This window comes from Prionailurus bengalensis, chromosome B4 (assembly GCF_016509475.1).
Source record: "Prionailurus bengalensis isolate Pbe53 chromosome B4, Fcat_Pben_1.1_paternal_pri, whole genome shotgun sequence".
NCBI lineage: Eukaryota > Metazoa > Chordata > Mammalia > Carnivora > Felidae > Prionailurus > Prionailurus bengalensis.
The window spans coordinates 108,288,681-108,360,769 of NC_057358.1; the positions used below are offsets into that span (position 1 = coordinate 108,288,681).

The window sequence follows — 72,089 nt, forward strand, 5'->3', positions numbered from 1 at the left end:
ATTGCTAAAACTACATTTTAATTTGGATTAGATAAGCCACTGTTACCTAAAATGTTTCATAAAATGCTATGTCAGTTGGTCTTTTTAGGTGTAACAGAGAAGAAAGGAGTTTAGTAACTAGGTAAGTTTGGACATAGGTATCTTAAGTAAAGGAGTTTATTTGTCATGGTTGTTTCTTAGTGTGTATTTCTTTTGTTCTTAATATAGGCTCTCTAGCTCGTTTTCTTGTTTTTTTAAGTTTATTTAGTTTTGAGAGAGAGAATGAGAATAAGCGGGGGAGGAGCAGAGAGAGAAGGAGAGAGACAGAATCCCGAGCAGGCTCCACACTGTCAGTGTGGAGCCCAATGCGGGGCTCAAACTAACGCACCACAAGATCATGTCCTGAGCTGAAATCGAGAGTTGAACGCTCTCCCAACTGAGCCACCCAGACACCCCAGACTCTCTAGATCCTTTAATATGCAAATGTATACTGCAAATGTCCAGTAATGGAAAGTAGGATGCAATAATTCCCCCAAACTTTTGGCCAAGGAACTTCTCCACTCCCTATATTTAGAAAATCTGACTAGTCCTTCAGTGAAAAATTCTTGACATTCTTTTTGTATGCTTGGCACATTCTATTTTGTAGCTTCTATTTAGTGGTCTGTCTAAGTTGGACTGTTAGCCTTATGCAAATTTTCTAACATGATAACCTCATATGACTAAACTCTTAAATTCAGTAACCTTTACTCGTTAGTCCCCAAGGTATTTCAACATCAATTTCTACTGCTTAATCTTCAACTCTGAGATTTTCTTTTATCACCTCTTCTGTCCCACCTCTCTCACTTCTCTCCTTGATTTGAACAAATTTCCAATCGCTAGGCATCACAGTCCATACTGCAATGTACTTCTTTCTTCTTTCTTCCACCTTGGGTTTGTTTATCAATATAATCAATTGGAACTCTTTAAAAAAATGTGTATTCATTTTGAGAGAAAGAGCATACGGTATGTGGGGGGGGGGGGCAGGGAGACAAAGAGGGAGAGAGAGACAATCCCAAGCAGGCCCCATGCTGTGAGCACAAAGCCAGACAAGGAGCTGGATCTCATGGACTGTGAGATATTGACCTGAGCCAAATCAAGATTGGCTTAGCCAACTGAGCCATCCAAGTGGCCCTGGAACTCTTTTAAAAGTCATTGTAATGAACAGCCTAGATTTAAGGCCACTGCTTTGTGTATTTTCTCCTAGTTACAGCAACAACTTTTTCAATTCTAACAATGCCTTAAAATCAGCAAGTCAGAATATTCTATCTTTTTTTTTAATATTTATTTTTGAGAGAGAGAGTGTGTGCATGTGAGCAGAGGAGAGACAGAGAGAGAGGAGAGACAGGATCTGAAGCAGGCTCTGCATGCTGTCAGTGCAGAACCTAATGAGGGGTTCAAACTCACCAACTCCAAGATCATGACCTGAGCAGAAGTGACTGAGAACACTGAAATGACTGAGAATCTTTTATCTTTTACCTGTTCTTGATTGTACTGGATCTCAATTGATCTACAATTTTGTATAGCTTTTGTTTCCTTCCTCAACCGTGACTCAAGTTTTCAAACACTTTCTTACACATATTGCTGAACATCTCTCATATCTTTTCCTATATATTCCCAACTGCAGCCACCCTTAAGTGCCTCATCGCCTCCTGCCTATGCTTTTGCAATAGCATCTATGCAGTATACCCTTCACAGTAATAATCTCAAAAAATGTCGTCATGTTATTGCCAATTTATTGCCTATTCAAATCAAATATAAACAAATGAGATACTTTTTAAAATCGCTTTTCCCAAGTACGTTTCCTTTAGCCAGACTAGACTCCACCGATCTCTTGCTTAGTCATTAATCTTCTTATTCCTTTGCTTATGCCTTTTCTCTCTAGTTATAACTTTCCAAGTCTTTCAGGATCCAGAATGAGATTTTTGACTCATGCATTTAGTTTCAAATCTGACATTTTTTTTGTTGTTGTTATCTGTAAGGTTGAGATGATATCTCTCAGGGCTGTGAAACTGAAATGAGACAATGATTGTAAAGTGTCTCACTAAATCTAGATCCTCAAAATGTTAGCTTCCTTTCCTAACTGATTTTCCTTCCCATATCGGCCTTCTTTAAATTTCTGTTATGTTTCCATTAAAATCATCATTTGATTCCTCAGTAAGCTCTTAGGAGGCTGCACCCCTGCCTTGAGTACTTCTTTTGTATCCACCATAGTACTTAACATGTATTACATTCATTGTTAGGATCATCAAATATTTGTTGAATGGATTTTGCTAAAGAAATTATGAAATCTTCTACTGAAGTACAAATCAAAATCTTGCAAGTTTAAATTGCGAAGAATCTCATGGGAACTCTTAATATGTACATTTAAAAAAAGCCACCTAACTTTTAGTATTTAAAAAGAAAACACAAAAGGAAGAAAGAAGGAAGGAAGGAAGGAAGGAAGGAAGGAAGGAAGGAAGGAAGGAAAGAGAGAGGGAGGGAAGGAAGGATTAAAATCTTATTTTTGAAAAGCAAAATATGTATACAGTTTAAGACAAGATACTGACATGAGAAGGTCAAAACTCTGGTTTTATTCTCTGCCTACAACATTAACCACATGGTAATATTGGGAGGAAAATACTCTGGTGTGCCCTAGTTTTAATATCTCTAAAATGTAGGTAAATTCTCTTTTAACTGTCTTTCATGTGAGTCATGGTGATAGGACAATATCAAATACAGAGAAATTTTAAGGCTTTTGTAAAATTTCAAAGAACTACTATACATAAAATGAGATCATCATTGTATATACCATAAATATTGTATAGATGTGTTTCTTCCCAGATTTCTAATATTTGCTTGATTTTTATAATTTCTTATTAGTCATAGTTTTATGTTTACATATCATTCATGACACATGATATGATCTACTTTCCTCCCCTGCCTCCCTTGCTGAATGTGCTACCTCAAGTTGAGGCTCAGCCAAGTTCGGCTTCTTCACCCACCCCTAGGGTTGTATGCATTAAGTTTCAGACTGTGTCTTTATTATGATTAGAGTACAGTAAACTCTCAATTATCTGTGATAATGGGTTACTTGGAGAGCCTAAATAAACAAATTGCTTTGGGGATCTGTCACCTTGAGTAAACTCTCCGATCCCTTGGGAGTGGCAGAAAGGGTAGGGTAGGAGAGGCAGGCCACCTGAGTCCTCACAAGGACCAGAAGCTGCAGAGGGTAGTTTCACAGGTAACTTCTGCAATGTCCCTGGGTCATTCCCTTCTCATGGATGAAAAACCTGACAAAAGTCAGAGCCTCCAGCAGCAAACATTTGTTCAGTGGATGAATAAATGAGATTTACTTCGTGAGGCTTCATGAACGTGAAATAAATAAATACATTTCACAGAAGAAAGATGGTAGTAATTCATACTATTCACTAAGGAGACATTTATCAGAGACATTTATCATTTATCAGAGACAATTGTCTCTGAATTTGAGACATTTATCTCAGGGGGTCTATCAAATATAGTGACTGCAATAGGGCAACAAACAACAATGAAGCATTTTAAAACCAATGCTAGGGGGGCCTGGGTGGCTCAGTCAGTTAAGCGTGGACTTTGGCTCAGGTCATGATTTCACCATTCCCGGGTTTGAGCCCCCCCACCCCAAAAGAAAATAACACTAAAGTAAATATTCTTAGAAAATCAGAATTGGAACACCAAGAGCTACATTAATGCAAAGACTGTGAGGAAGTCCCTTTCCTAGAGACAGTATGTGGAAGACAAGAAAAGGACACTTTTCAGAGTTCAGAGTTCAGAGGCCCAAATCTCAGTCACAATTCCATTATTAACTATTTATAAACCTTCAGTCGTCTGGGACTCTGTTTACTCTTTTATAAGATACGACATTTGGAGCATACGATCTCTTAAGTTTGTTTCAGACCCCAACTGTACTAAGACCATGATTAAAGAAAGATGGGATTTTTGAGAAATACATGGATGCCAAAAGGCAGTGGTATTTGGAAACATTGAATATGAGGATTTAGTAGAGTGGGGAATCTAGGAGATCTTGAGGGTTCCAATTTGGATAGCAGATACCCGGGTAACAGTTTTAGAGACATTAGATCACTGTTACCTCCCTCAAAAAGCAGGCAAAATGAGGAGAAAGCAGCAACCAAGGTGATTCACATGTTTGACAATTAAGCACTGATTGCCTGGGAGAGCTATAACCATTTTTTTTTTTCTGTCTCTGACTTGTGTGTTCTTGTTCCACCATTCTAGAAAATTCCCCTGGCATAATGCATAAAAACTCATTACTCACTTAGTATGGAGAAAGCATACACTCTTCAAGCCTCATTTAATCTGTATTTACAAGGAATGATGAATACTAAGCAGGGTCTTGAATTATGATTGTGAGATAGTGGGGTAAAGCATAAAGTAGTGACCACCCATGATCTCAGGTAATGGTGATATTATGTGCAATAAGGTGCAGACAAAGGCTTACACAGCCAGTTTCAGCTGAGCTTCATGGTGACAAAGGCCCACCTGAAATGCTGTAAAAGTCTACATGGAATGGCACGTGATGGCATGAAGGCTTTAATCTTATCACACACTCCGATTCCATTATCTACAAAAAGCTCCTTGTTTATTTGTATGTATATGACAAGTGTGAAATAGTTTAAGTTCAAAATAAGTAGATAATTTTATCTCTTAATAGCCATTTGATAATTTTTCATTCTCAGTCATTGTAATTAATATTTGGTTTATATGTAATAGTCATGTGATTTTTCCCCTATGGTATTTTTTTATCCCTTTTATCTCATTACATCTAAAAAATTTTAAGATTTATTTATTTATTTATTTATTTTAAGAGAGAGAAAGAAAGAGAGCAGGGGGGATCAGAGAGAGAGGAAGACAGAATTCCAAGCAGGCTCTGCACTGTCACTGCAGAGCCCCATTTGGGGCTCCATCTCACAAACTGTGAGATCATGACCTGAGCTGAGATCAAGAACTGGATACTTAATCAACTGAGACACCCAGGTGCCCCATCTCCAACATATTAACTGCTAAAACAATATTTTTAAAACTTTGACATCTAGAAGAAGGTCAGATTTGGTCTCTCTCCAATTATATCACACCCACTGTGTAATTCCTTCCAGGCCAAAGTTCACTCACAAATTGTCTTTTCTCTAGCTCAACTAAAGCAAAGTAAATTTAGAGGAAGATGCTTCTTTTGGAAATTGGGATCTTGATAATGTCATTCTTGATGTTATCTGTTATAAAATATTTGTTATAAAATAAAATGTACTATACTTACAATAATGCATATTTGCTCAATGTTTTTTTTTTTTAATTTTTTAATGTTTTATTATTTGTCTTTGAGAGACAGAGAGAAAGTGAGAGAGAGAGAGGACAGGGGAGGTACAGAAAGAGAGAGAGACAGAATCCAAAGCAGGATCCAGGCTCTGAGCTGTCCGCACAGAGCCTGATGCGGGGCTCGAACTCACAAGCTGTGCCTGAGCCGAAGTCAGACGCTTAACTGACTGAGTCACCCAGGCACCCCAGAAGTGTATCATTTTTAATACACAAGCCATCTTCTTGGCATTTTGGAGGAAAAGAGTATAAGTCACATCAAAAATAGTTGCCATACTCATATGACAATAGTAGTCCCACAATAGCCTAATTTCTTCTATCATTTTCACCTCCGATTAAGAACTATCTAGAAATGAAACAATAACCCTCTGTCCTTGGGCACCCACAGTCTCTAGAGCTGACTTTTAATAAGTTTCCAATTTCAGATTGCCTTTGGCTTGGGACCCTAGAACCTTTTACATCTTTTTCAAAGCCAATGACCTCTCTTGGTCATCTTGAGAATGCTTGCTCTTCACATCCTTTTATTTTAGCTTGATGAAATCTTTAGTCACCAGCTCTACTAGAATCCATAAACCACACTCAAATGGCGTTGCTTTAGAATCATTTGGGTAGCTATTTGAAAACACAAAAGATGGGGCCACATTCCTGACTTCCTTGATCACATTCTCCAGGGTGAAATTCAGGAATCTGTATTTTAAATAGCACTCTTTGTGATTCTGTTGTGGAGACAGGTTTGGGAACTACCACAGAGAGACTCATGGCTCAGGATGGCCTCACACGTAAATATCCAGCTCAAGGACATTTTCCTTTGTGATCTGTCCTCTTTTTAGCTGACAACTGTACATTTTACTGGAAGATGGACTCAGGAGTGGGTAGTGTTGTTGGATGCTGATATAGCCTACTTGTTCATTTTTGGGCCCTTTGTTCTTACGGTAATTTAGTTTTTGGTCAATGATCTATACTTGAAAAGCAGAAAAATCATTAGCAATGGCTATACCAAATATCTGCACATAACCAGGGGAGAGTGACTCATGAAAATTTCACATACATAAAAGGTAATGTTGAGAAGCATTTTAAAATCTTAGTTTCAATTCTAAAAAGGTATAAAACTTTTTCCACTCTCTTGTCTGAAGTATGACAAACGCTACTTAGAGTGGGGGGGAAAAACCTTTAAAAATAGGACTTGGAATGGAAAAACCTTACTTTGAATATGTACCTGTATGAATGCCAGTGTATTTGTGCTGAATGATAGACACTATAATATGTACTTTCCAAGATACTTAAATTATAATAAGGAAAGAATGGATTTGCAGGAAGGGAAAGAGGTATGTTCATTTTGAATCTAGTTTGTAAGCATATTTTTCTCAAGAATGGAAGTTTCACTGTTCTTTCATTACTTACAATAATAATAGTTAACATTTATAGAACAACTCTTATGTTCCAAAATCTGTGCTAGCCCTCTTGGCAAATACTACGTGCTAATCTCTGTTAGACACTTGGGCAATATAAAAATAAAACAGGTTATTTTCCTCTCCACCTCTATTTCCAGCATAGGGTTTCTGTTGTGGAAACACAAATGGTGTTCTCTTTTTCCTGGCCGTATATTGTTTAGTTAACATAAATGTGACTTTTTTTGTCTATCAAGGTCTGTGCTAATAATGCTATAGTCCCACCCTAAATAATTTGGAAATAAATGAGATAAGAGTGAAAATGTTGGCAGAGACAGAGTTTTGAGTTTTAACTCCCTCTTTTGTCAGTGGGCTATTTCAGTTTAACCATGTGTAAGCTTTACCAGAGATAAAGAGAATAAGGCCAAGAACAATAAGCAAATATCTAGTATTTGTTACGTATGTACCAAACCATTGAATGCATTACCTTATATAATCCAAGCTGAGAAAAACTGTAAGGGTTATCTAATTTGATTTTTTAATTTTTTCTTGTCTTAAAAAACATATATAGTTGGGAATCTGACATTCTGGGATTCAAATGGTTTGCTTACAGCATTTAGGCTTCTAGTTCCCAGTTAGATGATCTTCTCATTACACATCACTCTCTAGCTGTTTGATGTTGTAAAAGGCTCTAAAGAGCCTTAGCAAAGATAGAAGAGGGATATCATACACAGGAAATATTTTTAATGTGTTTAAATTATAAAAGCTCTATGTAGGTTTTAAATTTTAATTCCAGTATACTTAACATACAGTGTTATATTAGTGTATAGTGTATTAGTATATAACATACAATGTTATACAGTATAGTGATTCAACACCTTCTATACATTACTCAGTGCTCATCATGATCCCCTCTACCTGCTTCACCCATTCCCCCAACCCCGTCCCCTCCCCACCTCCCTTCTGGTAACCATCAGTTCACTTAACCTCTATATTTAAGAGTCTAAATGTTCTATATTTTAAAATATATTTATAATTTTTTTAACATTTATTTATTTTTGAGAAGAGAAAGAGAGAGGTGGGGGGAGGGGCAGAGAGAGGGAGACAGAGGATCTGAAGCAGTTTCCGGGATGTAAATGCAGACCCCGATGTGGGGCTCGAGCTCGCAAACTGAGATCATGACCTGGGCAGAAATCAAGAGTTGGCTGCTTAACTGACTGAGCCACCCAGATGTCCCTAAAATATACTTATAGTGAACAGAAATATACTAAGCCCAAATTATCACTTTAATTAAAAACTCTCAGCAAAAATTATGCATTTCCATTTTCATATGTGTTTGCTCTTTGGTATGCATGGGTTTTTTAAAACATAGTTGAAGGGCATCTGGGTGGTTAAGTTTGTTAAGCATCTGACTCTTGGTTTCAGTTTAGGTCATAATCTCAAGGTTCGTGAGTTTGAGCCCTGCATCGAGCTCTGTGCTGACAGTGTGGAGCCTGCTTGGAATTCTCTGTCCCTCTCCCACTCGCATATGCTCTCTCTCTCAAAATAAATAAATAAACTTTAAAAAAAAGGTGCTCTGTATACATTTTAATTACTTTCTTTTAAACTGGATTACATTATGATATAGTCTCATCAACATCAATATTTACAAATTTCTCACCCAAATAATACTTCAGAACTTAACTAAATTCATGATCGTGCTTTTAATTTACTGTTATACATAAAGCTAGATGAATACCTAAATGCATTTGTTTTCACAAATTCTGAAAGATTTTCTTTCATTTATGATGAATGATAGGAATACTGATTGAAAACTATAATAAGTGTGGATTGTTGATAGATGCTAATATTTCCAAATTACTTTCTAATGATTTATAGCCATCATCATAAGCAAATTTAGGTGACTATTTCATTTATTTTATGTTCCAAGTGGAAAATTCCTCAGTAATCTGAATGGTGGAACTGGTGCCTGGTATCAGCTTGAATCCTAATGATGTCAAGAAGCATAAGAACTAAATACCAGGAACCCTGATAGAAATCAGAGTCACTATGGGTAAATTTAGTAACTGTTGGTTCTTTAATCCTCTACCTTTTTGTTTTTCTTTCTGGCCATTGTCTGGAATCTCAAATAGTAACTTCTGTAAGCAACATTCTCTTATCTCGGAAGAATAACTAGTGTTTGAACCTATTGTCAAGCATCCCTATAGATAAGGATTAAACAATACTGAAGGGAAATATGCTTCCCTCCACTGACATTTTTTTTTTTTGAACTTTGATTTCGTTGTAGCAGAAACTACAGAATAGTCATAATGAGACAGTGGTTTCAAAAACTGGTAACTTGATTAGTGCTTTCTCAAGCATCAGTACCTATGGAAGCATAGTAACAAAGTTTTAAAATTCTTGAAATCAACTTGGGCTGGCTGAATTCCTGGCAAATGCAGATGGTGTCAATTATTACAAAAACAATCCTAAATTGGACCCCACCCTCATGTCTACCTCCTTTTTTTAGTGGAATGTTCTATGCATTTGTAGTCAATATGGTTCTTCTTTTATTTTTAAAAGATAAAGGCTGTTTTCTTTTAATAATAATCAAACTCCAATATTACTACCTTGTTTGTAACTAAGGACAATATCACCCTCTCCCAGAGGGGTTAATAAGGGTATTTTTGTTTGTCCCAATGTAGGGTTGGAGGCGCACTACTGACATCCAGCAGAAGGACACAGGGCTGCTAAATGTTCTGCAATTAATGAGTTGCATGCCAAAAACTCTGCTGCCAAAATGCCAAGAGAGCTAATGTTGAGGAATATTAACAGGTTAAGCATTTTTGAGAGAGTACACAAGCAGGGGAGAGGCAGAGGGAGAGAGAGAGATAATCTTTTTTTATTTTAATTTTTTATTTATTTTTGAGAGAGAGGGAGAGAGACAGAGCATAAGCAGGGGAAGGGCAGAGACAGAGGGACGCACAGAATCCAAAGCAGGCTCCAGGCTCTGAGCTGTCAACACAGAGCCTGACGTGGGGCTTGAACCCATGAACCATAAGATCATGACCTGAGCGGTAGTCATACACCAATGGAACCACCAGGCGCCCAAGAGAGGGAGAATCTTAAGCAGGCTCCATGCTTGGCACAGAACCTGATGCGAAGTAAATAATAGCAGGGAAGATTTACAATCAAATATTATTACATTAAAGTGGATTTCATTCTAGAAAGCAAGATATCAGGCCATAAAACCAGCCATCCAATATATAAATGAGGACACTTTTAATGACAAATTGAAACAGAGATGTATGAAACCTAATAAAAAGTTTTATTAGGTCTCATTTGCTAGGTATTCTTATGAAATAATACCTGATCTTAACTTGTGTAAGTTAGGTCAGTAATTATAACTCCAAATAATAGAAAATTTATTTTTAATATGTCATATAACATACTCAGAAAAAACAAACAATATCACATAAAAGGGTATAACTATTTCTTTTATTATTCTGGATTAGTTACATTTGAAGAAATTATATATACTTTATATTTGTCACATCAGATTTTTAAACCAATCAGGTAGTATAAAAAGAAATAGCCTAATATTTTAAAAAATCTATATCTGGATTAAAAGGTATTCCTTTTGTCACTAGAAAAATACATTCTAAACAAAATGATAATTCTACTTTGAAAAACTATAAAATGCAGCCACAGAAATATATTTTGTCATGCACAGTAGATATTTAAATAATATAAAAATAAAATTTTAATGCATTATAATAGCTTCTACACACTGAATGGCCATTTATTTTCTATTTTTTGAATTAGAAAGAGAAAATAAAATAGATATTTCATCTAGGATATTTCAGGGTTTTTTGGTCTACTACTATATTCAGTTCTACAGAATATATTTTTGCCCTACACGCATACAATGCAGAGGAAAATACCATAATTTAACAATTTAGGGTCTTTTAAAAAGACAATAATTGCATTCCCTTAAATCAGTAACTGTGAATTAAAAATAAAGTTAAAAAAAACTGCCAATTTATTTTTTTTCATAATAACACAAAGACTTAGTGTCTCCCCTAAAGAATCTATAAGTTGGATTACTATTAATGCTTTAAGTCTGCTAAGATGCATATTTATATATAAAATGCATGACCATTATTTACCATGTATTAGAAACAATTTTTAAAATGGTTGCAGCCTTCAAAATTTAGCATTTCAATGCAAAAATTCAGTATGGGCAAGGAGGTAAAGAGGTTGATTGGAGGGAGTATGGTTAACAAGATAGAATATAAGGTGATAAAATGATAAAAAATACATTGGTAGGGGGAAGTCCATAAATAAATATAAGCTCAGCCGTAATATATGTGCTCCTCTATGAAAAGTACATCTAAAATAGTTTTGGGCTCAGAAATCTCACAACTGATTGAACAGAATAAATGTTTCATAGAAGAAATAACATGTTAAAAAGACAAAATGGGTACGTCTCAATGACAGATGGACAGATGACAGATCGAGGGGAAAAGTGGCATTCCGAGAGGAAGGATGAACAAGGTACAGTCTATGAAAATCAAAGTTCCATGAAGGAAGGATAGTCAGCTTTGGTTTGCTACTTCTTAGCTGCATACACCAATTTCATAGTTAACCTGTCAGGTTACTCAATAATTTATAAACACTTTGTTTTAAAGATTCTCTACATGATTAAAACATTAACGTTTCTATCAAGTTCTGTACTTATAATTCAGATTCTCAATTTATAAAGAATAGTTCCGTCTCCAGAGATGAGGGCATTATAGTTTAGTATATTTATTTGTATTATTATTCTAAATTAGAGGTGCACCATGGTGAATCAGAAGCACGGACACATTTGTATAACAAAAGAACAACTAGAAATTCTAAAGTGAATTTAAGTCAATGCTTCTGCTTTCTGACAAGAGTTTTTTAACATAAATTATTGTAGAAATACAGAAGTGTAATTCTTAGAATGTATCACTGTGCTTAACTATATATAAAAGCAGAATTCAAAGATTCTAAAATCTAGTCTAATACTATTTCTTATCAGAACTTCTTTTGAATTCAGACAATTAATTATATTATATAGCAGATAAGTAATGTTCTTTTTATTATTTTCTCAGTGAACAGTAACCCAAAGAAGTGGCTTTCACTTTTGGAGAACAACATTGCAATTGGTTTATCATTGATGATGATCTTCTGATTTTAATCCCCAGTAGTGAACAATGAATATATCAGTAATTTGCCTCATTGCTGAATGATTTAATGGGATTTTTGGAAATTTCTCTTTCTCAGATGACTATTCAATGACCTGTTTTTTTTCCCCTATTAAACCCGTATTAGCCTTATTACTTACTCTATTATCACTATATTTTCCCTGGAATGGAAATTCGTACTTTCTTTACCCGCCAACTTCAACTAAGGCCTTTAGCATTATCTTGGTGCAAGAAATGATAACACAGATGCTCCCCAAAAGTGAAATACTAAAATATTCTATGTATCTTCCCAAAGATTGGTGAAAAGCCTGGAGGATGGAGTAATAAAAAAGGAGGCTAAGAAACTGAGTTAAACATGCACTACAGTAAGCTTGGGAATAAAAGGGAAGAAATAAGAAATACTGGATCTTCACCAATATCCATATATTCAAACTAAGTAAGATAATGTTCTTACTTACATGTGCACTGACATATAGGAAAAGTGTCAGGTAAAGAAAAAATAAACTGCAACAGTATTTATTTAACAGTACAATAAAACAGTAAACTAATTGTTTCAATATGATTACATCATGTGTTTACTAGCAAGAAGCAAAGAAGGGAGAGAGAGAGAGAAAAAAAAAAATCTTCCCACCTAAAAACCAGGTGAAACCAAACCTAGTCTCGTACTATAATGAGTGTCCCTGAAGGAAGGATCTAAACAAGCCATTCAATTTGTTGGACATTTACCAGCAACCTTGAGGGAGGAGTGGGGTTAGAACTAGTACTTTTTTTGTTTGTTTGCACCTTAGATGAAGTTCTACAAACATAATCTGAATTCTAGTGTACTAGAATAAAAGACTATTGTCCATGTGAGCTCCTCTCTGTAGGTTCAGAGACAAAATGCTAATACTTATGGCATATAGACCTCTATTTTACCCACACAAAGGACCCCAAGTTGCCTCTCTTTGACTTTTGCAGACAGGGCATAAAGAAACAGAACTGTGGTCCTGTGATTTTCTCAGTAACCCACATCATACCTCACTCACAAAACAAACCTGCAGAGGTTATTTGTTTGATCAGATTTGCTTTGTCAGAGAAAGGCCGTGCATATTTCAATTTTATTAATTTTAGGCTTCTTTAGAAAAACTGCTATTGTAATGCAGCACTTGGCCCTCTCTCATCCAATCCATCCATCCACCGCCAGAATTTGCACATGTCCCAAAGGCAGCCCTTCCCACCTCCTGTCGTCTAGGTCTAAACAAGTAGAGAGGTTCAGAAAGTGAACAGAGATGATGTACATTCTAAGCATCAATGAGAAAAACCAAGACTTGAATTAATACACTTACTATACAATAGCTTTCATGTAGTTTACAGATTTAAAAATTCCGATGATAGCGCTTTGAAAAAATATAGTACAGCACATTTTAATTTGTTCATGTGTACAGTTTCAATATACTGACTGCACTATTAAGAATTAGTTTTGTTTGTATAAATCATTTCCTGCAGAAGCTATAAGATATTATAATTCCCATCAAATCATTTCTGTTATACACCTGCAAGCTATTTGTGTTGCATTCCTAATAAACAACTCATCGTCTAAACTTGTAATCATGAGGTCACTTTGGAAATCTTAAGTCAAAAATAAACTTACAAATTTCTCTAGCTTTTATTAACCTCCGAATACTTAACATGTATTACATCATTTTTCGGATGGTGATGTTTAAAATAAGGTTTCCTATTAAACAACCGTGAACAACGTTGCAGTAGCTCAGAAAGAAGCCATTCAAATTACGTTGACAGAAGCAGCACGTCTCCTACAGCTGTTTCTGAGTCCTGACTATGGTTAGAGCTGATACCAGTGTCTGAGTCTGTGTCATTTGTATACAAGTTAAGTGCTCTCGGAGTAAGGGAAGGACCGTCCCCCCCGCTGTTGGGGACCTCAGATTCCTTCCCTCTGTTTTCCTTCAGTTGGCATCCATCTTTGTTGTTAAGATGAAGTGAACTGAACTCCTTGGCCAGGAATTCATATTCTTTTGCTTTCATCTGAAGCAATGAGTCAGTGTATTTAATCTCCTTCTGGATGCCACTCAAGTGAGAGTGGATTTTCAAACCGGCTTTCATGCTTTTCTCCAAATCACACTTAACATTTTCTAAATTAGAGCTTTCAAGTTCACTAGCAGCTGCCCCTTCTGCATCTTCATTTATCTCTGTGCAAACACTTTTTACCTCTTTCTCTATTTCAGCGGAAAGCTTATCAATGAGCATTCTGTAATATGCTAATTGCTCCTCCAGGTGTACAATTCCATCACTTTCGGTCAGGTCGTCCGGAATCTGGTTTTCATTCGAATGCAAGTCCAGTTTTTGCTTGACTTCACTGAAACTGGGCATTAAATATGCATCCTGGACATAATTTTCTCCATCATTTTCTACCCTATCGAGATGGAACTTCGCTTCACACTTTTCAATTTCCAGATCCAGCTCTTTCATTCTCTTGACTTGCTGATGAATAGTATGGTCCTGGGAAATAATCAGATGAACTAATGTCTCCATACTATCTCGATCATGGGACACAGTGTCCTGCTTAATTTTAGCCAGTTTCCGGAAAGTTTTTCTGACTATTCTCTTTTGTTTATCTGGTGGTAATGTCTTCATGTAATTTGCTGGACTGAGTTCCCACACTTTTTCTGTGTTTTGCACTAATTTGGCTTCTGCTGTTCGCCACAGTGGAACTGGAAGGAAAGCATCTGCTTTAACCAAAACAAATTGCATATTGGGCTGCTCCTCTCCCCAAGCTTTCCAAAGCTTCAGGATTCTAGTGAGTGGAGGAAGAGCCCGTTCTGAGCCTCTCCACTTTTCTATGATGCAGTAATCACTGGGCTTCCCCAGCAGAAATCGTTTCTCTCCAAATGTAGTCTCATGCTCCTCAAGCAAAGCCTGGATGACATCAGCAGAGGTGGTGCGTTTAGTTAGCCCACAGACAATCTTCTCTTCTTGACAAACCCAAACCACAATTTCCTTCTCTTCTGAATCCATGTCTTTAGTGGGAGATCTGAAAGAAAAACAAAGTACATTATATTTCTGTCATCACCTGTGTAAACTCAGAAAGATGGTTTAACTTTAATACCCTTTCTAGATTTTATCCTTAATGAGAGATGCATTTGAGGCTGAGACTACATAAGAATCAGAAGATTTACTGCAAGAAAAAAAATCAAGGAAAATAGCGTAACTTCCTTTTATTTCTTAGTGGGCTCTGGAAAGAGCAGTTGTCATCAAAGACAACTGAGGCCATTTTATCTATAGAAGCCAGAGGTGATATAACTACAATTAGAACTTCTAGAGTTAAAACGATAATCAAAGTATAAATGAATAAGGGAAAATAAAATAAGATAAGTTTTGTTGGAGCCTTGGGACTAAAGACCATGGAAACATAGCATAGGAAGGAATGGTGGGATGATGCTGAGAATCACAGAGTTAAAAACAGTCCATTATTGAAGCACGTGGGTGGCTCATTCAGTTAAGCATCTGACTTTTGATATCGACTCAGGTCATGATCCCGCAGCTCATGGGTTTGAGCCCCACGTTGCGGTCTGCTCTGACAATGCAGAGCCTACTCTCTCCCTCTCTTTCTTCCCTTCCCCTACTCTCTCTCTCTCTCTCTCTCAAAAATAAATAAACATTTTTTAAAAAGCCCATTATTGAAAACAGTCATTTTTTCATTCAACAAATGCTTATTATATGCCAACCGTGTGCCAGACAGGTCTGAAAATACTAAAGCAGTACACAAAGGTGAGAACGGGTATAAATGTGTGATCAGTATAATAACAGGTAGTGGTAAATACTAGAAAGAAAATCAAACAGGATGAAGATATAGGGTATCATTTGGAAGAAAGAGAAGTCAATTTTATCCAGAGTATTTGGGAGATACTTCTCTAAGAAGATGACACTCGAACAGAGGCATACATTTTGAGAAGGCAATCAGAGACCTAAGGGAAGAATTCTAGAGTGAACAGAAGTGCAAATGTCACAAGGTACATTCTAGGGACAGAAAGAACAGGAAGGTAGTTGGAGGCTGAGGGTAGTAGAGTCAGGGGTTGTTGCTGGAGGGAAGGAAAGGTCAAGTGATAGGTGATGGGATCTAGCAGAAAGGCATACCCATTATGAGGAATTTGGGGTTTGTTCCAGTTTTAGTGAGAAGCCATGGGAAAATTTTAAGTGTAGGAGGGATATGATCAAATTTATGCTTTAAGTATATCTGGATTGTTTTTGGAATGGACTGTAAAGAAAAAAAGGAGCAAAAGCAGAGGCAGGAAGACTTAGTTGAAAGCCTAGTGCTGACATATAAGAAAGAGACAAGAATTGCCTGGACGAGGGTTTTAGCTTCAGAGGTATTAGGATGTGGTCAGAGTTGGGACATACATACAAGTAAAGACTTGCTAATAATTTCCTTTGTAGCAAAGAGGGATGGGGAAAAATCAGTTTTCTGAAGAAAAAAAAAACCACACACACACAGTAAAAGAAGCAAGAAAGTTCCGTGGTTTGTAGGCTACACCTAGTAGAGAATTTCTGCGATGATATTTGCATCATGAGTGTAAATCAAATTGACCATGTCTTTCATTATATCTATTTAAAAGAACGTTAAGAAAAGATGATATAAAGTGAGTTACCATCCAATATGATTTATGGAGACAAGATTTTTGAATAGAATTGGCTTGTTGTGAGTTATGTTACTTTATGTAGCACCCTCAAAGCATATGACTCATGAGGCATGTATGGAAGAAATTTTCCCTGACTTCTAGAATCTTTTAACATTTAGAATTTACACTATTTATGTTTTAATACCAATAGTAACTAATCCTACATTATTATCTTTATTGACTCTCCTGAGGTCATAAGATGAAGGAACAAATCACTGACACCAAATGACAAAGAGTCCCCAGTACAATTTAAATATCCAACTGTATCCAAATTATATAAACAAATATTCAAAAAATCATACTGGGCTATGATTGTTCTCTTATAAAATATTTCACATTTAATGACCCAGCATTGAATAATGTGATATTTGATAATATCTACAACTCATTTAATAATTTGAAGCAGTCAAAAAGTAGGTAGAATTTAGGATAACAGAATTGCTTTCATATTTCAATTAGTATAAAAACAGCACACAAATGCATTCTAAGCAAAAAAAAATAATTATTCAAAGTAACTTGATACTAACTACTATCTGGGTCATGGGTCTACAGCACAAATTACCTCTACATTAATCATTACCTTCATCTGTTTTGATCGTGTATATACAATACCCAAAATTAACAAACTTTGTTTTTTTTTTACTTTATGAAGCTAGAAGTTCACTTAGTAAAATGCATGATTTGAAAAGAAATAAGGCACACTCCATGCACTTACTGTATGTTAAATTATAACTATTTCAATATGTATTTTTTGTAAGTAATGGTAAAAATAACAAAATTGAGTAATTGTAATTATCTACCTCGTCAGATGACGTCAATAGCTATTACATTAAAACTAAGACCGTAGGGCATCTTTATTTTATTTTTTAGTGTTCGTGGTTAAACTCTAAAAACAATCTTACAGGGGCGCCTGGGTGGCGCAGTCGGTTAAGCGACCGACTTCAGCCAGGTCAGGATCTCGCGGTCCGTGAGTTCGAGCCCCGCGTCGGGCTCTGGGCTGATGGCTCAGAGCCTGGAGCCTGTTTCTGATTCTGTGTCTCCCTCTCTCTCTGCCCCTCCCCCGTTCATGCTCTGTCTCTCTCTGTCACAAAAATAAATAAACGTTGAAAAAAAAAAATAAAAACAATCTTACTAACAATAAGTAGCACTAATTATAACCATCAGTCAGAAAACATTTAATAAATAAAACTGTTCTAAACTCTTTGCATTTATCGAGTTATTTAATCCTTACAAATCTGTAGGTAGGTAATAATATTGTCACCATTTTACAGATAAAGAAACTGAAGCACAGGGGTTTTTAATGACTTATTTAGTCAGTTAGTGGTGCATTGAGAATTTAAACCCAAGCAAGAAAACAAGCTCTAGAGTATAGGTCTAACCTTGATATTATAAAAACAAGTTTATTGGTTTGATGGTTTTCTTTCTAAGATTTTTTTTAAGTAATCTCTACACCCAACATGGAGATCAAATTTACAACCCTAAGATAAAGAGTCACATGCTCTACTGACAAAGCCAGCCAGGCACGTCTCGTTTGGTGATTTAGATATGTGGATTAAATTGGAAAAAAAAAATCATAAAATAAACTATTTTTTAAAGAACTTTATTATATAAATTTTCCAGAATGGAATGGAACAATGGAACTCTAATTTGCCGTTAGAACACTCAGTTGATCAAGGGAGGGCTTTTCCCAATGGCCAGCTATGGAGAAAAGTGTGTAAGACTATGTTACCTTCTGCACTTTTTCCTTATTAAGCATGTCCCTACTCTGATGCAGTACTAGAGGATTTCTGACAAGTCTGGGCATCTCTGTTGGCTGACAAAACTCATATATATAAGTCCTTAGTGCTGTCTTTGAATAGTCCCCATGTCCTGTTCCAGTTTTTGGATGGGAAACATAAGTTCTGGGTCTCTAAGAAAGGATGACACATGACCTATAAACTCTTCAGCCCTACACTACAGCTGTGAAGAAGACTGGGAAGCAGAGGTCAGGAAATCCTTTGGTATCCTACCAAGGATAAGAATGATGATGTACATGACAATTCCCCAATACATCCACATCCACATCTACTCCACATCCACATCTACTCCACATCCACATCTACTCCAGTTGGGATCTTTTTTTTCTTTTGGAAGGATGGAATGTTTCTCTACTGTGGCCTCCCCTAGATATCTGCTAATTTTCAGCTCATGTGGATAACGTAACCCTTATGGTCATTTTGCACAATCAAAAAAGATCACATTATTTCCACATTATTAATTCCATATTATTAATTCCGCATTATTTCCACATATGAGAAAATTAGTGCCTTTGTGATAACCTCACATTCTGACTGGTTCCAAACCTTGCTTTTTTGTCGTTTAATATTTATTTCTTTATTTGAGAGAGAGAGCAAGCAGGGTAGGGGCAGAGAGAGAGGAAGAGAGAGAATCTCAAGCAGGCTCTGTGCTGTCAGCCCAGAGCCCAATGTGGGGCTCACTCTTATGACCATGAGCTCATGACCTGAGCTGAGATTAAGAGTCAGACACTTAACCAATTGGGCCACCCAGATAGTTATCTCTAAATATTTAGAGCCAGTTATCTCTAAATATTTTGAGGAATTTTTACAACCATTATTCAAACTTGATAATATTAAAAATTCTGCCTCTTGATTGAACACGTTTAAAAGTAATGACCAGTGAATTTCAGTAATAAACCTTCCAATCCTAGTAGAAGATTCATCATGTTTAAATTCTACTTTTTAGCAGGCTTAAAGTATTTAAAAGTACTGTATTTATTTTATAGTACAGCTCCAATTGAATTTCTATCCATTTATTTAACAAATATTAGCTGACACCTCCTCTGTGGTTAACACAATCATGGAAATGCAGATGACAAAAAGACATGTATAATTTCAAAGGCAGTATTCCTGGCTTATTGCAGGAAACAATGCTAGGGTTGGGAAGGGAATACTTGTCAGTTGTAGTTTTAAGATTATTATTTCATCAGTGGTTTCTAAATGCTAGCCTGATGGCACCCAGCATCAGGCCAATGTAATTTGCCAAAATATTTATAAAATAGATATTAATCAAAATTACACCAATTTAGGAGTCTTAAATAATCACTACCTTGTAGAAATAATTGTTTTCATTTGATCACACACTCAACAGACATAGTCATGTGATATAAAGAATTTAATACTAGGACTAGAACTCTTAAAATATTCCCTTCCCAACTTTTGTGATTTCACCATCTAGTATAAGTAATGACATCTGCAAATACATATGCAACAAAAGGTTAAAAATACAAACTTAGACTAGAAAAACTGGTTTGTTAGCAATATAATGTCACAAACAGTTCTCACCTAGTGATTCAAATCTAGTAGTTGAGACATAATCTCCAATTTTAATGCAAAAGAAATACACAAGTAGCATGCCTAAGAGTGTTGTTTATTTGGTTTTACTTTGTTTCGTTTTTAAAAAAAAAATTAACATTTATTTATTACTGAGAGACAGAGCATGAGCATGAGCATGGGAGGGGCAGAGAGAGGCGGAGACACAGAATCCAAAGCAGGCTCCAGGCTCTGAGCTGTAAACAGAGAGCCCGACGCAGGGCTCGAACCCACAAACCACGAGATCATGACCTGAGCTGAAGTCGGACTCTCAACTGACTGAGCCACCCGGGTGCCCCTGTATTGCTTTTGTATATGTTTATTGGGGAAATAAGGGATAAAAATTTTACTGGACCTGAAACTTTACAGAGAACATACGATAACCACACAAAAAGTGAAAGGTAATAGAGCTGTAATTTATAAATGCCTTATTTCAATAATTCATTTCTATTTTCTATTTTTATCGCAGTGCTTTAGTTTCACTTATAAATAGACACATTGTCAATCTGATTAACAATATTTTTTTTCTTTTTCTTCTCAGCTCTCTATACGTTGCCCTTGCTCACTCAAAATTACTTAAGAGCACAAATTATTTTTTTTCCTGTATATTGGAAATGTGTTTGTTAATATTTGGTATTTTTAAACCAACAAAGTTACTTTTATTTTAGGCATTTCTTGACTTGCAGCACCCTTGATTTTTAAGAGCTCATGTGTACTGTAGACAGTAATATCATCCCAATCCTACAGATGAGGGAACTGAGACAAAGAGAAGTTAAGTTACTTGCCAAAACTCACAAAACTAGAAGGTAGAAGTGTTCTTTCCAACTCTGGCTTTTGATATTAACTTATGACTAATCCCTGAAAATAAATTAAAATAGCCATTATGAATACCTACTCACAAATATTTCCTTATTTATGAACTGCTTACATTCTTAAAATTATTTTTAAATTCATTGCTTAAAGCTCAATGCATTTTTCATATAGAATTAATTTTCCACCTAGTATAATCAAACTCCTGGCTTTATTATAAATATACATTTATAAATATAAATTTGCCTTCCTTCAAATCTGTAATTATTTCATTGACTTTCTAGGATAAAAGCAAGTATTGAGAGAGTCTTATGTATCTAAGTGTATAATATGAAAGGAGTAGTGACAAAGGGATTAATGGCAGATGGTAAGGTTAACATGGATGGAGGCTGCAGGAATGATTCTCTCTAGATAGTCTAGGAGGGAGTAACCAACAGGTGGACATCCAGATAAGAGGTTATATAAAAATACCATAACTGCAAGTGTATATTATTCATGTAGTTCAAATGGTTATAAACTGGGTTTGCTTGGGTTATAGGATTTAACATTTATAACTTTTAGATTACGTTGTAAAGTAAAAACATTTACTCAAAAATTGTACATGTATAAGAATAAAATAACTACTATGCTCACATTTAATTGACACCAATCTAAATTCTCTGTTATTTTGATAAATGTTCACTCATACAAACTGTAAGAAGATATGAAATTCTATAAACCAGAATTTAGTCAGATCATGGCTTCAAAGTACAGTACTCAGTGGGGCATCTGCCTGGCCCAGTCAGAAGAGCATGTGACTCTTGACTCTTGATCTTGGGGTCATGAGTTCGAACCCCATGTTGGATGTAGAGATTACTGAAAAATATATAAATAAACTTCAAAGTATGGTACTAAACATTCCTCATATCTTATTTTCAATGAAATTTCCTGAATAAATAATATGACCAGGAAGATGTAAATCAGTTATCATATTTTCACATGTATCAAGGTTATTTATGTTATGGTATCCACTTTAAGGAAGCAAAACCAATGAATAAAAAAAAAATTAAATGCCTTACATAAAGTAGTGAACCTCAAATTTTGCTTCTAATTAAAAACAGAAAGATCAATAAATATTAACGAATTGTACAATGAAATATATTTGAAAAATTGAATAAGATTATATTGTGTTTTGACTTGAACTCATTAGTCTATTTCAAGAATGATTAATGAGAAATAGAGGCAAATGCTATTAATATCTAAATATCTAAGGTCTGTGACTCCCATCAATACAGAACTGCTTCATACAAGCATCTTTTACTATGTTGTACTCACTGGAAACTGAATTAAAACTAAATTGAAATATTCAACAGATTTTACTACATATTCTAAATATATATTACACTATGTCTATAACTATGTAGTATACATGACATTTCTTACTCGCATACTGTTTTTAATTACGTATTTTAATACTTTATTAAATATGATAATATTGCATATACCCCAAGATTCTCATGAAAATATTCTGTTTTCTCACTTATCACACATCTGGTTAATTTATTTTAAACTAGTTAGAAAATTAGTTATTTATACAGAAGAAAATAACATTTACAGCATTTTATCACATGCTTCAAATTTTTTCCCTTTGAAACATTAATAACATTTATTTGTGAAGATGTGCAAAAAAGTGTAGTGGGAACAAATGGACCTGAAATTTTCAATTTATGATTTCATCTTAGCTATCACTAAGTCATTGTGAATTCCGAGAAATCATTTTTTTTCTAATCTTCTGTACCCTTCACTATAATACTGTAATATCTGACTCACATTTTTCACAATGTTGCTACAAATATCAAATAAGAGAATGAGTAAAAGAGCTTAGAGAATTGTGAAAAATGTACTGGGTAAATACAGGTTATTAAACTAATAACAAAATTACTGTTATTATTTAATGCAGAGAGGGGCATAGTGTTTTTAGTATGCTTATTCAGCAATCTTACTGACCTTGCTATAGTAGTTAACAATATTATTTTACAAATACTTTCCAACCTGTCTAACAATATTTTTCCACCTGGTTCCAGTTGTCAAATTTTTTTTTTTTGCATGTGTACTTCCAATATAACTAACTGTTTGGCTAATAAGAAACACTTAAAAACATCATTAATATAATCTGTAGCTCACAGATGATCCAAGAATGCTTTTAATCTTTTTCTCATTTTATAACTCTCTGATTTTGATTAAAATTGTGCTAATGAGTTGCACTACACTAAAATATATATTATTCTGCAAGAATTTCATTATTCAGTGTGTGCCTTTTTTGGGATATCACCAAAAAATTAAGATTTCTATGCTAAGTAAAATTCTTCAACAGCATGTATTAACTTCACTTACAGGTACTTTTCCATATTCACGCTGAAATAATAATTAAAATTAAATACTGGAATTCTGAATTCACTCTACTGTCAAACCGGAAATTAAAAATATTTCTCCATTGATAATTAGTATTAACATCACAAAAACAATTATACAGAATTAAGATGAGTTGGCTTGTAATTACAAATGCAATATTCACACACTCAAGTATTTCTTCAATAATTTTATTGAGTAATTATGCACAAAGCATCAGAAAATAAATTGTCTAAATCAGGAAGTTTTAAGATAAAGAATTTACTAAAATACTACAATGCCAACTTGAAGATCTCAGAAAATATATATTTACTGACAAAAAATTCAGTATGAAAGCAGAGAAAAATGAAGATAAATGGATAAACTTTGGCCATTTTTTTAAAGTTTATTTATTTTGAGAGAGAGAGAGAGAGAGAGAGAGAGAGAGAGAGAGAGATGGGGAGGAGCAGAGAAACATGAAGAGAAATAGTCCCAAGGAGACACTGTGCTATCAGCGCAAAGCCCGATGCAGGGCTCCAGCTAACCAACTGTGAGATCATGACCTGAACTGAAACCTAGAGTCAGACACTTAAACTCAGCCACCCAGGTGCCCCAAACTTTGGCCATCTTTATTCAGCTATCCAGAGGAAAAGGGCACTGAAGTTGAGGCACAGGAGAATAAATCAAAGAGTAACATTTATTCCTAGTACATAGTAGACATTAAACTTTAATTGAAATTTGACATCTAAAACTAATTAGGACTTGGGGCACCTGGGTGGCTCAGTTAGTGAACGTGTGCACTCTCTCTCTCAAAAATAAACATTTTTTAAAAATCAAAATAAACAAAGAAATAAATAAATAGATACATAGATAGATATCTGGTCATTTGTGCCGATTGCTGAATACAAAGCAAACATTATGAATATTCCCTTCAAATTATCTCTTAAACCTCAAAACACATTTCTAATCCTCAGAAGATAGAGGAGTTAATTTTATTATGATATCACTGTGCAGTTCCATGCCATATCAAGGAACACAACTGGAACTGATACAGTATGAATACATATGTCATTCATTTTTGTGTCCTCTATTCTGATAAATGAAATACAAATAGCAATACAGAAAGAAAAAAAAAAAGTTCCTGCAAGGAGATTCTGATCCAGGAGAAAGAAGATTTTAATGCCTCATAATAGATTTTTTTTATAGGTACGATGGATGAGTATGAAGTTATAAAAACCATTCTTAGGCAGTTCTTTTGCAAAACACCGTACCCAAATAAATTATAACTCTCACAGGGTATGAAGTCCCGTCCTTTTAACTCTTCAACATGTAGCTCACTGTATGTGGCACTCATATTAAAAACACATCAGTAAATAACACATAGAGATAGAATAACCCAACAATGAAAGTTTCAGAAATGATGAATAGAAAAGAGAGCCACAAAACAATAATAAGAAAAGAAATTTGATTTCAGTATATTTATCTCAGGCTCAAGTCTGATAATACCTTGTAGGAATTCACATTTCTTTGAATTAAAGCATATAATTCATTAAAGAATAAAAATGGATGATGATAAAAAGCAAGTTTACCAAATTAAGTTCCATACCAAAGGTTATAAACTAATATTTGAGTTTACAAGCTTAACTCCATACCAATGATAAAATTTAAAATGCTGAGGATGCCATAAATAATCAATTTGGTTGCTGAATGTTTAAATTATAAGTCACAGGCTATTTTCAAAATAAAATATCATACTTTCAAATTTAATAGCATCTTTTCCCGATAATCAAAATTATCACAGTACAACTATAACTAGTTTAGCTAATAAGTTACTTAGTTTTATCATTATTATGTTATAGAAAATTTTTATTTTGTATATGATTGGGCAGCTTTGTAATAAGAGTAAAGGAATGACTCAAACACAAACAGAAATCTAGAAACAAAATTGGGTAAAGATAAAGGCTTAAATGTATTTTTAAAAAGGGATGCTTGGGTGACTTTTGGCTCAGGTGATGGCTCCATGCTGGGTGTGGAACCTGTTTAAGATTTCCTCCCCCTCTCCCCCTCTCCCCCTCCCCCTCCTCTTCTCCCCCTCTCCCTCTCCCCCTCCCTCTTCATCTCCCCCTCCCTCTCCCTCTCCTTCTCCTTCTCCCTCTCTCCTTCTTCCTGTCCCCTGCATCCCTTCTTGCACAGGCTCCTGAGTACAAAATCTCTCTCAAAAGAAAAAAAGGTATTAAAAATAAAAAAAGTTCTATATAAATTAACTGAATCCATACCAAGTTAGCTATCCTCCAAATAAGCTGTCCATTCTGAATTATGGTGTATGAGTTTTTATAACTTGCTTCAACATTCATTTGTCAATGAAACAGTAGTTTTAGCTAATGTGAATAAATGGGGAGGATAAAATGCAAGATAAGATGATCCTTATGTTCAGGAATTTGTCATATAGCTCAGAAGCAGCAAAGATATGCTTACAAAGAGATATTTTGAAAATTCAAGATCATCTTAAACAATATTGAAAATCATGAGATACACTCTGAACGAATATGCTATGGAATTCCAAAACCTAAAAAAAAATAACAAAACTTAAGTCCTATTTAATAAATAATAATAAAAACAATAATTGACCTCAATGTTTTCAATATATTCTCCACTTCTATAACTCTTTGTAGAAAGTCCGAGTAAATAAAAGAGGTTCAAGAGATTTAATTTGAGCAATATGTTGATTTAGATCTTGTCCATAGGGGTGCTTGGCTGGCTCAGTTGGTGGAGCTTGCAACTGTTGATCTTGGGGTCATGAGTTCAAGCCCTATTTTGGGGGTAGAGTTTACTTAAAAATAAATAAATAAAAATATTTAAGATTTCATCTGTAAAGTAGACCTCACACTTTTTTTTTAAGTATGTACCCAGTGTGGAGCCCAACAGGGGACTTGAAATCACAACACTGAGATCAAGAACTGAACTGTGATTAAGAGTCAGATGTTCAACCCACTGAGCTACCTAGGTGCACCAAGAAGATCCTTTCAAATAGTGATTTCACATGATTATGTGTGGACTTGGTAATTGAAGGACAGGTACTTAGAAAATAGTAGAGTGACTGGGGAGAGGTGTGTGTGTGAGAGAGGATACATTGGATAATAGCTCACTTTGTTGAATGCTTAGTACATGTCAGGCATTGTTGTAAGGGCTTTATATATATTAACTCAGTTAATTTTAATAACAACCCTACCATATGGGTGGTATTGTTAAATCTATTTTACAGATTAAGAAACTGAGGCACAGGAGGTTAAAGATACACACAAACACACACACACACACACACACGCACACACACACACACAGAAAAAAATCACTAGGTTTATGTTCTAATGCTAGTTTAATTTTCTAGGAAGTAAGCCAAGCATGCGGAGTAAGAAAAGCCCTCTACATAAAATAATTGCAGGGTAGCTATAATACATAATTCCCATAAACAGACAAAAGGGAAAGGAATGTGTAAAGAATGTGTATTGGAGACAATGGGGGTTAAGTAAACCAGGTTCATGGTTCGGATTCCGGAAATTGATTTAATCAAACTATAAATATTTAACATGTAGTATTTACCAGAAGAAATGTTGAGCAAATATCTAATCTCATTGGAAATTCTTATGCTTATTTCCCAGTGTTACCTGTGCCTGGCAAATAACTTAAGTTTCCTTGCTGATTTGTACTTTTCAGAAAAATATTTTATAACAAGAAAGCATATTCATTAAAGGAACATTGCTTAGCCTGAATATTCAGTTTAATGATAGTTGTGGTTCTGTCAACTTTTAACATGAGTTTTCCTGTGGGCAGCTATGTCCATAATTGGTTTTGCCTACTTGGTGGAAGATATGTCGTGATGATCGTGACTCTTTTAGCTCGCATCTGCCGGCAGCCACCTACTCTTCCCTCTCTAAACGTATTCTGAAATGTGTTGGCATGGCACTAGAGACATGTAAGAATTTGAATTACCCAATAGGATAGCTGAAAACACAAGATGAGACCCTTTATCCCTGATTTCCACTTTCTGAACATATTCTATAATAAAAGGTAATAGCACACAGCTTCCAAATAGAAGCTTCATCTGAAATAATCAGCCCTTCACATTAGTTGCAAATAAATTACCTAAAGGGCAATAACAACTTTACAACGTGTAGAAATATGAACATACCAGGGCCGGTGATGCCATTTTGTTTTAAAAAAGGAGATACTTGAAAATATCGCTGATAAGAGAATTGTTCATCCATGTCAAAAGCATCCTGAATCCGTTTACCTTCCCCAAACCTTAAGTTTTAAATATGCTCTGAATTTTGCTGCCTCCACCTCCTCTAGAACTTTGCTTCAGAATTTATCCCTTCTTAATTTTTTTTTTAATCTTCTACCTTTTCCTCTGGCCATTCCGACTATCCTGTCATGTTGTAACCACCCTCATTTTGGCCACATATTCCCACCACCTATCTTTTGTTCACAAACTCAAATAGGAATCCACAGTCACTTTCTCTAGTTCTTCATTTTTCAGTAATAGCAATCCACCATAAAGTGACTTCCGCCCCACCCACCCCCAACAGACACATTTCTTCTTAGGCTTATTGGAGATCTCCTAACTGTCAAACCCAGCAGCCATTTCCGGAACTGATCTGACTTGACCTCTTTGTAACATTATGCACCGTGACCTTTCCTTCCCAGGTGAAACCTGCAGAAGAACCACCCCCAGTTCACCCACAGAATCAAGACATATAAATAAATAAATAAATAATTAATTAAAAATAACAAAAATAAAAATAAAAAATAATCCAGACAGTGGAAAAAAGGAGAGACGGAAACAAACCGCAAGAGACTCTTGATGATAAGAACAAACTCTGGGTTGACAGAGGGAGGTGGCAGGGGAGGATGGGCTAGATGGGTGATGGGTATTAGAAAGGCACTAGTGACGAGCACTGGATATTGCATGTTAGTGATGAATCACTGAGTTCTACTCCTGAAACCAATATTGCATGATATGTTAACCAAAATTTAAATTAAAAAATATCTCCAAAGAAAAAAAGAATCAAGACAAATAACAAGTTGTCTTCAGCCACTAATTTTTAGGATGTTTTATTATGCAATAGGTAATAGCTGATACAAATAAAATCCCCCAAGTTCCTGTGACTCATTTTTGTCTCACAGTACACATTTTGTGGGTAGGTCTAATATTGTCCACAACCTTATCAGTCAATTGTATGCTAATAATCCCAAATCTAAATATTTTGCCCTTGAGCTGTGGATCCATATTCTCAACCTCCATTTTTCATGCTTACTTCATATTTATAGTGTATAATCCATAGGAAACTCAAATTTTACTGATCAAAACTAATTCATCATCCTCTCCACTCATATTACAAACTATTCACCTCCTGATTCCCCACCCTACTGACTGTAATCACCATCCCACCACCTTTTCTCTCAAGCTTAAAAACTTGGATCTTTCTAGATTCTTTTCTTTTTTTTAATTTTCTTTTTTTATTTTTAAAAATTTACATCCAAATTAGCATATAGTGCAACAATGATTTCAGGAGGAGATTCCTTAGTGCCCCTTACCCATTTAGCCCATCCCCGCTCCACAACCCTCAGTTTGTTCTCCATATTTATGAGTCTCTTCTGTTTTGTCCCCCTCCCTGTTTTTATATTATTTTTGTTTCCCTTCCCTTAGATTCTTTTCTCTATCTCATCCCCCTTTAACAACCAGTCACTAAGTCTGTCTTATTCATTCTCCCAAATGTCTCACATATGCACATTTATGTCAATCACCACTGCTATGATTCAGACAACTCTCAGTTTCACAACGGATTACTATAGTAAGTTATTACATATTGTCTTATTACAAACTTTTGCCCACTTCACATTTGTGCTTCACAATATTGCCAGGCTACCCTTGTTAAACTGTAAGTCTACCAGTATACCTTCCTTCATTAAAATCTTTAAATGGTTTCTAAGTCTTTTTTCAATTTCTCTCTCTTCCTCTCCTTGTCCCCGTCTCTCCTGTCTCTGCCCTTCCCCCTCTCTCTCCTGCTTTCTCTCTCTCCTGCCTACTCCTAGGATTCCTTCCGTGATCAGATTCCCCCATATCATAGGCAAGCACTCTTTGATATGCATATTAATATGCACATAACTAGCTACCCCTAACTTCTTCCTGATCTCTCATAGTTCCAAGGGATGCCATATGTATCACCCTATGGATTTCTAGACTGGACTACATCTGCCATGGTTTTGTTTCATTCTGAGATTTTCTATAACCTGTTTCCTTGCCTGAAGCTAACTCTTACTCTTCTTAAATGTCACTTTCACTAGGAAAATTCCCTTACCTTCTCTGAATAACCCCATTCCTGCCACCCCAGATGGAAATGGGTGCTCTTTCTTGATGCGTTCAGTAATAGCATTTTCTACCTTTCTTTTTTCTAGTTTGCCAGGTAGGTCCTGGACTGAATCATTCACCTTTGAAGCCTAAGTGCCTAACACAGTCGATGTTAAATGTTCTTTCTTTTGTTTTGGTTTGGTTTTATTTATTTATTTATTTTTTATTATTATTTTGCAGCAGGGAGGTAGAAGTGTGTTTGGGGGAAGTAAACAAAAAGAAATTTTCAGTCAACTAGGGCCTGGTAGTTACAGTTGTCCCACCACCTGTTTTTGTAAATAAAGTTTTGTTGGTATATAGTCATGCCCATTTAATTATATATTGTCCATGGTTGTTTTCATACTACACTGACGGAGTTGAGTAGTTGGGATGGTGACATTATGGCCCCCAAAACCTAAAACATTGGTTATGTGGCCTTTACACAAAATGTTTGCCAACTCCTGACCTAGATGATTTACCTGCACCCAAAATCTAGATTTTATTTATCTAAATACTAAGACATTATTTAAACTCCCATATCTACATAATTCTACATATGACTCTCTTGGGGATATAAAGGTCAAAATAACCAAACCTTTAAACAAAAGAAATCTGTAATCCCTTAGAAGTGATGGCCATGCTTGGAAGTAATTTCAACTAAGGTGATAATTAAAGGATCACTAAAAGGATGGGCACTAAATGCTTCCTGGAGATTGAGTAGGTTTGACATAGGATTAGTCAGCTTGAAGGCCCTGACTGGGAAACCAATGTTTTGCCTTTCGAGCTCTGTTCCAGGTGCAGTATGCTCCATATTAATCAGTCCCATATAGATGTCAAGAGGCAGCAGAGTAGGCTGGATGAAAGGCTGCTTTCACAGTCCCAACTCAGGTGTGTTGTGTCCAAACACCAGGTGTTTGGAGGTGGAACATTTGCAAACACACAAATTACACCTTGAATTTTTCACTCTTCATCCTGATGTTCTTCCCTTCCTAAAATTACCTTTGCCATTTTTTCCTGTTCTTTATGATCATACCACTATGTTCCCAGTTACTCAAGCCCAAATTTATAGTTATCATTGATTCTTTGGTTTTCACCCTGATATTGTCTACTGCCCTATCCACTCAGTGTTGAATTCGTATAAATTCTGCCTCCAGGGGTGCCTGGGTGGCTCATTCGGTTAAGCATCCAGCTCTTGGTCTCAGCTCAGGTCCTGATCTAGCGGTTCATGGGATTGAGCCCCACGTCAGGCTCTGCATTGACAATGTGGAGCCTACTTGGGATTCTCTCTCTCTCCCCCTCACTCTCTGCCCCTCCCCTGCTCACTCTCTGTCTCTCAAAATAAATAAACTAATAAAAATAGTTAAAAAATTCTGCCTCCGTAGTGACTCTTTTAACAATAATCATTATCTGACATGTCTTGTTCATTTATTGTTTGTTTATTGCCTGCCTGTCCACCACTACACCATCAGTTCAAGAGCTGAGATCTTGATTATCTTTCTCACTATTTCATCCCTAACATCTAAAATAACATGTGGCACATATTATAAGGTAAATAAATATTTATCATTGAATATACTTTAAAACACCTGCCTTGTACTTTAATAATTTATGTATGTCTGTGTACCTGCTAACCAGCAAATTCCTTAAAAGCATGATCCATAGCTGATTCCTCTTTGTTCTTTCATCATGCCCCCAAAACATGTGGTTAATTTAATATTTATGAATTTTTAAAAACCATCAAATAACCATCATCTTGAATCATCACAAAGCAAATATATGTAAATAGTTGCCAAATCTGACAAAGCAGGATAGTTGATGAATGTTTTGTTTTTAGAAGCTAAGGCAGATAAGTAAGTAGTCTGGTAGTATGCTCAGACTTTGTAAGGTATCATATAACACACTGTCATTTCACTTAATCCTGGAAACTATAATCACGCTAAATTCTCCTAACTAAAGGTAGAACCAGTAAAGATGATCAACATTTTGGGGCGCCTGGGTGGCTCAGTCGGTTAAGTGGCCGACTTCGGCTCAGGTCATGATCTCTCGGTCCATGAGTTCGAGCCCCGCGTCAGGCTCTGTGCTGACAGCTCAGAGCCTGGAGCCTGTTTCAGATTCTGTGTCTCTCTCTGTCTGACTCTCCCCTGTTCATGCTCTGTCTCTCCTCGTCTCAAAAATAAATAAAACGTTAAAAAAAAAAGATGATCAACATTTTTTTAAAAAAGTAACTTAGTCTAAATCTCATGCCTATTATTAATAGCTCTGGGAAGAAATTCTTTGACTTTCACTACAAGAATAGCCCAGGCAGCCAAGAAACCAAGGCTAATACATTGTGGCCCACTGCTAAAAAGTGCCTAACTTCCCACACTATTAAAAAGGATGGAATCTCAAACATCCACTATAGCCTCATAAGTACTTTTCCTAATTGTATACAACTATTTTCTTCATATGAGATTGTGGTTATTGTATGTCTACCCATGGATTTTCAATATCATCTTTCATGGCTTCTAGGCAAATATAAGATCCTTACGTGCAGATCTGAGGGTGGGTATCCTCAGGCTCTACTATGAAAGACCACGGTCTCCCCAAACTAATGCTCTGCTATTGGATCTTAAGTACCCTCAGTTACCCATAGCTGCAGGGAATTTTTGGAAAGAAAAAAATCAGAGTAAATGAAGAGTAGAGTAACTAGAAGTATTTGAGGTGGCTGTAAAAAATCCTAGTCATTGGTTGAGAACAAGCATGTACTGTGCAGTATATCAGGAAGGCTTGGCTACAAAACTCCTGTCAACTGTATACCATAATTAGTGAGCATAAAAACTTGCTAAAGTTGGACCACTATCGCATTAACAAAAATTTAAAATATTTACAAAGCAGAACAACTCAGTTTTATGAACTGATAAACTGACCAATTTAATATAATTATTAGATTGTAAATCTAATACTGCTATATAGACACATCCTTAAATTTTTTCTGTGCACTTCCTCAATTGTAAATGCTTTCTTTTTACCAACCCCACCAAGATTATGGATTCTTGCCAAACTGACCATATTTCTGTCTGCTTCTCGATCCTTATCTCTTGATTATCCTATCTTAGTCAGTCTTACCATTGTGTGATTCAGCTCCCTCCTACATCTTTTTACACATCTTACTGTGTTCCCTACTCTTGTCCAAGCCTGTCACCTAACTGTGGGAGTTTAATAAATGCTATCTAATTATGATGATGCTCCTTTTATTATTATTTTTTTTCCTCCATGCACTCCTCTTTTACTTACTTCTACTTAGAGGCAATCAAAAACATTTACTGAGCACCTAATGTACCAAGGAACAGCCTTTTTCCACTGCAAGCAAGTATACTCTCATCTTAATTGCATCATAAAGATTGTGATTTTACCTACCTTGTCAAAGACAGTTTCCCATGGAAGGGTGATTTAAAAGAAAGTTCATGCTTGAGATATTTAACTACAGTACTGTTCTCTCAATTAGTTTAATCTCTTAGGAATTAGGTTGTGTCTTTGCATGTCTGGTACAATACCAAATGCAGAGTTTACCAATCCTAAAGAGCTAAAATAAAAAGATAGCTACTCTTAACATTCATATATTTGTTTATTAAACTAAAACTTGTGCATATCAAATAGCAAACACTCAATAATTCTTAGATAGTATAATTTATAAAGTAATCCCATTTTTTTATAAGTGGAAATAAACACTTTTGAGCTTTACCATAAGGCAACATTTTGTGGTAGAGGTTATGTGGCAGTGCATGATGTTTTAGGTAAAATAAAATTATACACACAAAAAAAATCCTTCTTTTAATGCTGTTATTAAAAGTTATCTTTAAAAGGTAAAAGCAAGGCAAGAGAATTAAATTCTACTCTGCAGAGGACATTTTAAAATCATAGAAGTTTAGAAATTAAAGGAATTTAAAAATCTAACTCAATCTTTCATTTTATTAGACAAAGACAAGATAGAAATATTTAAATTATGTATCCTTTCTTTTTATGAAAACTTCTCAAAGACACATAAGGAAACATCCCTTAAACTATGTATGTTACACCTTGCAAAATCATTAATGGTGTCACAATTTGGCTCTAAAGAAGTGTGAGGATTGAACCTAAAAACTGTTCAAATTCAAATATTACATCAAGCTCTAAAAATAGTTTTGTTTTCGTTTTTTTTTTTTTAAGCAGGTTTCATGCCCAGCATGGGGCCCAAACTCAGGACCCTGAGATCAAGAGTCAGACTAAACATCTGACTGAGTCATCAACTGAGCTACCCAGGTGCCCCGGCAAAGATAGTTTTGTACAACTTTGGTAAACTCATTTCTAATCATATTCAGTAATTTATAATATACTTATTTGTATCTAAGGAGGAAAAGACATCAGTGGTAATACAGAAGTTCTGAGTTGAGATTTCAAGGCCCAAAATATCATACCATGTGTAAATATTAAAAACTTAAGAGATATAGTTCATAGCATTTCAATCCTACAGGCCTGAACAGGAGTGAATATTTACTGAGATTTCATTACTATCTTAGTACTGTGCTGTCTTTTAAATATAATCAGATTTAGTCTCACACTAGGTGGTTTAGGATTAACACTATTTTATTTATTTATTTATTTTTTAATTTTCATTTTATTTTTCAATTGTTTTCAATTCAGATTGATTACTTTTTCACTTTTCAGATCTAGCTTTTCTTTTTTTTTTAAATATGAAATTTATTGTCAAATTGGTTTCCATACAACACCCAGTGCTCATCCCAACAGGTGTCCTCTTCAGTGCCCATCACCCACCCTTTCCTCCCTCCTACTCCCCATCAACATTCAGTTTATTCTCAGCTTTTAAGAGTCTCTTATGGTTTGGGTCCCTCCCCTAACTTTTTTTTTTCCTTCCCCTCCCCCATGGTCTTCTGTTAAGTTTCTCAGGATCCACATAAGAGTGAAAACATATGGTATCTGTCTTTCTCTGCCTGACTTATTTCACTTAGCATCACACTCTCCAGTTCCATCCACGTTGCTACAAAAGGCCATATTTCATTCTTTCTCATTGCCATGTAGTATTCCATTGTGTATATAAACCACAATTTCTTTATCCATTCATCAGTTGATGGACATTTAGGCTCTTTCCATAATTTGGCTATTGTTGAGAGTGCTGCTATAAACATTGGGGTACAAGTGCCCCTCCGCATCAGCACTCCTGTATCCCTTGGGTAAATTCCTAGCAGTGCTATTGCTGGGTCATAGGGTAGGTCTATTTTTAATTTTTTGAGGAACCTCCACACTGTTTTCCAGACTGGCTATACCAGTTTGCATTCCCACCAACAGTGCAAGAGGGTTCCCATTTCTCCACATCCTCTCCAGCATCTATAGTCTCCTGATTTGTTCATTTTGGACACTCTGACTGGCGTGAGGTGGTATCTCAGTGTGGTTTTCATTTGTATTTCCCTGATGAGGAGCGACGTTGAGCATCTTTTCATGTGCCTGTTGGCCATCCGGATGTCTTCTTTAGAGAAGTGTCTATTCATGTTTTCTGCCCATTTCTTCACTGGATTATTTGTTTTTCAGGTGTGGGAGTTTGGTGAGTTCTTTATAGTTTTTGGATACTAGCCCTTTGTCTGATATGTCATTTGCAAAAATCTTCTCCCATTCCATCAGTTGCCTTTTAGTTTTGTTGATTGTTTTCTTTGCAGTGCAGAAGCTTTTTATCTTCATGAGGTCCCAATAGTTAATTTTTGCTCTTAATTCCCTTGCCTTTAGAGATGTGTCAAGTAAGAAAATGCTGCGGCTGAGGTCAGAGAGGTTTTTTTCCTACTTTCTCCTCTAGGGTTTCGATGGTTTCCTGTCTCATATTCAGGTCCTTTGTCCATTTTGCGTTTATTTTTATGAATGGTGTAAGAAAATGGTCTAGTTTCATTCTTATGCACGTTGCTATCCAGTTCTCCCAGTACCATTTGTTAAAGATACTGTCTTTTTTCCATTGGATATTCTTTCCTGCTTTGTCAAAGATTAGTTGGCCATACTTTTGTGGGTCCAATTCTGGAGTCTCTATTCTATTCCATTTGTCTATGAATTAACACTATTTTAGAGATGAGAAAACTAAGTCCTAAATGGGCCATACAGAATAATGGTTAGGTGCATGGATTCGAATCCTGTTTCTGCTACTTATTATTTGTTGCACTGCTCTGTGTCTTAATTGCCTCAAATGGAAAATAGGAAAAATAATAGTACCTTCTTCACAGCATTATTTTAAGTATTATGTAAACCACTCAGAACAGTGGCACATAGTGTTATAAGAAGAGCTAGCAAAGGTGGATTTACCCTGAAGCCAGCTAATGAAGCTTAAACATAAGTGCTGCCTCATTTGCATAGCTGTTTTCCCCAGAATGATCTTAGTAATACTTTTACTCATAATTTATTCTATTAAAGAGCAATCCTCCTCCAATTGTCAAACTTGGATTTTCCTTTGCATGCTATCATTATTGTTGTTCTTGCATTGAAAAGATTAAATATTTGCCCTAAGGCACACAATTAGTAATGGCAAATGGGAGATATAACCCAATGCCTACTGGAATCCTTCCTTCCCTCCTTCCTTTCTTCCCTTTTTCCCTCCCTCCTTTCCTTCCTTCCCTCCTTCCTTCCTTCTTCCCTCCCTTCCCTCCTTCCTCCCTTCTTCCCTCCCTTCCCTCCTTTCTTCCTTATTCCTTCCCTCCCTTCCCTTCTTCCTTCCTTCCCTTCCTCCCTCCTTTCTTTCTTTCTTTCTTTTGAGAAAGCACAAGCAGGAGGAAGGGCAGAGATTCAGGGAGAGAAAATCCCAAGCAGGTTCTAGGAGCCTGATTCGGGCTTGATCTCATGATACCGAGAAATCATGACCTGAGTCCAAATCAAGAGTCAGATATTTAACCAACTGGGCCACTCAGGTGCCCCTGCTGGAATTCTTATTTTTCTGCCTAGTTCTAGAATTTTCCGTTTGTCTCATGAACTACAATTTTCTCATACAAAGAGAATAAATCCTCATATCATGTAAGAAAACAAATAGTTCCCAATCATATTTTCCTGTTATCTCAAGAAGAGGAGGCAATGTTCCACACTTTGCAGTGATATCTATAATAGCCATTCACCATCATCTCCCAAACCTCACCCATATACATACATGGTTGCACTCAAGGAACATGAAGGGAAATAAGAGCTTTTCTTGAGAAGAATGTGTTACCCTGCCACTTGGTTTGTTTTCTATCAGAAGCCTGGTAAAGTCTATTTGTCAAATAGGGCCATTCACCATTTGAAAGAGACGAGCTGAGCCTAGGAGCAGGTATAATGAGAGGGCAACCTTGAATTTAAGGATTCATTCTTTAAGTTATCTATGCGTCCACTCAGTGAAAATGTACTGATGTACTCTGATCCAAGTACTGTATGGGGACCAGCTGTATTTGAAGAGTATATGTTGAATTCATTTATTCAATCAACAGATATTTGAGAACCTATTCACTGATTATCTAGGTCCCTGTTCTTACTGAGTATACTCAACAAGAATTTTTTATAGATCTCTTAAGTCACTTTATTCATAAAAACAGAGGGCATTCTAGCCTGCAGATATAAACCATTGAGGATAATTTCCCTTGTTTGTCAGCATATTTTATCCTCATTGATCATTCTTATTCTTAAAATATGTTGCTTATCACTGCTGAACATGTACCCAAGATTCTATTCTATCTACAGGAAGTAATTACTTTGCCCTTGGGTGACCATTCACATTAATAATTTTTCTTAAATGATAATAAACAAATATGCAAATGTTGTCTAGAAAGTGTATTATTATAACAGGTTACACAGGAATGACAATCACAACCTATTTTTTTAAAAAAGGAAATGTTATATGTGTTGTGTGTCTTTTGCCAAAAACACGTCTTTAAAAACTCCTAAGAGGGGCGCCTGGGTGGCGCAGTCGGTTAAGCGTCCGACTTCAGCCAGGTCAAGATCTCGCGGTCCGGGAGTTCGAGCCCCGCGTCAGGCTCTGGGCTGATGGCTCAGAGCCTGGAGCCTGTTTCCGATTCTGTGTCTCCCTCTCTCTCTGCCCCTCCCCCGTTCATGCTCTGTCTCTCTCTGTCCCAAAAATAAATAAACGTTGAAAAAAAAAATTAAAAAAAAAAAACTCCTAAGAAAACATACATTAAAGAATATTAGAGCACAGAAGCATGTTGAACAGTACAGATAACATATTGCCTTGTTTCAGAAACCCAATATGCTAGAGACAAAGAAATTCCCTATCAAAGACTGGTATCCGCATACACCCGGAAGAGGTAAATATATGCCCCTCCTCAACTTTATTCTATTTTCAGAACTAAAATGAAAACAAGAGAGACACACTTTTGTGAGTTTTTAGAACTATTATCAGATCTCCTGGAACTGCATACCAATCAAATAACAGCAAAACTTTCTGTAATGTGGTCCAGCTAATAAAGATGTTCTTTAAATCAAAATGTTAACCAGCTATAATTTTAAACATTTTTCTCAAAAAGTCCATTTAAGAACATTTCACCTTGGCATGTTTCATGAACTGATACAGTACATAATACAAGATCTTATGTAGAGGATTTTTAAGTTGGCTGATAGTTGTTTGAGCAACGATTCAAGATTTAACCTAGAGCTCAATTTCACTGCCTTCCCTGCTCTCGGTATATTTTTGCCAGGGATAAAGCATTCCAGTCATTGTTCCTAATGGGCTGTCTGTTGCCAACTAAGAACTACTTAAGTTACCAGGTATCATCAGGGGAAATCTCTTTCAGAAACTCCTGGGAACTAAAAAGATGCACATGCTCAAATAGCTGGCATTTCTTAATCCAATTTCAGGAACATTTTAAGTGTTTATTTGAGGTTAGACAAAATAGTACATGATAGCTTTCCATTCTGCTGAATTCACAAATAACCATACTTCTAATTTCAGAGAAAACATCCATCTTGCCAGCAACTTTTATCCTAACCGCAAAACTTATTTCTTCCTTCTGATGAAACATTTGTGGCATTGTTACTACAATTTGAAAATTTAAAAGCTTAATTCTGATTATGAACATCAAGATTTTCTGCTGGCTCCATTTTTGTGTGTCAAAATATAATCATTTGTGATCATACATTATTCTCAAATTCCCAAGAGACTGTTACCTCATTTTTTAAAAAATTTAAATGCTTCTTAAAATTTAGAAAAGATTATCTGGTGGGGTAGGATTAACTTGGTGTCCAAATCTATAAAATTATTTGTGTATTTATTTGGGTTTTAGATTTTACCCTTTATGAAGTATTCACTTTTATACAATACCTGCTGACCTCAGATGATGAGCACAGAATAAAATAGTAACAAGGTTTTTATAAGGTAATTTATAAAATTATATAAATAACTGTATTACAGATCCATAATATGCCAGGCACTGTCCTACGCACAACACACAATGGTGATTACACAGATATGGCACTGCCCTCTCTAAGCTTTACAGTTTATATTTTCTATAAGATTTTCTGCCTCATGCTTTGAAAAGACAGAAAGAGAACAGATCCGGAAAAGTTCGATACAAAACTTTGCCAAAATTTCATGATCTCAAATTCCTGATATTTCTTCTAGTAATCTGTATTTTTTCCCTGCTGACAAAGATGCATTTATGGTCAAATTGTAGAAATTTTACTTGTAGAAATTTACTTGTAGAAATTATGTATCAGGAGATACACAAACACTGGAATTCTTCCTCTGCATTCTACAAGGAATTCTATACTATATATTTGAGGAATGGCTTATCAGATGAATGTTTTATCACCAATCACATTTGCTATCAAAGGATGAGTCACCTGTCATATAAGGAAAGATATTTAGTTCCTATATGTCCAAGATTATTTAAGCCATTATGGAATGCAGTAAACAAAATGATAGACTTAATCATGTAACTAAGTTTCACCTGTAGTTTCACCTTTGAAAAGGTTAAAAAAAAACAGAACAAAAAAACACATAAAAATATCTCATCTATAGCAATACTGGACACTGAAAAAATATATATATTTATTCTATCTCAAAACACCACATGGTTTATGTGCTGCTTAGTTTGAGATATCCATATTTTATCTTTCTGACCACTGCTGTGGCTTAAATTTCTCTTAAGGCTTGGAAAAATACAAATTCGTAACAGGAAACACTCAATTAGAGCAACTTACACATATCCTATTACCGCTTTCATCAAAACACATTCACAATAAAGCATCACCACTGGGAACACCATTCCATTTCCTCAGAGAAACCTGAAATACTATTAAACTCCTCATTTTTTATTCTCCATTTTTCTCACAATTTTGTATAGAAAATATCATATTAAAAACTGTTATACACACCTCCCTGAATGAAAGCTAGTTTAATGGTAGAGGGTACAGTGGCAAAATTGAGATAGCGAAAGTGGACGCACTTCCCTGGGCAAACTCTCAGGGGTGCACACAAGGTGATATTGAACTGTTATTTGGCTTACCATTGACAGAATTCTAGAATTAATAGTAATCAAAATCAAAAACAAAAGCACACACATGCAACAACCCTGAACTACACAGGTAGTTAGTATTCAGAAAGCATGCCAAAAACACAACTTGTTTTATAAAACCACGAACTTTTCCCCAAATGATTTTTTATATATTTTGATCGCATTTAAACAAACATACTTCACAAACAGTGCTACTAAATAATCACTTAAAAAGCAGGAAGACTTTCTGTTGGCAAGAGAAGCCTTCTGGTATATTTTTTAATGCATTGACAGTAGGAAAATACAAACTTATTTTTAATAGCCATTACTAATATATATTTTTAAATAATCAGACATATTTCTTTGTTGTAACCTATAGTTTCACTAATTACCAGAAATGCCATATTTGTGACACATTACCAAATCATTAGCAAATAAAACTGGTTTAGAAAGTTTTGTAGTACTAATTATTGTTGCTTTAGTTTCTTCAGAAAACTTAATCAACTAAATCATGGCTACATTTGGAATAAAAACAGGTAGGTATTTAAGCTCAAAGTATGGAGCTTTACTTTAAAACTGTATCACTATATATTATCATGCAGACACCTTAAAATAATTGTATCATTTCCTACCATGTAATTGTATGCTTTTAAGTTTACCCTAAGTAAATTATGACAGGTACAAACACGCATGATGGAAAGAAGAGTTATTGAAAAGCCTTTATTCCAAAATAAATACATTTTAAAAGAGTAAAGCCCATGTCTAAAATGATCCTCAAATTGTTTTGGCATAAAAATGTAACATTTGAAGTGTTAATAAAATACTTAATAGGGCTGAAACACACATACTAACTTAATGAAAATCTGTGTGTGTGTGTGTGTGTGTGTGTGTGTGTGTGTGAGAGAGAGAGAGAGAGAGAGAGAGACAGAGACAGAGAGACAGAGAAAAACAAAGAGAGAAATACATTTTTTTACACATTTACACTATGGGCATTGCAGGCTTGAAATAGCAAAAAAAAATCAAACCAAAGTAAAATTCTAATAATGCAAAGGAGGACAGCTGACTGAATCCTCCTTTGGTGCCTACAACCACCTAAAGTTCCCAAAGATACTTGAAAGAATCAGTTCACAAAAAGTTTCTCTACAAAGTATTTTCACTTTGGGAACTTTCCAGGTTTCAGGAATGCCCCACTCAAAGGGGAGCCAAAGCATTGTTTCCGGATTGTATCTACAGCTGTGTTTTTCCTTCTAATTAGTGGCCAATAAATTCTAGTTCTATCTTCATCAAAAATTTAACCCTTCCTATAATATGCTAAAACTCTGAACCAAAATGAAACGTGCCTTCCCACTACTCTCAAATATGCCCCGCAACACAAAGAGAGATTCTGATGATGCTAGTTGTGGAACCAGGACTGGTCAAAGGGGCAACAAAAAGAATATATATGTTTTTTTGTTTTTGTTTTTTGTTTGTTTGTTTTTTTTTTTTTCAGTGATCCTTGAGGCCACTGAGATCCCCGTTACTGGAATAATAACCTCACCAGTTGAGTATAAATACAAAACCTTATTCCCTAGAGCTTTCCCCCCTAACAGTTTTCATCATAATCTAATTGCAACAAAACATAACACTTTCACACAGAAGCCCCCGAGGACACACACGCTGAACTTTACCTGTTTTTATGCCGAGTCTTCAGCAAATTTCTTCCAAAGGGAGCCATGGTCCCCCATGCAAGAGAATAGCAAGGACCGTATCTCAGAGTTATCTGGGGTGGGGGGTGGAGATATCTGGATTTCGAATTGGAGGGAGGAGGGCTGGAAGCTTCCTCTTCACCTCCTCAGACGGTCCTGGCTTTCAGCTCATTAGCAGCAGGCTCAGAGAGTTGCTGGTAGTTGTGCAATTGCTGCCTGACTTTGAACTGCTGGATTGTTGTGGCTGCTGCACCTTTGGAGACCTGCCCAGCTTCAGCCTCGAAGAAGGCGTTTGGAAGCAGGAAAAGAAAGAGAGAGAGGAGAGAGAGAGAGAGAGAGAGAGAGAGAGGAAGGGGGGGGAGGGGGCTCTATTGTGTTCTGTAGTTATTTGCAGACTCGTTAAACTTTAAGAACTGCCAACCCCACGGGCATGGTAATACCCATGGAATGGGAATTTCACTCCCTTGGGAAACCCCCCTCCCCCGCTTTCCACACCCAACCACACAAGGTGAACTGAACACATATAAAAGGATTAAAAGTAAATACCCCCACCTCCCAACCAGCTCCAGTCTGTGAAAAGTAATCTGATCGTAGCAAGCAAGAGTGGGGGCCAAGAACTTTCTGTCTACCGATTCGACAAAAAATTCCCCTGCCCAGAGGAGGGTGGGGAGGGGGTTCAGGGCTCTAAAATGCGTGGAGGAGGAGCGAAGCCGGAGACTGGATCAAGGTGGACTCAGAGGAGCCCCCGAGTTCAAGATTCTAAGAGTTTCCCCCAACCCCACGCATCCACACTTTTCAAGTTCATTTTCCGAAAATTGAAGGACCTAAAAGAACAAAGCGCTCCAGGGCTGATCACAGCACGGGCAGTCAGAACCAGACGGGATTTGGGGTGTTTACACCGACCCCTGCCGCATCTTTAACATTACTGAGATTTGGGGGCTGTGTGAGTTTGAAGGAAGAGCCAGCCAACTGTGTGCTCCTGCCTCTCAAGTAGTGAACTTGGAGGATTTCGTGGAACTTGAAGCGCGCAGTGAAGGTCTAGCGGTGAGAGGAGGCATCACCTGTTCCCACGCGAAATCGAACCCACGACCCGCGCAACCTGGCAGAGCTGGGCGACTAGATGCGGGTGCGGGAGGCCAAGGTGCAGTGACCACCGAACTCCCTTGCTCCCGCCACGCCGCCGTGGGAAAGCGCCGTCCAGGGGCCAGGGCCCGCATAATTTCCCCAAGGACATCGACGCTAGGATTTCGGGCCCCCCACCAACTCCTTTCCTGCTGACCCTGGTCCGGCCCCATCACTTCCCCTCCTCCCACCAACGCCAGCTTGGCTTCCCAGGCTAGGGGAGGGAGCCGGGGAAAGGAAGTGTAAGGACTGTGGGTTCCCTCTGGCTCACACTTCAAGCTAGCGGATCTCTGGACCTTGGCAAAGAAGCAGGCATACACTTTCTTTGAATCCTCCTCACCCCCAACAACAGCAACCAAAAGTGATCTTAAATGTTTCTATAAGTTTTATATGCATTGATTTAGACAAGATTTCACAGAGCTCAAAAAAATCATTTTCCCCCCAATAGTTACTATCATAATTGCTCTCCAGTTCTCCATATTTTATATATTATATTTCTACATGTATATAAACACATATGCATTTTATATGACGTTATTTTATTTTAAATTTGTTATGTATTTTTTCTAATTGAACATAAATATTATATATAAATTCCAATTGTTATAAATTTAGAAAACATTACAACAGCTAATCCCTCAATTCAATGACTTTCTCTTCTATTACTGGAAGAATGGATAATTTTAAGAAAATATACCCATCTTTTATTTTATTTTTTAAAGTTTATTCATTTTTGAGAGAGAGAGACAGAGCATGAGCAGGGGAGGGGCAGAAAGAGACACACACACACACACACACACACACAGAATCCAAAGCAGGCTCCAGGCTCTGAGCTATCAGCACAGAGGCCCAACTCATGAACCATGAGATCATGACCGGAGCTGAAGTTGGAGGCTTAACTGACTGATCCACCCAGGCACCCCAAAAATATACTCATCTTTTAAATGGATCTATGGTAGTGTTACCAGAGAAAGCCTTTAAACTACTAAAAGCAGAAATGATATGTTTTATTTATACATATATGTTACATACACACACAGAAACACACACACACTTTATATACAACATAAATAATCTTGAGTATTCATTAGTTTCAGTTTTTTATTTTATTTTACAAACACATCACAAAAACAATGATTTTAACTATTATGGATGATTGTCCAGTTGTTCTAAATTGTTCAAAATATAATCCCCTAAAGCTATATGTTTACTTATTAATATAATGATTAATATAGTTACTGATTAATATAATGATTGCAGTCAATTTACAAAGAATTTTGCATTTACAAATATCTCTGTGTTTCCTGTAGTTTCGGTTCTCCACCCTTATTAACATTACTTGTATATACAGTTTTCATTTTTCATTAAGAGAGTTTTAATGGAACAAGAGGAAACAACATTACATCTTTATTAGCATAATCTTATGTTGAGTTTCAAGTTAGCACAGATGAATCTCATTTAGGATGTTATTATTCCTCACATAAAATATTCTATTAATACTATTATGACAAACCCTTTGATGGGTAAGAATTAAACACAAAGTGTTAATGTCCTTTAGATATTAGAAGCTGAAAGGAATAGAAAACATGGGCACTAATACTTAGATCTAAAAATAAGCAAGTAACAAATTAGAAAAAATAATAAAATCATGTTCTAAAATATGAACTTTAGGGGCACTTGGGTGGCTCAGTCAGTTGAGTGTCCTGCTTCAGCTCAGGTCATGATCTCATGATCTCATGGTTCATGGTTCTTGGGTTCAAACCCACACATTCACACATGGGCTAGATGCTGTCAACCTGTCAGTGCCCAGCCTGCTTTGGATCCTCTGTCTCCCTCTCTCTGCCCCTCCCCCACTTGTGCTCTCCCCAAAATAAATACATATTAAAAAATAAAGTAAAATAAAATAAAATATCAACTTTATAAGTAATCAGATATTATATGGATAGATTGAAATGAGGTCTTATTTTGCACCCACCAAATTGCATGATTTTTAAAATGATGAGGCCCAACTTTGTCAGTATGATGGTCATAGTGGACTACTCCTCATGAGTAGTGCAGATAGCCCTATCCCTTGTAGAAATGAATTTGGCTATATGTATCAATAACCTTCAAAATATCCGAAGTCCTTTATCCAAGTTTAATATCATATGAATTTTTCCCAAGGAAATAATCATTTTCATAAAAAACATTATGCTTATTCACATTCATTTGACAACCAAATGATATATTATTTACAAAATGTTGACACATAGTATTAGACAAAGTACTATTTTTTGTACATGGTAGAGAATAGTGTGAAACATTATCTCAACTTGAAAATAAGGCAAACTAATGAAAGTGTATCCTTTCAGTGATATAGTGGAGCATTGTCTAAGAGTTCCTCCCAAAGATTCTGCAATTCTCTGGAATAACACATTTTTTTAAACTCACTATTTACTATTGATTGGGCCCAGACTCTGTGAGATTAGGTGTTAAATTGCTTTGTTTTGTTTTTAAAGGTATATTGCAAATGAATTTCGTTCAGGTTATGGTTTTATTGCCCTATAGGATATCAACCAATTTAATTTTTTTTTAATGTTTATTTTTGAAAGAGAGACAAAGACAGAGCACTATCGGGGGGAGGGGCAAAGAGAGAGGGAGACAGAATCTGAAGCAGGCTCCAGGCTGTGAGCTGTCAGCACAGAGCCTGACATGGGGCTCAAACTTGTGAACTGAGAGATCACAACCTGAGGCAAAGTCAGTTGCTCAACCAACTGAGCCACTCAGGTGCCTTGGACATCAACCAAATTTATACCCAACCTATTTTAATTTCAGCATATTTTTATTTTTATTCTTTAAATTTATTTATTTATTTATTGTTGAGAGCAAGAGACCATGTGTGGAGGAGATGGGAAGAGGGAGAAAGAGAGAATCCCAAGTAGGCTCCATGCCCAGCAAGGACCCTTAGGCAGGGCTTGATCCCATGACCCTGGGATCATGACCTAAGTAAGCTGAAACCAAGAGTCAAATGCTCAATTGACTGAGCCACCCAGGCACCCCATACATTTCAGGTTTTTTTGAAAATTATACTTTTAATAACTCTAAGCTTGCATCAGTTTTTTTTTTTCTGAACCAATATTAGTTTTCATAGAAGAAAGATGGTTACTTACCTCTGCAATCCCTACTTTTCTTAAAAGGTGTAATGTGTAAAAATGAGTTTTGATGGTAGAGAATAGAATAGTTAGAATGTCCTTGCACTCATCTATGAATATGAAGCTCAGGCAAAATAATGAGCTATTACCTTACATATTTAGATTAACATATGAAAAATCAACAATGGAAGATGGTACATTATATGTAACGAAAGAATGAATACTCTCCAATCAAACGAAGATTATGTACTCTGTGGCTGAGTTGATATCAATAGCTAAACAGTATGAGGATATGAATTCTGATGGAAAACCTGTTTTGAAAGAGCAAAGAAAGAAAGAAACGAAGAAACAGAAAATAAGTATGTCAACTCTTCGTCTAATAAACCCAGCCTCTCTTTGTATTAGAAAGTTTTTTTTAATTGAATTTTTCCCCAGTTGTATAGAGTTACAATTGGCATGCATCACTGTTTAAGTTTAAGGCATACAGCAGGACGGTTGGACTTACAGATATTGTGAAATAATTACCACAATAAGTCTAGTTACCATCCATCAACTCAATAGGTACAATAAGAAGAGAAAGCAAAAAAGAAAAATAAATATTTTTCCTTGTGATGAGAAGTTTGAGGAGTTACTCCCATAACAACTTTCATGTATATTATGCGGCAATGTTAACTAAAATCATCATGCTCTACTTTATATCCCTGGTACCTATTTATCTTGTAACTGGAGGTTTGTACCTCTTGACCACCTTTTTCCAATTCCCCCTTCCTCCACTGCCCCCCACCTCATTTCTCATAACCACGTTCAAGGCTTTCTGTTATTATGTGAACTTGTCTGCCTTTTAGCTCTAGCACATATGATTTCATTTAAAGAGTAGTAGATATAGGGATTTAAAAGTCATAAGTTTTGAAGCTGCATCGACAGGGATCCATGTCATAGCTCTGCCACTTTCTGGTAAAGATCATGGATAAATTAATTAACTTAAGCCTCAATTTTCTGATCTCCAAAATGAAAAAAAAAATGATAATAATGCATTCTCACTTTCCATTAGATGCAAATTTAAAAGAATTTTTTTTCGAAAATACTGTTTTGTGCCAATGTGTTGTATTCTTATTACCAGAAATTTACTCTTCACATTTTAATGATTACTTTGGCTTACTGGTATAGTTATCATACACATCGGTGCTGGTAAGAGCCAGTTTTCCCCAGGGCCTGTATAAAAAAACAAAAACACAGTAAAGCTGAGATGCTAGATCTTGAGCTCTGAGCTCATTTGTCACCACTTAACATGGTAATCTGTGAGGAAATAACACACTACATGGCTTGCTATAATCAATCAGTTTATCTGATTTACTCAAAAGCCCATTCTCAATTAACGGAAAAATAGATATGGAGCCTGTTTTGTTTTTGTTTTTGTTTTTGTTTTTGACAACTGAAGACTCAGAAATAACTAAAACTGACCAGAAGAGTAAAATCAGACCTGGAATGAGAATCTCTGGACTATCAAGACATGGCAAAGGGCACTCTACTCATTAGAGCATTGTTTATAGTAGAAGGTAGAAAACCACCCCCAAAAGTTAGTAGAGAATACGTAGCTAAACTGAACTCCAGAGCCACTATTATTAACATAATTGTGATGGCTCCAATGAGTATCCATCTTCTGAATTTCCCTCCTGTCTTAGTTGTTCCTGATAATAGAAATCATGTTTAAAAATTGGAATGGATGTGACTTTTCTCACAGAATGTTTTGATTAATGGAGTTGGTGTTATGGGTTGTGAAATAACCTATCTAAAAGATTAGAAATAAGTATCTTGTGTAGTTTAGGAAAAGCCCAGAAGCAGAGATTCCATTTCATCCCTTGAGTTCTATATTCCTTTGCTTCTCCAGAAAAGTTTAGAATGGCACTTCTAAGCTTTTGTAGGACTTATATAATAATGCGTCTAATTAGTCATCCAGCTTCAATAGGCAGCTCCAAGCTTTTAATTAATTAAACAGTATTTGAATAGCTGACTAGTTGGGTGTTGTCCAGATACCTGTGTCCTAAATAAAAGGCCAAATTTCTTCACTTACTAGCCTTGGCTTTTATTAACTCTAATGAGATAAAGTGACAAATCTGTATAAGGGTGGTTGCTACTGGAAATTGCTCAACTTCAAAGTGTTCAAAGTGTTGTGAAACACAGATACTTTAATAAAATTAGATAGGTGCATGTCAACGTATGAACACCCTCAAATATACACTCACTTACTACACAAAATAATAGAATCATTATATCCTGTTGTAGTGCTTTGCACAAATCACTTTTATGCCTGACATCTCATAATTATAATCTGCTCAGTAAAAAGAACATATTATTTCAATTTTATAAATAAGTAAACCAAGGTTTGAGCCATGGTATAAACTGATTTCACTATTGCTCCAAACAAAGAACAGTTAACCTGGAATCAAAGATGATTTTAGGGTAGGTAAGAAACAGATCAACTCTGTTTCAAATCTCTCATTATATAAATGAAGAATTTGAACCTCAGAAAAAATGTTCTTGCTCATGAACATGTGTTAGCATAGAGTAGAACCAAGAATTGAACTTGTGGACTATGTTAGTAACTCAGATACAGGTTTTCAGTTAACATATAAAACAGAACAAGATAAAAATCTAGGGATTTTTGTAAGCAGACCTTATAATTCATCCATGCCAGGACTCATTTTTCTACTAAATAAAAGGTTTTTGAGTTCAGAAGAGAATAAATGAATATGCAAACTTCACACTTCACACCGTAGTAGGCTTGAAAGACAATTCTCAGTATTCTTTTTAAATTATATAACTGTATATACTCAGTCTCTTTGCAAGTATTTAAATAACATAGGTGTGAATTTCGCAGGGCTAAATATCCCCTATTTCCAGTTCTACAAAGAAAGGAAATAGTTGTAATCCATTGATAAGAATTTTCATGAATTCATGAAACATTAGTACAATTAAAAAAAACCAGTAAGTCTTATAAAAATATATGATGTGCAAACAAACTAGATATTTGTTCTTTAAATTTTAATGTGTCAAAGACTAATGATTTTAAAATTCATAACTCTCCTTTAACAAATATGGGATAGATAGGGAAAGAAAAGGTATTACCATATGTTTCCAGTTGAGATATTAAATTAAAACATTAGTTAAGATATTAAACCACTAGTTTAAGATATTAAACTACTTTAAGTATTAAGGCCAAACAAAGGTTGATTCAGAGAATCGGTTACGAAGGTGTTGTAAAGAATGGAGAAACAGAAGCAGAATACCAAGAAGCTGCTGACATATTTGTGCTGGAACCCATGAGCCAGCAATGACTTCTTAAGCGCTAGAGAAACTTCTTTGACCTTCCACTCCTGTTAGAAAGTCTGCTCTTTTAAAAAGCCCTGAAGTAGGTACTCCAACAGAGAAGGGCCAAAATTTGCATGGTTCTTGGCTCCTCCTGCTTTTAAAACCTCTGCTAATATTTCTCAATGTTAGAATTTAAGGGTAAGTTGTCACTTAATCCTTTAGTTTGGCAAAGTGTCTCTGAAATACAGTTTGTGGACTTCCAACCCTGTTGGCACAGGAGGAAACACAGAAGGATATGGAGCTGAGAATAATTAAATCATGCACAATTTGACATTTGGTAGTTTTGCAATATATTGCTATCTAGAAGATTACAATGACAAAAGACACACCTTGTATGTATGAACTAAGTGAGGATAAAACAATTCAGGACCGTGATACATACTTCCAAAGGAGAGAGGCTGAATAAAGGCAAAGCTATTGGATATGTCTGATTATATGATTGATGTAAATTGAAAAATATAACAATGGGTGCTCAGAACTTGATAGTAGAAAACTTCCAGTTAATATTCCCTTCCCTCAGGAAAGGAATAAATGTACTAAGAGAATGAACTACTGCCATATGAGGTCATTCCTACTGACATAGATCATGAGTCCTGGAATCAGACTTATCTGAATTTGAATTTGGCCTCTGTTATTTAGTGGCTCTGTGATATTGGGGCATTGAGTTATTTCAACTCTCTGAACCTTATTTTCCTAACTAACCTCAAATGGATAGAATCCACACCTAATATTATTGTTGTGAAAATTGCAATAGGTTGCATACATAGTACACTTAATACTTGACCAAGTACATAGTACTTGACCAATAAAGTTTAGCTCGATCTCCTGCAGTTCCTGCCACCTTGAGTTTGTATGATTCAGTTTAAGATTATTATGTTAGAATGGATTGTCCCTACACAGAATTAGGATCACTAATTTTCTTTTCTTACCTCTTCAACTATTCACACATGAAAATGCTAGAATTATTACTTGTAAGGAATTAAAGTTGGTGATCAGTCTTCAGGTCTGACTAGGTTATAGATAGCATCAGTAAATATTAAAGACGAGTAAGCATTTTTACAGGGGAAATAATTTAAATATTCTTCAATATAGAGCACTTAAATATGTTACGAAGAATAATCATTTGTTGGTTTAAGACCATGGGGTTTACTTCAAATATTATTAATTCCAAAACAAAAATCTTATATCTGGTTTTCCCCTTTGATATGCATCATGTGAGAGATTAAAATTAATTTGTGGTAATTTGAAGTGAATATTGTGTAATAACAGATGCTAATGATTTTTAAAAATTTTTTTTCAACGTTTTTTATTTATTTTTGGGACAGAGAGAGACAGAGCATGAACAGGGGAGGGGCAGAGAGAGAGGGAGACACAGAATCGGAAACAGGCTCCAGAGCCTGACGCGGGGCTCGAACTCACGGACCTGGCTGAAGTCGGACGCTTAACTGACTGCGCCACCCAGGCGCCCCTAATGATTTTTTAAATGTTTATTTATTTTGAGAGAGAGAGAGAGAGAGAGAGCACACACACTAGTGGGAGAGGGGCAGAGAGAGAGGGAGAGAGAGAATCCCAGCAGGCTTCATACTGTCAGCTCTGAGCAAGCCCGATGTGGGAGTCCATCTCGGAAACCCTGAGATCACGACCTGAGCTGAAATCAAGGGCCAACACTCAACCGACTGAGCCACCCAGGCACCCTTAGATGTTAATGGTTTTTAACAAAGGTTAAAAATAGTTAAATTATTACTGTTGAAAAGATCCAAACATAATCTTAAATTTACCACTCATTACTTCTTACCATGTATTGTTCATGTTTTAAAAAACACATTGACTTGAAGCTAATTATTTGATATAATAAATATTTATTGGATGACTAGAGTATTGGAAGCAACTGATATAAAACCTACTATTCAAAGATGGGAAGGCGCAGTTCCGGCTTTTAAAAAGCTTGACTAGAACAGGAAAAACAATTACAATATAAAGGATCATTGCTTGAATTGAGCTATTCAGAAAGTACAGTGGTGACATGGGAGGGAAGCAATTAAATCTATTAAGGATAGTTGAGAGAAATTTTAGTAAGTCTGAGAAGGAAGTATTAGTGTTGCTATTTTATAGATTTGACAACAATAATGGTTTAAAATTATAATACAATTACTCGCCTCGCCTTCGGATTTTTTTTCTTAATTGATAATAAAATATGTATTAATTAGATTTAGGAATGTTTTATTTTTAAACTTATTAAAGCTTGTGTGAGTGCAAGTTTAATTCACTATACCAGCAGCCACCTTTCCTCTGATATGGAGAGCATATTAGCTTCATATGTGTCAAAACACTAATACCAATTGTACCGTGTCCCCCCAAAATTAATATGTTGAAGCTCTGATCCCCAATGTGACTTAATCAAACATAGGGCATTAAGGAATTATCTAAATAAGGTTAAATGAAGTCATAAGGGTGGGGCCTTAATCCCATAGGGCTAGTATCCTTATAAGAAGAGAAAGGGACACAGAGCTCTCTCTCACTGCAAACACACACAGGAAAGGGTTATATGGACACAGAGAGAAGGTGGGAGTTTACAAGCCAGGATGAGAGTCCTCACCAGAACTGAATTTTCTGTAACATTGATTATGGACTTCTAGCCTCCAGAACCTTGAGAAAATGAATTTCTGTTGCTTGAACCACCCAGTCTGTGATATTTTGTTATGACAGTTCAACCGGACTAATATAACAATAACATGAAGCATATGAACTTGGACTAGGTTTCCTTTAGAAAGAACATCACAGTATCTTTTCCCCTTTGGGAATGTCAAATAGTATTCTGGGAGAAGAGGTGGATGAGTTGGCATCTGGATCTGGGAGCCTCCTGGGCTGTTCAGGGTTCTTGGTTCACACCTTCTTTTTGAGACTCAATGTTATAGACTTCCTCAATGAATAAAAGTGCCATTCTGGACTGAAAGGGTACCAGAGTTGCTAAGAGTGATTCAAATCCAACTGTCAGGAAGTTTGCAGGTTGTATCCTCCTCACTAGACTACTCTGTACAGCCTTGTACGGGAAGACTCCTTCTGGAAAAGTTAGACACAGCTGCCATAGCTTTTCGAATTCTAGCTAAGTTTTTTAGTGTAGGTTAGGAAGAAATGTATGATTCTCAAAGTTGCCTTTTCTACATTTTCAGGGATCTGAGCTTGTTTGCAGTGGGCACAGATCTGACTTTGTGGATCCAGTCTTTGAGGCCAAAACTTTGTGAGAGCAAGAGCAACACGGGCAGGTAAAGAGAGCTGCAAGTAAGCTATTCACGTTTTCAAAATTCCCTTCTCAGTATTCTATTAGCAGGTCTGCTTTGTTTTTATAGATGAAGAGGAGGGAAGTGAAGGAAAAGTAGCTGATATTAGATTTCATGATGAATATAGGCATTTACTCAAATGATTAATAGGAGATATATTGAGATGTCGTTCCACTGCTACCCCAGTCTAGTGACTTAGATCTTATAGATTTTCATGTAGGTGTAGGAGAATGTTTAAATAAATGTCACTCCAATTACAGATAACTCCATGAATATTAAAAATAAAAAGTTAGATATATATACAGTTTGAAGAAATGATAGCAGTAATCACTTTCCTTCCAGTTACCTTATATATCAAGGATTGCTAAGGACAATGCCTGAGGTTGTTAAGCACGTGATACTAATGAATATAGTGGCCTGGATAGCTCTAGTGGATCATCACTATGCAGAATGTGGGTCCATTATTTCTATATTTTTTTGATTTTTTTCAAGAGAATTCATGAAAATCTCGATTTTTAAAAAGTTTTTATTTAAATTCCAGTTAGTTAACATACATGTAATATTCATTTTGGCATATAATATGGTGATTCAACACTTCCATACAACACCCGGTGCTCATCACAAGTGCCCTCCTTAACCCCCATCACCCATTTAACCCACCCCCCCACTACTCACCTCCCCTCTGGTAACCATCAGTTTGTTCTCTACAGTTAAGAGTCTGTTTCTTCATTTGGTTCTCTCTCTCCTTTCCCCCCCACCCCCTTTGCTCATTTGTTTTCTTTCTTAAATTCCACATATAAGTGAATGAATATTGTATTTGTCTTTCTCTGACTGACTTATTTCACTTAGCATAATACGATCTAGCTCCATCCATGTCTTTGCAAATGGAAAAATTTCATTTTTATGGCCTATATATATATATATATATCAGTGAATGGGCACTAGGGCTGTTTCCATAATTTGGTTATTGTAGATAATACTGCTGTAAATATCAGGATGCATGTGTCCCTTTGAGTTACTATTTTTGTATTCTTTGTGTAAATACCTAGTAGTATAATTGCTGGATCATAGGTCATTCTATTTTTAACTTTTTGAAGAACCTCCATACTCTTTTCCATGGTGGCTGTACCAGTTTGCATTCCCATCTACAGTGTAAGAGGGTTCTTTTTTCTACACATCCTCACCAATACCTATGGTTTCTTGCACTATTGATTTCAGCCATTCTGACAAGTGGTAGGTGATAGCTCATTGTAGTTTTGGTTTGCATTTCCCTTAGGACCAGTAATGTTGAGCATTGTTTCATGTGTCTATTGCCATCTGTATTCTACTTTGGAAAAATGTCTATTTATGTCTTCTGCCCATTTCTGAAGTGTAATATTTGTTTTTTGGATATTGAGTTTTGTAAGTTCTTTATATATTTTGGATACGAACCCTTGATCAGATATGTCTTTTGCAAATACCTTCTCCCATTCTCTAGGTTGCCTTTTAGTTTTGTTGATTGTTTTCTTCACTGTACAGAAATGTTTTATTTTGAGAAGTCTCAATAGTTTATTTTTGCTTTCGTTCCCCTTTCTTCAGGAGACATATCTGGAAAGAAGTTGTTACAGCCAATGACAAAGAGGTTACTGCCTATGTTCTCCTCTAAAATTTTTAATGGTTTCATGTTTCATATTTAGGTCCTTATTACTTTTGGAATTCATTTTTGTGTGTGGTGTAAGAAAGTGGTCCAGTTTCATTGTTTTGTGTGTTGCTGTCCAGTTTTCCCCACACCATCTGTTGTATTTCTATATACCAATGAAGCAGCAGAAAGAGAAAGTAAGTAATCAATCTCCTTTACAATTGCACCAAAAACAATAGGATGCCTAGGAATAAACTTAATCAAAGAGGTGAAAGACCTGTACTCTGAAAACTATAAAACACTGATGAAAGAAATTGAAGATAACACAAAGAAATGGAAAAACATTCCATGCTCACGGATCGGAAGAACAAATATTGGTAAAATGTCGATACTACCCAAAGCAATCTACACATTTAATGCAATCCTTATCAAAGTATCACCAGCATTTTTCACGGGGCTAGAACAAAGAATCCTAAAATTTGTATGGAAACACAAAAGACCTCAAATAGCCGAAACAACCGTGGAAAAGCAAAGCAAAGCTGGAGGCATCATAATTCTGGACTTCAAGTTATATTACAAAGTTGTAGTGATCAAAAGAATATGGTACTAGCACAAGAATAGATACTTAGATCAATAGAATAGAAAACCCAGAAATGAAACCACAACTATACGGTCAATTAATCTTCAACAAAGCAGGAAAGAATATCCAATGAAATTTTAAAAAATAAGATATCTTACGGGGCGCCTGGATGGCTCAGTCAGTTAAGCATCCAGCTCCCGTTCTGGTCATGATCTTACGGTTTGTAGGTTTGAGCCCTGTGTCAGTCTCTGTGCTGACAGCTCAGAGCCTGGAGCCTGTTTTGGATTCTGTATCTCCCTCTCTCTCTGCCTCTTCCCAGCTCGTGCTCTGTCCCTCTGTCTCACTCTCAAAAATAAACATTAAATTTTTTTTTAATATGCCATCTTACCATATTAAATGCATGGCCAAAATTATTATTTTAAATATTCTAAAGCCAAATACAATATTACTGAATGCAGAGACCAACCGGAGTGTTCCAGGTTGAGATCTTACTATAAATTAATAATAATCGATTAAGGAGAGCTATTCAAGGCCACCTGACAAACTTCACTGAAAGAAAATTAAATTCATTATTATATATAAAGAAATAATGACTTAATCAAAGAGACATTAGCCAGCTACTGAAATGTAGAAAAGTAGAAAGAAATGACTTGCCCAAGCAATGTCAATACAAGTACCGCCCATCCCCAAAATGAATATATCAGATCTTGCTATAGTAGACTCTGTATAACCATATAGCTGAGAGATTGACCGTTTGGGTTTCTGAGCCAGACTCCATATATTTGCATCCTGCTACCATTTACTAGTTATTAAAGCTCTCTGTGCCTCAGTGTCTCTGTGTGAAAAACGAGGATTATTGTGATATGTACATCAAAATGCTGTGAGAAAGTAATGACTTCATAAATATTGGCTATTATTCCTTTAAGGATGAAATATTAGATTACCAGAGCCTGGTGCCAGAAACCATTCTTATCATTGAATGGTCTTTGTGCTGATTTCATTCTCACAGAACAGTTCCTGATTATAATAGACGTGGTGTGCAGTGAAAGAATCCTTGGCTTGAGCGTGTGAGAGCAAACACTATGGTAGTTAGAGACCTTAGAATAATTTAAGAATTGCTATTCTAATTAAAGTACTTTATTATCTGGTGAGTTCAGTTATTAGGAATTAGTTGCCTAGAATTTTATTATATCTGGAACTAAGACATGATCCAGTTCTCTGGACCCTAAACCATGGCAAACTCACGAAGATAGATGCCAACCAAACCGAACTATTGGCATCTAGGGCAGTTAGAATATTCTTTTTTTTAATCAGTAGATTTTTATTTCAGATTTTCTCTTTGCAAACAGTGTAAAAGAACCATCGCTCTTTTATTCACTGTTTAATCTCCAATCTTTAGCTCAGTGCTTGACAAAAAGTAAATTTTCGATAAATATAAATTGAATGTATTAACTAAAACTGAATGATTACTTGAAAAACAGATTCTTTATATCAGTTTGTTTGCTGTTTACATTTATCTAGTTTTGGTCAACATGTTACTTAGAGAGGTATTTCATTGATGGTCCCATTTAACTGAGTTCCAAATATTAAGTATTTTGCTGTATTTTGTAATTGGAGCAGGCACTGAAGAGTGGAAGATGAGAACAGGAGAAAGGAAAAGGAACTAGCTTTTTGAGGTAATATCTTTCACTGGGTTGTAGCCTCGCCGGACAAACAGTGGTCCCATTTTGGAACTGCTGAGGCTTCTTGTACTCTGTGGCACACGTTAGCAGAAATGAGAGAGTTGCATAGAGAAAGAGTTTCAGAAATCTGCATATTTCAGACATTTGGCTAAACACAAAACAATGGTACAAGGCTTGACTCCACAGGCCCACCACAGAATAATTGTTGGAAGGATGAGAAAAGAACAGAGATTCTAGAATTAGCCAGGTGTTGGGAGAAATTTGATTTCCAAATCACTAGAGGCCACACTTTAAGAATAAGAACGGTGTCTGAAAGCAGTGGTGTCTCAAGTCTGGTCCTCAGAACAGCAGTGTCAGCATCATACGAAAACATGATAGAAATGCTAATTCTCTGACTCCAGCCCTATCTACTGAGTCAGAAACTCTGCAAATGGGATCAAGCATTCTATATCAAATTAAAGTTCACAAGAAAACTAGAAAATATTTTTAAATGAATGGTAGTGAGAATACAAATTATCAAAATTAGTGGAAAAATAACTAAAACCATGATTTGATGGAAATTTATAGATTTAAGTGTTTATATTATAAAAGAAAAAAGTCTTGAACTCAATATTCTAAGCCTAACATTAAAGAAAAAAAGAAAAAGAAACAGAAAAGGAATAATCCAAGCCAAACGTAAATAAAAGAAAATAATAATAAGACTGAAAATCAGTAAAATAAAGAACAAATAATGGAAAAAATAACATAGCCAAAAGTTGGTCATTGAAAAGATAAATAACACTAAAAATTTTCTAACAAAATTGATCAAAAAAAAAAAAGAAATAAAAACACAAACAATGTCAGCAATGAAGAAGAGAATGTTGCTATACATCCTCCAGTCAATAGGAGATAATAAAGAAATATGAGCAGATATCTAATGAATGCTTGATAATTTAGATAATACAGTAAAATTCATTGAAAGACATTAATCACTAGAACCAGAATAATCCAGCTGGGTTCTATATATGCATTTAAAAACAGAGATATACTTACTGAAGCAACATCTTAAGGTAGCATTGTCCTCAAACTAATATTGACAAATATTGTCAGAATTTGCAGACAATTTCTTAGCATGATCGTGATGGAAGACAATTATTGAGATGTGTTAGTCTTAATATTTATGTTCACTTAAACTGTTGATTATCCATGTCTTAAATAATCTGTGGTACTCCTTCAGCCTCTTGCAAACTCACATGAAAGGACTTAAAATAAGCACCAGATGACCTTTCTGTTATCTCCCATGATTAGTTTTAGATAAAGGATAGATTAGATAAGATAAATAGAACATATGAATAAGACAAGATTTGTTTTTTAAAAATTCAAAATTCCACCAGGGCAAAGTATTTTTACTGGCAGATTCTAACGAATGATAAAACAAGAATACAACCTTATACAAACTTATCAGAATATAGAAGAACAAAAATAATTTCCCACCTCATTTTATAAGGTCTGAAAAACCTTAATACTAAAATTAGTCAAATATATTCCAAGAAAACAAACTACAGACCACTATCTCTCATGAAAAGACATGGAAAAATCCTTTGAAAAGTACAAGGAAATTATATTCAATAATATAAAAATATAATGAGAAGACATAGGAAGGTTTATCTCAGTAACAAAATGTTGATTTATTATTTTTAAAAAATCAGTACAAATAATTCATTACATTAATGGAATGAACAAAATCCATATGATCTCTTAATAGATGTGAAAAAAGTGTTTGACAAAATTAAATACCCATTAATGATAAAAACTCTCAGCAAATTAGAAAAACAAGGAAAAACCTGCAATTAGCATAAAAGTTAATTGTAAAATATTGAACTCCTCTCACTTGATATCAAGAATAGGTTAAGTAATTCTGCTCTTGCCACTGTTGCTCAACATTGTACTAGAGATTCTAGCAAATTCAATTTGGGAGAAAAAGAACACAAAGAAGCAAATGACTTAAAGTTTAGAAGGAACACATAAAAATTACTTTAATGATAGATACTATGATTGTTTAAGAAAAACCTAAGAAATATACAAAAAAGCCTGTAGATCTAATAAGTGAATTTAGCATGATTGCAGGACACAATGACAAAATACAAATATCTATCTGGAGTCTATATGCTAACAATTAACAATTAGAAGATAAAATTTAACAAAACGGGCCACTAGTCTGAAAACTGCAAAACATTACTGAGAGAAGTTAAATTTAAAAAGACCCCCCCCCAAATAAATAAAAAGACCCAAATAAATGGAGAATATGCCATGTGGAAAACTCAATATTTCAAACATATCTATCATCCTCAATTTGGTCTCTAGATTTGCATCAAACCTGATCAAAACAAGGTTTTAAAATTTAAACAAAATCCAATTTTAAAATTGATGGGAAAGACACAGAACCTAAAGTAGCAAAAATGATTTGGCAGAAGATAAAGTTGAGGAATTCATACTTGTTGATTTCAAAGCTACTGTAAAGCCACAGTAATCAATAGAGTATGGCATTAGATTTCATCAAACCTACACACTTTTGCTTATTGAAGGACATTCTTATAAAAATAACCAAGTTGCAAACCAGAGTAAAGTATTTGCAATACATATATATGCTCAAAAAAAAAAAAAACCGTAGCAATAAAAAAGACAAGCAATCCAGTTAAACAATGGGTAAAGACCTGAAAAAATACTTCCCAAAGGAAAATATAAAAATGTTTACTATGCACATAAAAGAGTTCCACATCATTAGTCATCAAGGAAAAGCAAATTAAAATCAGACACCAATTTACACCCAACATATGGCTGAAATTAAAAAAAAAAAAGGCAACACCATATATTAGCAAGGATGTTATTGGTGGAATTTTAAAATGGTACAACCACATGGGAAACTGGCAATTTATTTTTAGGTTAAGCACACGCCTACTCTATAACTCAGAACATCTATTCCAAGTATTTTATACAACAGCAATGAAAATATATGTCCAGGAAAATACTTAAACGTGAGTATTCATAAGAGTTTTATTCCTAATGACTCCAAACTGGAAAAACGCAATATTCCTCTCATAGAGAACATATAAACAAATTATAGTATATGTCTACAATAGAATAATAGCAATAAAAAGGTACAAACTGTTCATATGTGCAATAACATAGTCTGAAAAACATTACACTGAGAAATAGTAGATGCTCACAAAAAAGTACACAATGTTTGATTGCATTTACATGAAAATCAAGAATAAGCAAAACTAAGTGTTTGCTTTTGATATCAGAGGAATTCACTGACAAAATTTTCAGGTGTGAAAGAGATGATCTTCATCTTTAATGAGTTGTGATTTGCATAAATTCATTAACTTTTACACTTAAGATCTATACGTTTCACTGTGTGTACATTATACCTCAATTAAAAAACAAGCCACAGACGAACAAAAGTTATATATTGAACTACCATTAAAAGATTTCCAATTTGAAAATCAAAGGGTCTTTGGAAAGAAAGAATAAAAAAGTTTCCATAGAATCTCTGAGATGGAGTCTAATTTAAGATCTCGTGAACAGATAATAGAATGATCTGAAAGATTAACATATGTAAATGTCAAGTAGGACGTTAGAGGACAGGGGAAATTATAAATGAGAGGAGTGTTTGTAGCTTAGAGTCAGATGCATAAGCTAATGTATTGAATGCTCGGTCCATACACACTTTGTGATATATGGTACCCATATGTAACTTACATTGCCATGTTTTAGACAGTAATTATTATTTTTATATTTACTGATGATGGAAAAGTTTCAGAGAGTTAAAATTTAAAGACACAGCTCAACAGTTATTGGCATAAGACGTAAACCAAGACTAACAAAATGGTGGATCTTGAGGTTGAATTCAGACATAGACATTTCAACTTGTCCTGTCAGGGAGCAAGATTTCTTGTCTCCTTCAAGGGTCCTTGTAGTTGGGGTAAGACTCAGATGGAAATGAGACAGATTAACAGGAGAAAATCAAATTTAATAACGTACATACAGGGAATTCATACAGTATAGAAATCCCAAAGACAATCAGGCAAAATGAGGTATAGATGTCGTCTTGAACTAAGGAGAATGGGAGGGGGTCGGGAAAGGAATACAATTCATAGGGCAAGGAGAAGAACAGATGTTTGGTAATTAGATGTTTGCCTTGCCATACGGTTGTGTCACTCAGACAAAGTTTATTTCTGCTAATAACTCTTGTTCCGGGAAAGACCCCCAATTTAGATTCTTTTACATGGTTAAGGGAGGGGCAAAAGTTTCTGCTGAGCCTATAGTGTCTCAATTGCCTTCCGCTCAGAATACTATTCAGGCCAGAGTGGCCCACCTTGGCCCCTAGAGTTTGCTGAGTGTTGTGGAAAAGAAAATTGAACTAAATATTTTCATGTAAAGATTGTGACATTTCCATAAAAGTCTGAATTTCTGTGAAATGTTGAAAAATTGGAAGATTTGCCACTTGCGTCTATGTTTACATGTATATATGAAGAAAAATAATTTAAGCTCAGTTGCAAGTAGCTAACTCCCTTAAATAAGATTTAAAAAAAAATTTTTAATGTTTATTATCGAGAGAGAGAGAGAGAGAGAGAGAGAGAGACAGAGCATGAGCAGGAGAGGGGCAGAGAGAGGGGGAGACACAGAATCTGAAGCAGGCTCCAGGCTCTGAGCTGTCAGCACAGAGCCCAACGCGGGGCTAGGGCTCACAAACCGCGAGATCATGACCTGAGCCAAAGTTGGTCGCTCAACCAACTGAGCCACCCAGGCGCCCCTCCCTTAAACAATATTTAAGTGGGACATATTACCTGCCTGGTCCCTGTAGGCATTTGAGTGTGGGTCCTTGCTTTATAACCATGGTTATCTGACATTAAGGCCAGAGAGGACATAGAAAACAAGGTGATGATACTATAACATAAGAGGGAGACAAAAGATCATATGAAGAGAGAATACATGATTTAGAAGCTAACAGATTTGTGTTTTCTGAAAGTTAGCAACAGAAACTGATAATGCCAAAGCAAGACATTTCATACAGAAAAGGACAACAGGAGAGGCCTTTCCAAAAGGAAAGCACGTGTTATAGTGACTAATACCCTTTGGATGTTTCTCAACTCGTTGTGGAAATGCTGTACTAATAATAGAGAAATTCACAGAAGATTAATTAATTTCTCAAAATAGCTTGACTGATGTCGGAGAATAACCTTTCTCTTAGCATAACAAGTGAGGTTAGACTGAGCAGTCATGACCAGTGTGATGAAAGGTTGGAAGGTGGAGGGAATGTGTAACCCACTTAGAGTATCTAGGTCTGTATTTCCTTCCCTGTAAAATTAAAGTAGAATATAGACAGCCCTTTTTCATTTCCTACATTCTTTGATTTAATGAGTGAGGATGGCATTCAAATATGCTCTAGTACCCCAAAGAGTGCTTTTCTGGTGTTTTTATTCTATACATACCAGTGCTTCCACCTAGAGTACAAAGTGGGAAATGTTCTCCTTCCCAGGCCCACTTGGACTCCTCTTGGGGTGTAAGTAACTTTGCTTTCTCCCTCATTCTTTGTTCATATTTTCTCATTCTCCACCCCAGTTTAAACAAGCCAATGCATGTAGAGCCCACTTAAGTTCTACATAGTCCTTATAACAGGAAAAAGGACGCTGACATAAAAAGTTTCTTTATTTGTTTAATATGCATAAAACACATCTAAGCCCAGAAAGGGAGAGAAAGAAGGCTAAACTGATGAATTACAATCAATTTGAAAATACAATACAACCTGACATTTTTAGTAAAATTTAGTAATGTACTTTTAAAGTTTAAAGTGTTAGTCTGTCTTTTACTTGGCATATTATTTTCTACAGCATGTTAATACCAGATATTCTTTAACTTGTACTTGGATCCAGTATTAATATTAGAAAGATTAGCTGTTGTAATAGAAAGCATTGTTTAGTCTCATCCAGGCTCTACTTAATAAATCCCCTTATCCTTATTTAAATTCTCTACTGCCCTTTCTATTGTTTTTTAAAGTACGCAATGGCAAAAAAAAAAAAAATCATTCTGTGCATCTTCTTTCACAGTATGCTCTGTTACATGAAATCAGATTAACCTGATGACAGTGACTGTCATAGAGTAGGTTCTCAATAAATAAATTTCAGGTTTAATCATTAGATTACTCTGAAGCCTGCGGTATTGGTTCTGGTGGCTATTTCTAGGCTCAGAAGGCTATCTTGTTCCCTCTAGACCTCTGCCTCTAACTACTTGACCTTACCTACACTTTCTGCACAAATTGGCTCATCACACTGGAAAGAACAATATGTGCCTTTAGGACTACCATACTCTCAATTTTTTTAATGGTAATTTACAAAATGTCAATTATACTTTAAGATAATATTCAAGACTCCCTTGAAGAAAAGCATTCTCTCATACCACGTGGCTAGGAGTCTCTCCAAAAGCAATTTGCTTCCTGGGTTTCATTCTTCATAGATTGGAGAATGAATATGTCCTTGTGAGAGGTAAGGGAGAGATCACTACCCTAAAACCATCAGGGAGAGGTACTTAGGGTTGCATTAGTTTACTCATTCATTTAACAAACTAATTGCATTAGTTTAATTCATTCAATTAACAATATTTAATGAGTTACTACTAGGGAAAATAATTTTGTGTTGCGAAAATACAAGAAATAATACACACACACAAAGATTATTATTTGACTATTGACAAAATATTAATGGACAAATAGAGACTATAGAGATTGAATGGGGTAGCACTGGGATGGGTTTTAAAATGGAAGGTTGTATCATTAGCCAATTAACACCACAAAAAGGCTGCATTGCAAACCACCCTAAAACTCAGTTACTTAAAACAAATTGTTTAATCCCATTTTTATGTGAGTTAGATAAGGCGACTCAGCTTTAAGCTCAGGAAGCTTAGTTTAACTGCAGGTTTGCAGGGCAGCTAGTTCAGCTTTGATTCATTTTTCTCCTCATTTGGGGACCATCCAGGAAAAGTTCTTCTTGTGGCAGTGGCAAAAGAGCAACGAGGCAAGCCCTATGCTGCAAACGCGTTTCAAGTCTTTGTTTTCCTTTTGTCTGCTAACACGCCATTGACTAAAGAAAGCCTCATGGCCAAAGTCATGGTCAGAGAGAGTGGGAAAGAATATTCGACCCATTCTAGGAGGAAGCAGGGAATAAATATTTGCTAAACATTACAGTGTTCATTGAAAATCTTTGAGAATGGTTGCTATGCTTGAGAAGGAGCCAGAGGCCAGTGTGCTTGACATAGACAGACAGAAGGGAAGAACGTTAGGCTATGACAGTAGAGAGGGAAACAGAGGCCCACTCGAGATGATCCAGACCACAGACAGAAATTTATTCTAAGCACAGTAGGAAACATTTATAGGATTTTAAGCAGAGGGTAACGAGAATATGTTTACATTAAGAGAGAGAGAGAGAGAGAAAACAAATTTCTGGCTACTGTGTGGCGACTTCATTGAAATAGATCAAGGCTGTTGGTGAGAACACTATCCTAGTGGTTCTTTTGGCAACTCAGGGGAGCACTGATGGCTTACATCTACATGTGATAATGGAGTGAGGAAAAGAGTGGATTTGGAATACATACTGGTGGTGGACCTACACCTCAGAGGGTTTTGATAGCTTGTAAATGATAGGGAGTGAGAAAAAATTATAAATAGCTTCTAGTTTTTGATGTGTGCAACCTAGTGAATGATGCTTCCAACAACCGAAATGGAGAACACTAGAGAAGAAGGATATTTTTAGAAAGGTGTTTGGAGGAATCAAAACTTGTTTTTGGAGGTAGGTTTGCTTAATGGTCTTCTAAGTAGGGCTGCTGAGGATGTGACAGAGTATATGATTTGGGTAGTCAGGGATGCAATTTGGGAGGTTGTTAGGGAATAGATAGAGTTCAAAGCAGTGAGACTCTTATCAGGATCACTCGGGAAAGAATCTAATTTGAAAAAAATAGGACCAAGGAGTACTAATAACATAAACCATCATGTTCCAAATTCAGCATCTATTACCTTCTTAAGGTAAAGAAAGAAAAAGTGTTTCAGTAAATCTGCTCTTAGATAAATGGTATCTCTAGTGCATCTGTTCTGTTTTGGGTATTACAGGTGCTACAGAAATTTTCTCAGATTTTGTAACATTTGAAAAAAAAGGTAAAATTTTTCTTTGAATAAAAATCCGTCCTAGTTTTTACTCTGGATTACATTCTAATTTTAAAACTAAGAAAAGCAAAAGAAGAAAGTTGCTAGGGACATTATTTTTTTTTCTGTAATGCTCTCATTTTGATCTTACTTTAAATGGAAATTTATAAGACAATTATTTGAGCATTACACATGGGGTGTAGTGATTTTGTGAGCATCTCAATATTTTCTTTGATATGAGACGATTATAAGTATGATCAATAGTAACTACAATGTGGAGCATCCTTAGTTAAATATGGCAGCTCATTAACGTGTGGACTGTAGGCAAAGCTTGTGTTATAATTGGAGTTTAAGTTGCAAAATACGCTTGACTCCAAAATCCATCATCAGTTTTTCCAAGTTAATTACCTATAAAGATGCAAGAGTGGAGATAGGAAGAGCCAAAGGGAAATGAGCTTGGAATTTACAGAGATTATGGGCAAGGCATGGTTACACATAGATGAAGAAATTGGGCATTTGGTTTACATTTACCTAAGTCTCCAATGTCTGGGTTACATGCATTTCATGTGTAAGATAGTATATGTGGGTGTGGGTGTGTATGTGCACATAACTGTATGTCTGGAAAATGGATTTTAATTGAATGGAAAAATCAATTGAGTTTACAAAGAGATTGACATCATTGTTTGTTCAGATGAATCAGAGTTACAGTTCCAACCAGAGGCTCATTTAGAGGAATGGAGTAAGCCCACAACTTATCGTAAGTAGTCAGCTGATGAGTGCACATGATCCCAGGGTGTTCTTCATAAATAATTTTTGAAAGTTGACTTTCCCATCTGGAGGGGGGGGGGGAAGAATGACTAGAGAAAAAGTTGAGAAAACTGACTTAGTTGAAGGCTCACATCAAATATTAAGACTAGTGACAATAAAGGAGTTTTAAATTGAAATTAAAGTAGAGATGTGGCTGAAAGAGATGGTACAAATGGAAACATGGAAAAATATGTGAGAAATTTAAAATAATTACTATTTCAGTTCAATTTAGTAAATATATGTTGAATAGACTGTAAGCCTTGCAAGAATACAATGATGAATACGATCCTATCCTTCTAGAAGTTTATAGTCATAGAGGAGGAAAAATAATTTTCCCTCTACACTTCTAGGTACTTGGCTAAGAAACCCTGTAATAAAAGACAGATTAACAGGAGAAAAAACAAACAGAAGTTTAATAACATGCCTACCTCCTGTAAACATGGGAGATATTCATGGGAGATAACTCACCCAAATGGCCAACCCACCACCTTAAATACTATCTCCAGCTAAAGACATAAGACAATGTTGAGGCAGATGAGGGAGTCAGTTATGGAAGACTACCAAGAAAAGCACCATAAACAAGTGTAAGGCAGCTGTGCAGATTTAAGTCCTTCTCCACTGATAAGAGTTTCTAGAGAGTTTGTCATCTTTCTCTCTCTGGTACAGAGGGGGAGGCACCCTTACAAATGGAGATTTTCCTTATTAACACAAATATCTCTTACAAAAAGGTAACTTCTACATGTTTTTCAGAGCTTCTGTGTCTGCTGTTTCTTAAAAATAACCATTTCAAGAGACTCAATATGCCAAAGGGATATATTTTGGGGTGGCAAATTCTCTTCTCCTTCATGATTTGTCACAAAGAGATGAGCATTTAGTAGAAACTGGGGAGAGTAGTAGATGAAACTACTGTCAGAATTCAAACTCGGAAAGGTTTACTTTTATAAGACCATAAAATACAGTCTTTTAAAAAATGAGAGATAGTGTCAGAAATGACAACACGGAGGTCAAAGGGAAGATGGGAGGCAGATTCCAGATGGTAGAAACACCACAGGGGAAGTTTTAGGTATTAAGGTATTAAAATCCTAGCGAGCTCAGGAAGCTGTTGATGAGGATGACAAAGCCTCCACAATTACAGGAAGAAATCATCTGGAACAGAAGAACTCATCAAGTTGTTTCTGAGCCTTCCCATCTCCAAATAAAATAAGTCTGTTCCAGACCACTCTTTCCAAATGCCAATGTTTCAGCCATTTCTGTGGATGATTTTAAGTAATTACCTAATAACAATCTGACTTAATTCGCACTAGAAGCTCTGAAATCTACACAGGTAGGGATGTTGTGATCTACAGGTACCCAGATAAACTTATTTAGATGTGTAAATATACAAACCCCTTTAGAGTTAGCTACTTGTGGTGACCTCAAACTGGAAGGCCAACACATCAAGACTATCAAAGGGTGATGTTCAAACTCCATAAGTTATTTTAAGAGCTAAATAAATGTTAGCGGGATTTTGGGCAGAAAGCCTTCAAGTTAGAAACGATTAGGGCACCTAGGTGGCTCAGTCAGTTAAGTGTCCATCTCTTGATATTGGCTTAGTTCATGAACTCACCATGAGATCATGGTGAGATGGAACCCTGTGTTGGGGTCTGTGCTGACAGTGCAGAGCCTGCTTGGGACTCTCTCTCTCCGTGCCCTTCCCCTGCTCTCTCTCTCTCACTCTCTCTCAAAATAAATAAATAAACTCTAAAAAATAAAGTAAAAATAGTTTACCCATTTTTATAGGCAAACACCTCAAATCCTGCTTTAAAAGCATCACTTGGGTACTTTCTAGAATATTTTTTAAAGGCAAATATCTACACATAGCCTACTCTCTTAAAACAAATCATTTAATTGGCTTTTCTATTGCTTGAAGTCACCAGAGCTAAAAAAAAAAAATAAAATAAAATAAAAAGGAAGGGGGGAGCTAACAGATTTTTTAAAAGATACAAAATAGAGATCGGATAAAGTTTATCTATATCATAATTTTACCACAAAAATTTACTTATCTTTTTTTCCTTTAGAAGAACAATAGTTTCTAGCATCTATTTGATTTTGGATCATTTGACATTAGTTAACACATTTTCCCTCAATTCTTTCAGATTTATTATATATTTAAAACAATTCTCACATTTACAGCTATATTCAAGTGATATTTTGTCAACATTCACTTGAGCTTTGTTTATTAATCACATGAGGACAATAGGAATCGCACTTCCTTCTTACGAGTAGGCTGCTATCACACATTTTTTAAAGATTATTCTTTGTATTGGCAATCCAAAAGCAGATAAAACAACTAATTTAACTACCACGCAAAGAATAATAATATAAAGTTCCTTTATTTTTTTTCATCAAAGTGGCTTTAAAAGATTCTATCACTAAGATAATGAGAAGAAAGTATATATAATCCTCAGAATTCTAATTAAGTGTAAATAAAAAAAACCTTTTAAATTTCTGTTGCGCCCTCTTGTGGTAGGAAAGCAAATGTTTAGAAGTATACATTTCACATTTCTTTGCCAATTAATTACCCTTCATTGAAATTTTTTCAAGTGAGTCATGTTCAATATTGTGTTTTATGTTAAGTTCATAAAATAAATTAAAAGTAATAGAAATATCACCTATTGTTAAATTCCTGAACATTAAATTATATGAATGATTCCTTGCTATTTTAAATAATTACTAAATGTTTGGAATTTACCCTTTTTCTTAAGTTTAAGGTAAAATAGAGAAGTTACTATCATAGAATATACCATAAAATATAAACCAACTCTCTACAGAGAATAATCCAGATTATTTTGTCTATCATTTTACATGATTGATATATTTAAAAAGTGAACAAGTCTCAGACACTTTTACCTTCAAATATCCACATTCCTAACAGCGTCCCATTTTCAGATCATTCCATGTATCTTGAAATACTTAATGCAAGAAGAAAGCTTCACTTCAAAAAAGCAATTATTTTCCTGAGAACCTAGGAAATGAGCATCATTGTGGCTTACAAAGTAAGATGTGAAGACACTGTCTCAGAAATCTGACTTTGGTAGATGGTGGTTATTTAGGATTGTTTCCTTTCCAAAAGTACAATTTCACTTTTATAACAGGGAAAAAAATTATGCAATGGTGAAAAACAGTGAGAAGGGGTTATAAGAAGGTTAGGATATAGCATCCAATGAATCCAAAAGGGGCAGAGCAATGCAGACAGAAAAATGAGTAAAGTATCAGAAAACATCAATCAGTGATATAATAATATGCATTTCCACCTATTAACAGACAAATAATTTACAGTTGGATTTCATAGACACGACATTGTTTTTCTAAGACGTTTAACCAAAAATCAACATACACAATTCAGTCATTCTCCCAGTTACTTAAAATAAAAACTTACAATGTGTTAGGAAATAATGTCCTATTCCTTAGAGCTACTAGTTTGTTTGTTTGTTTTTAATGTTTATTTTTATTTTTGACATAGCATGAGCATGAGCCAGAGAGGGGCAGAGAGAGGGGGTGACACAGAATCCAAAGCAGGCTCGAGGCTCCGAGCTGTCAGCACAGAGCCTGACGCGGGGCTTGAACTCACGAGCCGTGAGATCATGACCTGAGCCAGAGTTGGACACTCAACTGACTGAGCCACCCAGGTGCCCCTAGTTTTTCTTTTTTAATTGTATTTTTTCTTAATCCCTATATCTTAACTGATTCTCTGATCATCTTCCAGTTTCTCCCTTTTTCTAGCATTCATTATCTAACACCTATATTAGTCCCTAAATCACAAAACATTTGCTCACAAGTGTGGGTTATCAGAAAAGAACCCCAACTCCTTAAGCACTTCTAAGCCTTAAAAATCACTGATTTCATGCATTTATCCTGGAGATTGTATTTATATTAGAAATATCAGATCCCATGCTTCACAAAATCAAGATAACAACTTCTTGGAGTCAGGAATGGGAGGAAATGGGGCAAAAGAGATCCTGTAAGTTTTTTCCAGTATGCTCTATATGGAATTGCTTTAGAATGACTCCTGTGCGTCAGAAATCCGGAGCAATTAGGGAGGATGTCACTTCCATTTGAAGTTCAGAAGTGGGGGACAAAGGAAAAGGGGAGGAGGAAGTGGAGAGAGGAGAGGAGGGGTAGAGACGAAGGAGGGCACATCCTGAAAAGATAATCCCTGTACTATCATGACATCATCCTTCTACATGTATATATAGGGAATGGCCAAAGCATCTCTCATAGTTCACTTTCAAAGTCAGCTGAAGGCAGAGGAAGAGCTAGAGAAAGCCCCTTTCAGAGCATTTGTGACGTTTATGGACTTGGCTTGCTAGAATGCTCAAGATGATGGCAGCAATGAAAATCCAGCTGGTATGCATGATACTTCTGGCTCTCAGCTCCTGGAGTCTGTGCTCAGGTAAGCGCAGCTGCATTTCACAATTCCCTGAAGTGATTTCTTTTTTCTTTTTTTTTTACACTGTGCTGCTACTTATGTTAATGCAGCCGGGAAGAAGAGCTTCTTCTTTATTCTGTATTTGCTTTTTAGTGATAGAAACTGAATATATTCATTCTCTGTCTTTATGATTACAAAAACTGAAAGATTTCATTTCTCTTTTTAAATCTGCAAGGTAATAAAAAGATTTCAATGAAACCCTTCATGCTCTCCCTTTGGAATGTGACCACCAGAGTAGGGAAAAAAAAATATGTAGAACTTAAATTAGGCTGGTCACTATCTGATGAGAAGTACAGAGGCAGTGCCTGTCAAAGTGCAAAACCATAGTTAGAATCCATTCCATTCAAAATGCTTTTTTCTCATCCTCAGTCATCTCTTAGGAAGCAGTGGCTTCTCCCTCCCCAAAATTATTTTCTGAATGGTGTGTATATGTTAAGATACAAACAAAGTGAAAACTGATGTTTAATGAGTAAATGAATGAACCATTATTTATAGAAAATTATTTCTAAAAAACATATAAATATTCTAAGTACTTTTTGAAAATACACTTTATATAGTCTATGTGACAAATAAGCATCTTATTAATTTAATTTTCTGCATGCTGTTTAAGTTGATATAAAATGTAATTGGAAAATTGGCATGTTTACATTAATAAAAATTATTTACCTATAGATTGTTTTGCATGTGATAATTGAGAGACCATGTACTACTCAATATCTATCAATAATTTACCTTGAAAATAAGATTTAAATTTAAAACAATAACATGAAATGTTGCAATATGTTCCAATTAATGTTTGAAAAATAATTGAATGATCACACCAAAGTGGAAAAAAAAGCATAGGGAATAAATGCAGTAAAATCATTTAACCTGTTTTATACTTTCATATTTTATAAATATGACATGAAATGTTTAATTCAAACTCCTGCTGATTTTATTTAATTATGAAATTACATCTAGCAGAAGATATAAATGTTATTTCGAAAAGTCTTTAATTTCTTTTGATCACTAGAAAAGATCTTGAACTGACTTTGCAAAAATTTCCATGATACAAATAGCAAATTTTCTACAATTATGATTTTAGTTATTACAGGAGGTTAAAGGTATAGTGAGAGTGTATGAGAAAAACTGGGTTATTGATTAAACACTGTGTTCACTCAGTCTTAGAACTTCTTGATGCAATAAGCCAAAATTTGTAGGGAATTTGATGTACATTTCTCATAAATGGCTAAAGGGATTTGTCATTCCTTTGAAAAACAGATTTGGCTTTGAACAAAGAGGAGAAAAAGATCTCTGGTGTAATTTAATTCCTAGATGCAATGTAAGAAGTGGTTCCTCTAAGTGTGACACTTCTTTTTAATAAAAGTGTGTAGTGCAAGGAAGATAGTCATTGTAACCCCTGCTTTGTTTTATGACAGATCAGCGAGTATGAATTAAGTCATCTTGCTATGGTGTTCTATAACTTTATTTCTATTGCTTATATATAGTACTCTCTAAAGTTTTCCTCTCTGCAATATATTCATCAGTGGAAACTGGAATGGATATCCTAAAAAACGTCAGAAGTCCATTTTCAGTACAACTACACATGTACTGAAGGACAGCTCCACTTTTGCTTAACCAATTTGCTTAATAGCCTGTGATTAAATAGCTAACTACATATTTCTGAATTCTTATTTAAAGTAGAAAAACATATCTTTCAAAGTATGTTTTGTAAAACAGCATCTCATGTTGACTAAATCTTAGTACCTTTCTTATTCTAAAATCATCAGTAAACAATTCCTTTTGGTTTGTCTTGAAAAAGTCTGTTGCACACACCTTTTCATTATAGTGTGTTTAAAATATCAATATGCATATAGTCTATATATGTAAACTATTGCTGGCAAAAATTAACCAGCATTTTTGATGAAATCTCTATTATATGATATAATCAGCTTTTTTTTAAAATACTGAGATTCAGTGATTAAACAACTTCAATACATCAATAATTCTCTTGGCATATAATCAAGTGTTTATCTTCTTATAAGTGCTTCTATTATTCTAGCTACCGGTTAGCCCAGAAAAAAACATAATTATTTTTTGAATATTATTTTAAAGATAATAAATACATAGGAAAACAATAAGCCTCTAAGA

General features: G+C 35.5%; 2 protein-coding genes across 2 annotated transcripts in view; one reads left to right on the forward strand and one right to left on the reverse strand.

Annotated features, from left to right (window-relative positions):
* Positions 1-10,538: 10,538 nt before the first annotated feature.
* Positions 10,539-42,161, reverse strand: RASSF9 (Ras association domain family member 9). Its single transcript, XM_043561725.1, has 2 exons — positions 41,714-42,161; positions 10,539-14,987 (listed from the first exon to the last, which is right to left on the reverse strand). Exons 1-2 carry the CDS (start codon positions 41,758-41,760, stop codon positions 13,727-13,729), a joined length of 1,308 nt encoding a protein of 435 aa, XP_043417660.1. The 5' UTR covers positions 41,761-42,161; the 3' UTR covers positions 10,539-13,726.
* A 27,517-nt stretch (positions 42,162-69,678) lies between these two features.
* The window catches only part of NTS (neurotensin), a 12,148-nt gene continuing 9,737 nt past the window's right edge, over positions 69,679-72,089 (forward strand). The window contains exon 1 of the mRNA XM_043563783.1: positions 69,679-69,923. Coding sequence (XP_043419718.1) covers positions 69,842-69,923 — 82 coding nt within the window. The 5' untranslated portion in view covers positions 69,679-69,841. The remainder of the gene's footprint in view (positions 69,924-72,089) is intronic.

Coding starts and splice junctions, on each gene's coding strand:
- RASSF9 (XM_043561725.1), bottom strand. CDS start 41,760: ATGGCTCCCTTTGGAAGAAATTTGCTGAAGACTCGGCATAAAAACAG. Junction 14,988..41,713: donor AAGACTCGGCATAAAAACAG/GTAAAGTTCAGC, acceptor TTTTTCTTTCAG/ATCTCCCACTAAAGACATGG.